This window comes from Borostomias antarcticus (genome assembly GCF_949987555.1).
Source record: "Borostomias antarcticus genome assembly, chromosome: 17".
Taxonomy (NCBI): Eukaryota; Metazoa; Chordata; class Actinopteri; order Stomiiformes; family Stomiidae; genus Borostomias; species Borostomias antarcticus.
The window spans coordinates 10,841,787-10,913,875 of NC_140250.1; the positions used below are offsets into that span (position 1 = coordinate 10,841,787).

Here is a 72,089-nt window from a genome sequence, read left to right on the forward strand (position 1 = left end):
TCGTCGCCAGAATGTAGCCAACTGTACCCGGTGCAAGCTCGATTTAAACGCCTTAGTGTTGAAGTATCCCCTGAGCCCTGTCTTACCCCGTCTGTCTTTTTGTTTTTTCCTCCTAGTCTCCCACGGACCCTCTCCCGCGTCTCCACGGCCCCCGCTCCTCGTGTCTCCCTGGATCCCTGCCTCTCCTGCGTCTCCACGGCCCCTTCCGTCCCCAGAGCCCCTGAGCGCCCCCCTTGCCCCTGGACCCCACGGACTGACTTCCCGGTGCGACCCTCGCCTCCCCTCTCGGACTCCCTTTTTTGGATCTCAGATTTGGACATTGTTTTTTCCGCACGCACATCTTACAACACCTGCCTGCCATCTCCTTTTGCACATAGTTAACTAAACACATAGCCTACACGCACCACACATAGTTAGACACACCCCATATTCAAGCCTACCAGTGCACCACACACTCTCCTGCATACCCCCTTTCCCCCGCCGCAAATAAACTACGCCCTCGGGCTGAACGGTTCTTACCTGTCCTCTGCCGCCTTCTTGGTTGTCCCCCAGTCGTACCGCATAACAGGAGGGTCACTAACAGGATCTGCACCGTCCTCCCCTGGATGCAGACCCAGGCGAATGGCACTGGAAGCAGAGTCTCTTGTCCCGGCAGTGAGTCAAAGCAGAGTGTGCAGCAGACCCTCAATCCTGGGAGGGGTAGACTTAGACTGCTTGTTCAACATGGCCCGACTTCTCCAGTAGGACTTTCTCTAGCATTGAGATGACACGTTCAAGAGCAAAGGACTCAGTCCCCTTGGCTGCACGAGTGTCCTGTTTATCAGGTGAAGACACACCAGTACATTTCGACTTTGTTCACATGTACATTCTCATTGAGTTTTTTACTCACGGCAGAGGCAGCACTGTTCAACCAACTTGAGTGTGGTATTCATCAAGCACATCTTGGACCTCTTCAGCAGACCACTTATCCATTGTCTTTTATCTGAAGGTCATGGCAAGGTCTCTGGATGGACAGTTCCTGATAAACATACGTGTCACTTCCAGGAGAGGGGAGTCTAGCGTTTTACAGTAGGACCCCACTTATCCGAACCCAACGGGACCGAAGGTCGTTCGTATCTCTGAAATGTCCGGATGACTGAAACTTATGTTAAAATGCACCAAATTCAATAAGTGGTACTTGTTTCATACAGACTCATAATAGACCGATAAATACCCTTAATTACTTGTGAAAATGCATCAAAATTGCAATCAAATAGCCAACTAAACTCATACAGCCTAGCCTATAATAGACCTACAGTAGCCTATAATAAAATAACCGAATCTCCACTTGAGTGCATGCTTTGATCAAATACAGTACTTTATTCTCAAATGAGGCCTACGCTGCATCGATAGGCTACTGTATTCGCAGAACAAAATGGTATAGCCTAAAAACAACCCAACATTAGAACAATTAGAGCAAATGATAATCAATAAATAAATAAATGAAATGACAGACAAGTTGTCGTGTCTTAAGCTATTGCAGCCTAAACAACCGATGTAGGCTAACGTGGCCTAGGCTGTAGGCTATTATTTAACAAATACAGTAGGCCTAGTAGGCTAATCTACATGCTTACAACACGTCTGTGTTCCTAAAGTCCATTAACTGGGAACAAATAATGACTCGATGCTCCTCTGCTTCAGGTTGCTGATGCGCTTTCTGGCTACCAAGGAATGCAGCTCTCGCGCAGCAGACTCGCTCGACATTAAAGTAACAAACAAATTAAACGTGACAGTAGACTACAGCCCACAGGCAACATGTAGGTCTACATACAGTTCTGTTTTTATTCACAGTAGGATACAGTACGTGTTTATTATGACAGATTTAAATGCAAGTAGGCCTACAGTACTGTAATGAAAATCCCACCAGTAACCAGATAGCAGGCTCAAAAAAAAAGTTTTTTAAGGCTGTCCGGTAGACCGGGAGGTTCGGATCTCTGAAGTTCGGATGAGTGGGGTCCTACTGTACCTTGTTCTTTGAGGCGATCAGTGGCGACATTTGTAGCCTGATTAAGTCACAGCCAGTAGTCATATGTGACCGCCGCTGGTAATTTGGTCCTCAACTAGGCATTTTCATTTTTCAGTTTATTACAGATTATGAAAGTGCACATTGTAAGCTTTCAAATGAGGTCTCATACATTGAAATCTGAACATAATTGAAGAAGATATGCTTTTGGAATGCTAGTACTGCCAAATCAACTTAGCTGAGAAATCCCCCTCCAAAGTTCTCCAACATTTTCACACCTCTGACTGCCAGGTAATGGGCGTGAACAATAGCCTGGTAACCCCTCCCCCAGCCACTCCCCCACTGGACGATCTGTCATTATCTGTCAGAGTGGCTGTCAACTTGGGGTATTAACTGAGAGTGGCAGCCGAGTGGGATGCTCTCTCACTGATGACCCCACACTCTTTGAGTCAGTATTAATCTTGTGTTGTGAATGCAGTTAAGAACAATATAAGATAATCTAATCGATCTGCCCGCCCCCAAACCCGACTCGAAATCAGCTAAAAACGAGCTTAGTTTGCAGACTAATTATACGTATTTCGTGAACCTAAAACTGTTGTCTGTTATAGTAAGTGGGTTCTTCACAACTTCAACTATCGTAATACAAAAAATAAAAAATAACGAAAAAAAACTTTTTTTGATTTATTTTGCCCTCTAGCGCATTTCGGGGTTTGCCGAGTTGCGGACCAAATCACCAGCCGCTGTCACATATGCATCCTCCCCACTCTTCGGCAGCGTAGTGTAAAAATCAGCTAGAGGGAGAGATGGACAGGAGACGGCACACTGTAGATGGCCTCCGGATTCTCACTGACATTAATGCCACTGCTCCTCGTCCCAACCTTCACAACATCTTTTGCCCTGCGTGAGTATTTCTTCTGCTTGCTGCTCTGCTCTAATATTTGCCTTATTTATGTAACTTCTCATTATGTCGTCCCACTCACACACATTCACTGTGTTTGTGCACATCTGTAGGTTGGAGGCTCCTTCACCCTCCTGTGAGGTACCAACTGGACTTGGGACATGTCCAGACTCTGGGTGAATGTATTAGTGGGTGTGGTCGGTATGGGTGCTGTGCTAAGCAGGGTTTGTATTGGACTGAGACATGCAAGTATGCTATCCGCCAACTGTTGACCAACATCTCTTTTTATGTCACTCATCTGACTCAGTACATCAGGCAACTGGGAATTAGGGATTGAGGAGGGTATATCAATGACCTGTGTGATGGGTGCATGTTCAATATGGTGGCTCTGAGAAGGAGCCCTGTCTCCACTAACTGAAGTGGCCTCAGCGGCATCCTGACTATCTCCCACGACATGAACAACACCTCCCTCAACAGGACTATCAAATTCCAACACTGGCATTCCCCTACCTCCACAAAATTGAATCCCCCTACCTCTACCAATGCTATCACCCAACAGCGTACTAAAATACCCTGCCTTGTAGCTCATATTGAAATATATCATTCAGTAAATCAGTATGCAATATAAGTTGCTAGCTAGCTAGTCACGAGGTGACTTGGCTCACAACATAAAACGAGAATCAGTTATAATCTGACAGAGCTATGAAAATTGCATACAACAAATTAAAGAAACATAATATTAACATTACCTGCAGTGGTTTAGTTCAAATGAACAGAGGGACAGAATCACTCTCAGAACAGGATCTTCTGAGACAGGCTAGGATACATGAAAGTGTTGACTGTTAACATGCTAGCCATGAAATGTTGACGTTAGCATTAACTAAAATATAGCCTACTTGGTATCAAAGGCAGTACACATCACAAACCACTCAGAATAGTTAACTTAGATGATTGAATAACAAAGTTTCGTATGGATATGATTCTGAACTCATAATGTATCCCCGATCCTGTACAGAACGTGACCTACCTCTTTAGAAGTCAGACACAGTTTGAGCAGGTTCACGTGCGTCCCACTAATAATTGGACCATACCAGACTGCCGCTAGAGGACGCAGTTGCATCTATTTTAGCTATAATTTAAAATACATTATACTCCCGTTACACTCGCTCACGTCTCCTCTCCCTCCTTGTTGCGGATGGCGAGGTCGATCAGGCCGTCGAGAGTGGAGGGCTCCTCCCGGGTGGCCAACTGGTCCTTGATGGTCCCGCTCAGACCCCTACGGAAAGTGCTCTGAAGGGCCCGGTCGTTCCATCCGCATTCAGCTGCGGCCAACCTGAACTCCACCGAGTAGTCTGTGACACTGCCACTGCCCTGATGGATGCTGCTCAGCCGAGAATCAGGGTCCTGGCCACAGACTGGATGGTGGAACACTTTACACTTTACACCTGCAACACTAGTTCTGCCACAAACTCCCTGTAAGAGGAACAGAAGCTGGCTCTAATGGACCAGGCGGCAGGTGGCCCCACTGTGCCGTCCGACAGGTGAGGAGGTTGGTCACATAGGCCATCCGGGCAGCATCAGTGGTGTACATGCTGGGCGGGTGGGTGAAAACCAGCTCACACTGCATAATGAATGTGGCACAGGTCTCGAAGTCACCATCAAACGGTCGCGGGCTGGAGAGACAGGGTTCCCGGGAAACTGGGTTGGAGACAGTAGTGGGGTTGGCTGGGGTATCATTAACATGGGCAGCAGGAGCAGGCTGGGACGGCTGCTGGATAGTGAGGCCCGCCGTGAGGGCCTGCAGTTGCTCCAGGATCGCTGTCTGTTGGGCCGCCAACGCCGTCTGCTGTTGGGATAGGGCATGCACGGTGGCCTGGATCTGCTGATAAGGCATGCACGGTGGCCTGGAGAGGCTGGATCTACTCTTGGGATAGGGCATGCACAGTGGCCTGGAGAGGCTGTATCTGAGCCACCTGGTCGCCGAGGTTCTGAACAGCAACGGAGGCCTCCTGTAGCTGACGGGACTGGGCGGACGTAAGCTGGGCCTGCCGGACTAGGGCTGCCTGAATCAGGTTTGGGTTGTCCTTCCCTGCCCCCGTGCTGGCTGGGGTGGACATGGCCAGTTCATACTGTTAAGGCTTGTGTTAGACCCCAAAAGCACGGCACTAGAGGCAGAGCAGAAAGCCAGAACCGGCGTGTTTATTTACAGGTCATGGTGCAGGGGAAAAAAACACAAAAAGTCCTGAGGCAAAAACAGCTAGTATGTTGGAAGAACACAGAGCGGCCTTGTCAGTCGAGTTCAGGTCTGCATTCTCAACCCTTGAGGCTAAACTGGACACAATCCATTCTACAGTAGAAGACCAAGAGCAACAAATCTATCCCTCCAATCAAACGGCAATACAGTCAGCGAATGCATTGCGACATTGGAAGCGACCTGCTCATCCCTAACCAACGAAAATGCCAGGCTAAAAGCTACGGCTATGGACCTGGAGGGGCGAAGTCGTAGAAACAACGTACGCATCATAGGCTTACCCGAGTCGATTGAGGGACCTTGACCCTCGGAATTCTTCTCTGGACTCCTGGCCGAAGTCCTGGGTGTGCAGGTGCTCCCGTCACCCTTGGAACTGGACCGCGCTCACTGCGCCCTCTCCTCCAAGCCGAAGCCCAGAGAGAAACCCAAATCAGTTGTCCTCTGCTTTCAGTTCCAAACACGAGACCAGGTCATCAGTGAATCCCGCAAGATGAGGGGGAAACTTCAATACCGAGGCACACCGATACATATATATGAAGATTACAGCCCTGACGTCCTGGAGCAGCGGTCCACATACAGAGACGTTATGACAGTCCACATACAGAGACGTTAGCCTCGGGTTGAAACCGGCTCTTCACTACCCAGCTAGATTGTTCGTCACGACCGAAGAAACGGCTTCTCTCTCCCCGAGAAGCCCGCAAGTTTATATCATCGCTCCGACGTCCCTCATCAGAACCTTCGAGGGATTAGCCAGCCATCATGGGAGGAGAAGCCCCTGATTTGACTTTTTCGTTACTGTGCTAACACTTTAGCCAATCCCTCGACTTGGACACAGACTCTCAGAATGGTCGAAGTCAGCGTTTCATCCAGCCTAACAGCCTGATTATAGGCAATTTTTTTTGGGGGGGTGGGGGGGGGGCTGCTCTGTCGTTGCTGCTCTGCATCGTGAGTTTAAAGGTGCTCTGCTCTGTGTTACTGCACTTTTTGTTCAAAACAAAATCCAATATATGCAATAAATATGTCCAGGGGTGTCATAACTATCTGTACAGAAAATATAGCCAACGGTGTAGTGCCTGTGGAGCAAATGCAGAATTTCTTTTTATTATGAGCGAAGCCGCCCGGCGCTGAGCCCCGCCCCCTGAACGGCACCGTATGGAGTGAAAACGGCCACTTGTTTATATCTGATACGCTGCACCACTGCCCCATCTAGTGACTGAAAAAAATCGAACTGTGCACCTTTAACTCTTGAAATAACTCATGTTTTATTACAGTTCTCAGGTTGCAGTAAGCTAAATGTTTATCAGAAAGTTTTGACACTTGTAATTGAGCTCAACGGTCAAGTTGACAAACTGGCGTTAGTAGGCTATAGCCTACCACACTCTATTTATTATTTTATTTTATTAACGCCATTCAGATTTGTAGGTACCTGCAACCTGGTTGCGAGGTTCTCCCCAGCCCTAGGTAATTTGACTCTTACTTTGTTTACCGTTATTGTTATTAGCCTCCTAGTAATTATTTATTACAGTAGGCTACTTTTCTTTTGCTTTGTTTGTTTGATTGTTGACTGGGCTGGTAGTCGCTACAACTAGGCTACATGTTGAAGTGGTGGTTGCACTTAGAAAATATCATCTTTATTCATAAGATGTCCGTTAGTTCAATTTTTTGGGGTATCCTAACAATTTAGTGGGAAGCAGTCCCAAGATATGCGTGCTCAGGTTAAGGTAAGAAGCAGCGGGTGCTACATTTGGGGTAGTCACCCTGCAGGGTTGGGGTGGGGTTTTCAGTTTTTAGTTTTTCTTTAGCACCAGCAGATATGATAAGTCTATATTTTTTCTACTCTGACAGCAAACATTTGCTTTATTCAACAAGGTTAGGTGATAACATATAGTGCATCTGCAAATCAAGTGCATGGGAGAAGATACAAGATCTTGAGCTGGAACGTGCAAGGTTTAGGTAGTATTTTCACATTTGAAATCCTTATCGGCGGATGTAATGTTTTTGTAAGAAACACACATTAAAGACAGCGCCAAAGGGAGACTAAAGGTCAGTTGGGTAGACCAAATATATCAAGCTAACTTTAGCACTAAAGCGAGGGGAGTAGCAATCCTGTTTAGGAAAAATATACCTTTCATCCACTCCTCTACAATCAGCGATCCCAATGGTAGGTTTCTTATAGTAGCTGCCTGGTACTCTAAATTCTGTACCAATAACATGTGTGAACCTATATGCCCCCAACTTTGATAACCCTTCCTTCTTTCTGAAAGTTTTAAACGCGATTCCAAATATCTCAGATACGAATATTGTAATTAGAGGTGATTAATTGCACACTGGATTCTCTTTTAGATAAACAATTTTCAAAATCCCTCCAACAATCTAACTCCAGTGCCCATTTGAATACATTGATTGACAATCTAAATGATAGATATATGGAGATTAACACACCCCTCTGCCAGAGACTTTTCTTTTTTTTCTCCAGTCCACTAGTCCTATTCCCGCATTCATTATCTTTTGTTAGATTCTAAATTGCTGTCAACTGTCAAAACTGTTTCATATCACCCCATAGTTATTTCCGATCACTCCATACTGTCAATAGAACTGAACATTGGGACGGGTAGATCAGGTGTTCGCCAATGGCGCTTTGATCCTACACTTTTATCTGATGAGCTGTTTACTAAACACTTGCAAGATCAAATCTCCCACTTTAGTACAGAGAATGACACAGGCGATGTCAATGACTCCATTTTATGGGAATCTCTAAAGGCTGTCATTAGGGGTCATATAATTGCTTTCGTCTCTAAGAAAAGGAAAATTGAGAACAGTAGACAAAGATATAGAACGGGATCTTTTGATGCAAGAAAATGTATACAAGAACAGTCCTAACAATGATACTCTTGAGTCAATCACCAAACGAAAATATGAACACAATAATATTCAATCTCATAGAGTTAGTTCATTACTCTCTAAAACGCAGCAAAAATATTTTGAGCTGGGAGACAAGCCCCACAGATTGCTTGCAAGACAGTTGCGACATACACAGGCCACTCGTGCCATACATAAAATAAGAGATAGAAAAGGTAAATCTAGCAGATCCAGTCGAAATAAATACGTTATGCAAAAAAAAAAAAAAAAAAAAAGGTCAAAAAAAGACAGGGACTCTCTGGAAATGTCATCTTACCGTCCAATACCGCTTCTTCAAAAATGATCTGTAGATGATTTATAACACATCATCAACAGTACTTGTAAATGGTTTGTTAAACATTAAATAACATTAGTTCATGTGTAGTAACTCATTTTTAATTGCTTTTAAGAATAACATTTTACACCAATTACTAGCCGTCTTTGTTTTTCATGTTTAACAAATTATTTGTGAAACATTCATAAAACATCTACAAATCATTTTTCAGATTTTTCAGATTAGCATCATGCGCTAATCTAAAGTGTAAACTATTAATGTCTATAAAACATCTATAAATCATTTGTAGAGGTTTTTGCATGCGTCAATCTAAAGTTGAAACTATTTATCATTTACAAATGTCTTATGGACTTTTTCTTCACCTGTTCTAAATTATGTGTACATGTTGTAGACAGCTTTGTTCCTTTGTGACATCAATTTTAGTGCAATAAATCTAAAAACATAGGTTTAAAACAATACAAAATGCTCTTGATTCTCTTTTGACCAAAAAAAATCACATTCCTCACACTGATATGGTTTATCTTCTGTGTGGATTATTCTATGGATTACTATATGACTAACAACAAAATGCTTTTTCACATTCCTGGCACTGATATGGTTTCTCTCCTGATTGGCTTCTTGACAACCGTAAACATAACCCTGAACAGTCCCACACAAACAGCAGGTAAGATAAGATGCTCCTCCTCAACACATTAACTTTAACTTAAACAAGATAAACGTGAAATAACAACCACATCAGCCTCTACAAATGATTTATAGATGTTTTAGACATTAATAATTTACACTTTAGATTAGCGCATGCAAAAACCTCTACAAATGATTTATAGATGTTTTATGAATGTTTAACAAATGATTTGTTAAACATGAAAAACAAAGACGTCTAGTAATTGGTGTAAAATGTTATTCTTAAAAGCAATTAAAATGAGTTACTACTCATGAACTAATGTTATTTAATGTTGAACAAATCATTTACAAGTACTGTTGATGATGTGTTATAAATCATCTACAAATCATTTTTGAATGTTAAACTAGTGTATTTATAAATTATATATGACTCATTTATAAACATGTATAAATGATTTGTTAATGGTTAGTTCATTTTAAACTAGTAGTTTATAATGGTATTTGGGGCTGCAATAATGTCTACAAATGATTTGTAGACTTTTAGTAAATGTTTAACAAATCATTTGATAAACATGAAGAATAAATAAATAAGGCATTCTTAAAATCATTTACAAATGTTTTACTATATATTAACTAACAATAATTAATGTTGAACACATCATTTACAAGTAATGTTGATAATGTGTTATAAATCATCTACAGGGCATTTGTGAATCTTTAACTAGTATATTTACTAATCATTTATGAATCATTTACACATGTTTATAAATGATCTGTTAATGATTAGTTCATTATTAAGAAATGTTTTTTAAATGCCTTATAACTGATCATTATTATAAAGTGTTACCGATTAATGTAAACAAGGGACAGGAACTCTCACTCACCAGTTCTGGTCCTGTTCTAAGTTACATTCATTTTGGACTCTCGTATTTGACTATATCTCCAAGGCCTTTAACAAAACAATAGCACCAGATCCACTCCTTGCTATCTTTGGTGCAGTAGTAGGAGATCCTTCCATCAATAAATATGAGGGGCAGGCCATCTCCCTCTGTGCACTGTTAGCTAAACGCATTATCTTCCAGCAGTGGAAGTCAGAAGCTAGCCCTCTATTCCAGCAGTGGAAGTCAGAAGCTGGCTCTCTATTCCAGCAGTGGAAGTCAGAAGCTGGCCCTCTATTCCAGCAGTGGCTTAGTGAGCTGGGGAATGTGCTTCATATGGAGAGACTTCGCTATAAATTTTAAGTTTGTTTACAGAGATTATATCTTTCTAAAAACATGGCAACCTTTACTAGAGTGGATGGCTACTTGTGATAAGGCTCCTGACTAAAATGTTATCCCTAGCACTTGAAATACAATATGTTTCTATATTCTAATGCAATGTATTTGAAAGACAATGTATAGTACAGAGACTGTTAATGTTCCACCTTCACATGCTGGTGACATTATGCTCCCTTTCATTTTTTCTTACTTTTAATTTAAGAGTTTTCCCTTTGTATTTTCTATTGTTACTGTTCTAGGGTGGGTAGGGTTGGAGGCAGGAAGGGTTATGTTTTGTTGTTGAAGACAATAGAACATTTTGAAGGAACTTGATCATCTTACATGTTCATTTTATAACTTGCCTTTGTCCTTCAATAAAAATATTAATGGGAAATTAGGAGAGGACTTACTCAGGGGAACGAGACACAGCAAAACATACTGCAGGTAACGGCACGAACTGGCAATGAGTGCAAGGCAGCCAGCAACTTTATGCCAGCCAGGATGAGTTGATTGACTGCAGGTGTGTGATGAATGGATGGACTTAAGGTGTGTAACGATGCGCGCCTGGCTTGTTCCTGTTGCTGAGCGCGCAGCTCCCTGGCAGCGCGCTCCGAGGTCTCACCAGCACACTCACGTTGGGGAGGTTGCACGAGAGTGACCCAACAGATTTGCTAGGCCAGTGGTTATTGGTACAAAACATATAAACTGTAAATCATCGAGAAAGTATTTACAAATAAATACACACACTGAGATTTCGGATTTCCACGTAACCCCCAAAACATATAGGCTCCTTGTCCAGTCCTAGTTTACAATGAATGATAAATTGAATGAATCTTCTTCCTCATCGTTTGGGTTAGTTGGTGCGGACCTCCCCCAGGCTCGGGGCCAAGGGGCTATCCTTTTACCACCCCGAGCCTGGGTAAGGGGGTCAACCGGGCTATATATCCGGACACACCTCCAGGAGCCACTTCACCATTTCGTCATCCACGACCATCAGGCCACGCATTCCGTTGGGTGTCCAATATCGGACAGTCCTGGATGACGTGGTCTGCGGTTTGTTCCTCGGCGCCACCCTTGCACGCCGCACAGGATGCCAAGCCCCATCTGTGCATTGATTGCAATATCCACTGGTCAAGTAGACCAGCGCTGCCGTACCCAATGTTTTCGCGCCGGCATCCCAGCCTGATCGAACCAGTCACCTCATCAATGCCACTCGAGCTGTTAACGTCTTGCGCAGTGACTCGAGGTGTCGGTGAGGATGAGGGTAAAGCTGCGGTTTCGGACAAGCTCCATGATCACAATCTGTGAACAACAACAACATTTTCTTATGTTAAGGGGCAATTTGATCACATGGCTTTTCTAACTAGCCTAGGCATAGTGGTGGAGTACAGACAGTCAGAAAAGTCACCAAATTGCACATTTACATAAGAAAATGTTGTTCTCAGATTGGATTTAGGCTATGGATAGTTACCCGGCAGTAGCCTACTATTGTATTCCCTTCTTTCACTTTCTTCACGTCATAGCTAGCACTACTAGATTTTGTTTGCCTCCTTTCTGCCACCACACTGCACACGCAACTGCAGTGATGCAAATGTGACGTCGACTCCAAATTGGTCGGCAGCATTTTTGCCGTTTGGGACACATATCTCAGTTTCGAGCAATGCATGCTGGTCAATTGAGTCTTTCAAAATAACAGCGTATGTAACCACCACATTCAGTTTATTGAACTTATTACTAAAAATAATGCAATTCTCTGGTTTGGTTTAGTTAATTGTAAACAAGGCACATAGGCTATTAGGCTGCATGTGTTTAGAGGCTACAAAATCTCAGACCCCGTTAAACGGTTTAGAATTGGTTTTAGAATGCGTTTTGGACGATCAGATTCAAAGTGGACAGCGCTAAATACAAGTGTAAACGGACACCAACGTGTAAACGTTTTGTGAAACGTTTCATCAGATATCACATCACCTGATGTGGTCTGGGACGCATTTGACTATCTTAATGCTGCATTCTATTGTACTCGGGACTCGGAAAGATCCGACCTCCGACACGGAAAAGTGCAATAGAACGGTCACGCATTAAAGGAGTAGTAAAGGGAAAATGCATGTTTAGCCCTGTTACTTAGGTTACTTATGATCATATACAATGGTTCAGATCAAAACATTGACAAAACTAGCACTTTCGAGAAAGTCTGATAATTGCTCTACCACCGTTTTGGTCATACAATGGATGTGGGTGGGCACCGTGAAAAATCATTCAAAAACATGTTAAACTCTCGATTTCAAAGACAAGAAACTCACCAAGGTGTTAGTTTGTGTTCTGACATATAATTCGTCATGAAGTAAGATTCTAGTTCATCTGGAAAGGCTTTTTTAAATATTTAGCATAGAACTATTTAGTCGCAGCACATACGTGTGTAAACTTCCACCACGTTCACGTTGCCTCAACCACAATGCATAGAAGATCGCCACACGTTCGACCAGATTAGCATCCATCACGGCACTAAACGAAAAGCCGGGTGGGTTTTCAAATTAGTGCGCGCTAGCAGGTTCGAGCGCAGTTTCGGACAATGTGATTCGTTGTTGTTGCGTGCGGCAGACACGCCTTCCGCCATAAATTGACGGACACGCATCAAACGCAAGCGTGTGAGCCCGGTGTAAACGTTTGCTGTCACTGGCGAGTGGTCAGTCTGAATGTAATTCGGCTGATTTAGCCATGTGTTTGTGTAACGTTAGCCATGTATTTAGCTGATAAATCAGGAACAATGGGTAATTGATCGATGTCGGACCTGTTTTTCAACTGTAGTTGCAATGCTGGGCCCATTGCAGTCATGATAGAAAGCCTGTTTCAAGCTGTTTTCCTTTTTACAGCTACAGAGAGGGCTCTTACTATTTCAACTGACTAGCGAATATGTGGCTGGGGGGGTGGGGGTGTGAGGGTGCATATCCATATATGGAGTGAAAACGGCCACTTGTTTATATCTGATACGCTGCACCACTGCCCCATCTAGTGGCCGAAAAAAATCGAACTGAGCACCTTTAAAATGCAATTTCTGTTCAGGAATAAATTAAGCTGGCAGTTAACCAATGACCCAAGAGTCTTGGCTAAACAAGATATGAATGATTGACATTCTTTCACTAGGCTACTTGATTATCTTTTCCCAATCAAACTTGAGTGTATTTACAGTTTGTGCTGTCCACTGTGCATTTATATCAGGCTCCTGTCTGAGATCAGAATATGAGAGGGGATGGTGGAGACTTCTCAAGCACTCAAGTAGGTCAAGCATTTCTTTCTGTCTGACTTTGAAACAGTGTTATTATGAATGGATTCCCCTGCATGTTAAAGATGATTTATGGAGTACATAGGATGGTGTCTACTTACACTGCCTGTGTGATTAGCCATCAACAGCTACTGAAATGTGGAGTACAACAAAAGAGGAAGAGAGACCCGGCCCGGAGGAAGTCCGGGGCCCTCGTCTGGAGCCAGGCCCAGATTGAGGGCCCGCCTGCGAGCGCCTGGTGGCCTGGCTTACCACGGAGCCCAGCCGGGCCCATCCCGAAAAAGTGACGTGGAGACACCATCTCATCCTCCATCCCGTGGACCCACCACCCGCGGGAGGAACTGTCGGGGTCGGGTGCGCTGCCAACTAGGTGGCAGTGAAAGCAGTTAGCACCGACGGACCGGACCCAGGTGGCAAACGCTGGCTCTGGGGACATGGAAGTGACCTCTCTGGGGGGGAAGGAGCCAGAGCTTGTGAGGGAGGTGGAGCGATACCAATTACACCTGGTGGGGCTAACCTCCATGCACAGCACCTGCGTCGGAACCAAACTCCTGGATAGGGGTTGGACCCTGTTCTTCTCCGGAGTTGCTCATGGTATGAGGCATTAGGCAGGTGTGGCTATACTAGCTAGCCCCCATCTGAGCGCCTCTGTGCTGGAGTTCAACCCAGTGGACGAGAGGGTCATCTCCCTGTGCCTTAGGACTGTGGGGGGGGGGGACTCTGACTGTGGTTTGTGCTTATGCACCAAACAGCAGTTCGGAGTACTCAGCCTTCCTGCAGACCCTGAGTGGAGTCCTATTTGGGGCTCCTGCAGGGGACTCCACTGTCCTATTGGGGGACTTGAATGCACACGTGGGCAATGATGGAGAAACTTGGAGGGGCGTGATTGGGAGGCATGGCCACCACGATCTGAGTGGTGTTTTGTTGTTGGACTTCTGTGCTAGTCACGGTTTGTCCATAACAAACACCATGTTCGAAAACAAGGATGCCCACAAGTACACCTGGCATCAGAACACCTTAGGCCGAAGGTCGATGATCGATTTTGTTATCGTATCATCTGATCTGAGGCCATGTGTTTTGGACACTCGGGTAAAGAGAGGGGCAGAGCTGTCCACTGATCACCATCTGGTGGTGAGCTGGTTTCGACGGCAGGGGAAACCTCTGGACAGACTTGGAAAACCCAAGTGTGTAGTGAGGGTGAACTGGAAACGTCTGGAGGAAGAGCCTGTCCAGAGAGATTTCAATTGCCACCTCAAGCGGAGCTTCTCAGGCATCCCTGTGGAGGTTGGGGACATCGAGCATGAGTGGTCGGTGTTCAAAGCCTCCTTTGCTGAAGCTGCGGCTGGGAGCTGCGGCCTGAGGGCCATAGGTACCTCAAGGGGCGGTAACCCTCGGACACCGTGGTGGACAGCGGTGGTCAGGGAAGCCGTCCGACTGAAGAGGGGGATATGTTAGCCCAGGGGACTCCAGAAGCAGTTGCAGGGTATCGACTGGCCCGGAGGGCTGCGGCTTCGGCCGTGACCAAGGCAAAGCAGCGGGTGTGGGAGGAGTTCGGAGAAACTATGGAGAAGGACTTTCGGTCGGCACCAAAGTGTTTCTGGAAGACCATCAGACACCTCAGGAAGGGAAAGCGGGGGACCATCCAAGCTGTATACAGCAAGGAGGGACACTGCTGACCTCAACTGAGGAGGTTGTTGAGCATTGGAAGTAGGGCTGGGTATCGATTAGAATTTCAAGAATCGATTCCGATTCACAAGGTTCAGAATCGATTATCACGATTCAATTCGATTCAATTCAATATCGATTCGGTTAGTGTTACGAAAAACTTTTTTTTTTTTGCTGTAACCTTAATTACATGATTGCCAAGTTATGCAACAAATCAATACTAGGGCTGGGTATCGATACAGATTTCCAAAAATGAATGAATCATTGAATGAATTAATGAACTATTCATTCCTTCATTTATTAATACATTCGTTAAATAAAAGATCAATTTTTGGATTCATTAATTGATTCTGAATCATTTGATTCAGAATCAATTCAGAATCGATTAATCAATTTTTTTTAACACAGCCCTAGTTGGAAGGAGCACTTTGAGGAACTCCTGAACCCGACTAATCCACCCTCTACGATCGAGGCAGAGCCGGAAGATGATGGGGGGTCATCGTCAATTTCCCTGGAGGAGGTCACTGAGGTAGTCAAACAACTCCACACTGGCAAAGCCCCAGGGACTGATGAGATCTGTCCAGAAATGCTGAAGGCGCTGGGTGTTGAGGAGCTGTCTTGGTTGACACGCCTCTTTAACATTGCGTGGAAGTCCGGGTCAGTGCCAAAGGAGTGGCAGACTCCCAATATAAAAAAAGGGGACCAGAGGTTGTGTGCCAATTATAGAGGCATCACATTACTCACCCTCCCAGGGAAAGTGTACTCCAAGGTGCTGGAAAGGAGGGTCAGGCCGATAGTCGAACCTCAGATCGAAGAGGAACAATGCGGATTTTGTCCTGGTCGTGGAACCACCGACCAGCTCTTCACTCTCGCAAGGATCTTGGAGGGGGCTTTTGGGAGTTTGTCAAACCTGTCTACATGTGTTTTGTGGAGTTGGAGAAGGCTTATGACCCGGTCCCTCAAGAGGTCTTGTGGAGGGTTATGCGGGAGTATGGGGTAAGGGGATCCCTACTTAGGGCCATCCAATCCCTGTACACCCATAGCAAGAGCTGTGTCCGTGTTCTCGGCAGTAAGTCGTCTTCCTTTCCGGTGGGGGTTGGCCTCCGCCAGGGCTGCACTTTGTCACCAATCCTGTTTGAGATTTTCATGGACAGGATATCAAGGCGTAATTGTGGGGAGGTGGGTTTGCAGATCGGTGAGCGTCGCTGCTATTTGCAGATGATGTGGTCCTGATGGCATTATCTGCCTGCGACCTCCAGCACTCTCTGGATAGGTTCGCAACTGAGTGTGAAGCGGCTGGGATGAGAATCAGCACTTCTAAATCTGAGGCCATGGTTCTCAGCAGGAAACCGGTGATCTGTCTGCTCCGAGTAGGAAATGAGTCCTTACCCCAAGTGAAGGAGTTCAAGTATCTGGGGGTCTTGTTCACGAGTGAGGGAACCATGGAGAGGGAGTTTGGCTGGAGAATCGGAGCAGCTGGTGCGGTTCTGCAGTCGCTTGTGACGACAAGAGAGCTGAGCCAAAAGTTAAAGCTCTCGACCTACCGGTCTATCTTCGTCCCCACCCTCACCTATGGTCATGAAGGATGTGTCATGACCGAGAGAACGAAATCACAGATACAAGCGGCTGAAATTAGTTTTCTCCGGAGGGTGGCTGGGGTCTCCCTGAGAGATCGGGTGAGAAGTTCAGTCATCCGGGAGAGACTCAGAGTAGAGCCGCTGCTCCGTTGCGTCGAAAGGAGCCAGTTGAGGTGGTTCGGGCATCTAGTGAGGATGCCTCCTGGGTGCATCCCTAGGGAGGTGTTCCAGGCGTGTCCGGCTGGGAGGAGGCCGCGGGGTAGACCCAGGACTAGGTGGCGGGACTACATCTCCGCACTGGCCTGTGAGCGGCTAAAGACTCCCCAGGCAGAGCTGGTTGATGCTGCTAGGGAAAGGGATGTCTGGGGCCCCCTGCTGGAACTGCTGCCTCCGCGACCCAACCCCGGATAAGCAGATGAAGATGGATGGATAGCTACTGAAATGTATCTCTTTTCTGTGCTTACCATTTTTCTTGACCTTCCCAGTCTCGCAGCAGCTCAGTCTGTCAAGATGTGAATAAGAAACTAAAGAGACCTAAACAACAGCCTAGCTACATGAAGAGAAGGGCCCAGAAGGACCAAGGATGAAGTGAAACACTGCTTCACACCAACCTGAACTCTGCAGCAATGCCAAAAATGATACCCTCTATCACGTCTGCCTTACTGCCTCCCTTGCAAATGTTGTATTTCCCAAATGTTGAGCGCATTAACTTACCGCTCCATCTTGCAGACCCATTTCATGCACACTCTTGCTGGATTTGAAAAGACCACATTAGACTCGTAATAGGTCACATTAGACCAATATTGAACAAAATCTGAGCTTGTATAACCTGGCCTCACTGCACTGTGGCTTTACCGTACTTCCCTATGTGTCTCTTTGGAGAATTAAAGATTAATTGCCCCCCCCCCCCCCACGTATCAACATTGATTAATTACAGTAAGCTACATTTGTGAATACAGAAGATTAATGCTATGAGATCTGCACCTTTAGATTGTTATTGATTTGCTCAAAAAATCTCTGTATTCTCTTCCCATGAGGCACAGTGCTATATTTAGGGACTTAGTGGCTCTGTCTAATACCGACAGGGTGCCAGCCAGTGCATTTACCGCTTTGTGAAACAGATCGGTAAAAGACTGGAAAGGTTCAGTTATTTGGGCTGCAAATGGTTGAGGTGGTTACCCATAGCAACAAAAGCGGAAAAACTGTATCACCCAAATGGTCCTCATGATAGTCATAATCCTTATCAGCGATTGTGTTTATGTATTTTAGCTGCACATAGCAATTCAAGTTAACAGTAAAGATACAATACAGATGAAGACAAAATAAATGTGCAGGAGGGCAAAGCAACCCTAGAAGGCCTTGTATAAGGAGACTGTAGGATGATAGCTTAACAGAAGACTGTGAAAAGGAAAGACTGTGAGAAGGAAAATAAAATAGAGAAGGACAAATCTACAATGACAGTTAGCCTCCCCCGTGGCCTTTGAAGAAGTAATTCCACTTCTATTGATATAGTTTGCAATTTCCCGGATGCTGTATTTGGCATAATCTTTTCACTGTGAGAGGCACATCTTTTCAGTTTGTATCCCGTCTTGGTAAGTTTACCTCAGACGCTGAAGCTAAATATTACACAGGCCTAAATGTAAAAAAACAAGGTGCAGTCTATCATCCGTGTCAAACAACCCTGGAATGACTGACATGCATTCTTCTGTCGAAGGCAGCGAGTTCTTCTGGGAGGTAGGCCGCTCCAAACCCAGGATTAGACCTATTGTGATCTTCCTAACCGCTCTGTGTTCGCCATACTCTTAGGGACTCTCATGAAAGCGACTTTGAAATGCCAGCCTGCTCTGATGTAGTCGTGCCAGGGGAGAAGAGAAGCGCAGTGTATCTGGGAGCACTCGTGATTTCACATTCAATTACGGACCCATTTTAAATAAGGTATCTTGTCAAAAGATTGCATGCTTTGAAATGAAAAGTGATCATTCGGCGAGAGCATACAGTACATGTGATCTGCAAAGAGAGCGCCCCCAGTCTCTGGAGTTCTATCATACGGATTTACAGTACCCTGCTCTCACTGTACAATAGTGTTTCCTCTACAGCGAGTGCAAGCGTTTAACTTTACGGCAAGTGCAGGTGTGTTTAACTTTGCATGAGAATAGAAGATAGACATATAGTGTGTCACACATTAAAAACCAATACATACAGAATTAGAAATGTAGCAGCTTCCATGTACTGGACAGTACTTATTCTATGTCAAACCACTCAAATGCCTTTATTTGTCAGCTGAATTCCCATCTCCACTGTATTCATCTGCTTCTATGCTCCCCAAATCAATTCTTGGGCCCTTCAAAACTGTATGAATCCGCAGGTCTCCACAAGTGCATCAGGTTTTGGGTTTAGAGGTTTTGGTATCAGCCAATGTCAACACAAAACCCGGCACATGCCGAAAGCCCACCACTTCCATATTTGACTCATCTACTGATGTCAAGAGCCTGACTTGTATGGCACACCATCCCAGCACCTGTTGAAATCAATCAACAAGCCTCAGAGAGCTAAGACGCACCGTTGGCTGTGGGTCACGGAGGCTGTGTGTGTAGAATGTTTGTCCCCCCTGATTGCCAATGCCTCTGGGCCCGTGCTTATTGAGCTCCCTGTGATCACACACGAGCCGACATCATGAGTTTGTGTGATCCTCAAGAGCAGGGGGGTCTGAGGCGGGGGGGGCTACTCCCTCAGCGTGTTCCATTCATCCATTTTAAGCTTTAGGAAATGGACATTGATTTTTGCTTTTGCTTTTCACATTGAGATTGACACCTGTTCTCTCTCTCTCCTCTCTCTCTCTCCCTCCCTCCCTCCCTGGTTGATGGTTCCAATTGGAAGTGGTAAGGTGAAAAAAGTTGCCAGACATCAATACTGAATCTGTCATACTTCTGATGTTAAGCTAGGCGTGTAGTTCTTGATATGCAGTTATGTCCAACTTCTACCTTAAGTAATGCATGACAGCTTAAAATGACCTGAATTTCAACTTAAGGTGCACTTACACAACACAGTATTTGGGAAGAGAACAGGTCCTTGCGGTTCTCCTCAATGCTTGTATTTCTGGCCATGTTGAAAGAACATGCTTAATGAGTGAAACACATTACCCCATTAATCTTCATTGTGAAGCAGGGTTGTCTCATTTGTACAAATATGTTTACAGGAAGGCCAGGGTGTTGTATGGGTGTCATTGCTGTACCAACTCATACCTTAAAGGACAATGCTCGTTTTTGACAACCTGGACCTTATTTACGACATATTATAAGACGTTTGACTCACCGAGATCACTTTGGTGTAGTTCGGAGGCCTGTAGAAGAAATGTAAAATCCAGCGTGAGCCAGTTCACCATATAATGGCGGTGATCGGGGCAACAAGAATGGAGCTTCTAAAAATCTATTTTCTGCCGCGAAACGGTTGTTTTCATCAATCTGTATGGATGAATCGCTAGTTGTGCTTACATAGAGAGCATAGGCCTGTTGTGGTATTTCCCATGCCTCTGTAATATGATCTTTAGAAACGTCGTTAGACACAAAATAGCTTCCTCACTTGCTCCAGCACGCATGCGCACAGCGTGCTGGAACAACGATTGCGCGCTGTGCGCATTAGTGCTGGAGAAAGTGAGGAAGCTATTTCGTTTCGAAAAAGGCGTTTCTAAAGATCATGGCATGTGAAAACCGCAACAGTTATGCTCTATGTAAGCACAACTAGCGATTCATCCAGACAGATTGATGAAAACAACCGTTTCGCAGCACACACCAAAGTGATCTCGGTGAGTCAAACGTCTTATAATATGTCGTAAATAAGGTACAGGTTGTCAAAAACGAGCATTGTCCTTTAAAACAGTAAAGCCAAATGGGAATCATGTTGTTTCTCTTTAGTAAAATTAATTATGGCTAAGAATCCATTATCTCAGCAAATGGCCAGGGCTGAATAATGAATCATCCTATCAATCATTTGTTTGAGCCAAATGTAACATTTATCCTTTCCTTCTTTGTCTTCTAATGAAATCTTCCCTTTAATTTGGAAAAAGATTGCCGCTCTGTTGGTTTTCAGTGTTCTCTGAGAAGCGGCAGCGTCCTAAGTGAATTTCAATATGGCTAATGCATAATAAATTGCATTTATATGGCACTTTTGAATGCAAGGTCAGGGACACCTTGGAACATGCACCTGTCAATAAGCGTTGGCCATTTTGTGTCCAAGGAATTCACCCAACACCATTTTGTTTTTTAAATGAGATGCCCATATTGATAGAATACAGTACATACCATATTATCATGCCCATTGCAGTGGGCATGGAGGGTTTGGTAGGTCCTCATGCAGTGAAACGGTGCGTTATCCACCTGCCGTTTTTAGGGGTTAAACTTCACATCACCTGCCAACTATGTCACCATTAGCGATGGAACACAAGTGTGAAAATGTAATATCTTGTGACACATGACAAGAGGACAGATTGGTCTATAAAATCCATGTCATCCAACATTCTTTTTATCACTGCACTGAATTTACTGCTTGCACATGCTAAGGGTCCCGGAACCAGGATTGAATAAATGACAGATCCTACTAGGAGGATCCTATTGGCATGACAACAATCAAATGTGTAAATGTAGACCTACTGTATAACTTGACAAAAGCTTTATTTAATAGTGGAGCCTGTCCCTACTGATCAGTGCCTCATCTAAAGACATTAGAGGAACTACCATTGACATTTCTATAGACAATCTTGAGTTCCTGTCCCCAGAGAACTGGATGAAGAGGAGATGCTCAGATCAAATCGCGCTTAAAATGAGTCATAATGGCAGGCCGGCGGCAGACGCTGTTTTAATGATGCCCTTTGTTTGTTGCCGGGAAATTCTCTTTCTAATCTCCGGACTGCGGGCACTGTGAAGGCTTGCCAAGGAGTGGTGCGTAGCTATAAAGCCCCCTGATTTCTTATTTTTATCTCTAGACCAAATCGATGGTCGGCACCATCCCCTGCACCTGCTCCCCTCCGTTCACCCCAAAGAGATGGCCCGTCCGCTGTCCATTCCGCTCTGCAATCAGACTATTTAGGCCAGGCTATTCCAGAGGAGAATGAAGCTTGAGGTGGAGAAGCGCGCCTCAGTATCTTAGGGGAGAGAAGTGAGGAGTGGAGAAAAAAAAATTGGATCTTGACACATTTAATTGAGATTTCATGCCCTATTTTCTCCCAGATCCAAAACCTCTCTTGCTTCTACAAGCGAGTGGTATCCCTTAGGATCAAGATGAAATAAATTGTTTTTAGGGTTTATTTGGTTTGTGTTGCTTTAAGTACTTATTTTGTATCAAACCAGAACAGCTTTCAATAAAAAAGTACCTCTTGTATTCAGCAGATAAAGTGATTTTGTTTGTCTGAAAGGTAATGGAAAATGAATACCAATCAACTAAAGGCTAACAGGAAGAGGTGCCAATTTGCTGTTCATCCTATTGCATAACTCAATAACAGCTTATTTGGAATGCATGGATTTGTCAAGATGATCACAAACACCTTTTTCACATTTTTGCAACCTGTGTGAAGCGATATTGTACTTGTAACCTCCAAACAAGGATGATAATGTCTGCTTAACACTAGAGAACAAAACTTGGGAATGTGTTTTCTCATGCATGAAGAATAGGCCTACACAATAAAGTAATGGTGATGAATCACAGAGAACTGTGTTCATTTTAGATGTTCTAGTATCTTGTATCATACAGTAATGCACGTGTATACTCCCCTAGAATAAACCCTTTTATGCTTCATTTTCAACACAAACCCATTAAGCGTTTTGTCCCCCATCAACATGTCTGGTTGACTGGTCCCTGTGCTCTTGGTGTGACATCACTCAGGCTTCCATTACAGTACATGAGCATAATGGCCACAGGGGGAGTTCTCCTTCCAACCAGACCCCATATTCCATGTATTACAAACAATGACATCATCCACCATCACCCAGTGTGCCACAGGAGTGCTGTAAAGATGGGAATTACCTCATGTCTCTGAGTCCAGGTTTAAATCTGGTGAGATGCCTAACACCATGACATCAGAGCACACGAGACCAGGCTTCCACAAGGGAACAGATCTACATAGTAACCTCTCTTATACTGACAATACTCTTACTGTGAGAACTGTGGATATCACAATTTTACTTTGAAACGTTACACATTTCTTCAAAAATCTATAATGTTTCATTTCAATTCCCCCTTGGCCCCCGGTCATAACACTTACCAATCAACACCAGCAGTCAAGAAAACTTGGCCTTAAAGTAGTATTTTACTGCAATTATGCTCATTCTCTCCTTTTAGTCGTTAGGAAGAGCATGTCAACGTGATATTTCACTTGGGGCCCTACATGTAGCATTTTAATCACCAGAATGCAACACCAGGGCCATTGACACTGAGGGGTCTCCCATACACAGGATATTATTGTGTCCAAAGAACAGGTATTGACAACTCAACCTCGTCCACCAGTCTATCAGAGAGGTAGATGCTCTCCGAGAGAGAGAAGAGAGAGAGAGAGAAAGCGGCCTTGCAGTTTGCTGGTGAGTGCTCATGGGAGGCCAGGGAGGTCAAGAGCGTTCACCCTTGACATTTAGCGGCGGTGGATGTGATCCGCTGGAAGAGTGATACTGATAACCGAGAAGGACGAGCAGAAAGAGGAGAGCAGCGTCTGGGCCTGGCTCTCCACATCACAGAGATGGATGAGGTTAATGACCTGGCGTTGGCTTGACCTTTCTCCAGGGGGGAATACATACTCCTACGTGCTTGTGTCCCTGAGATATGGATACAGTAGGACCCCCCTGAGCCCATTTGGGGTTTGTATACCAGCCCCCCCCCCCCCCCCCATTAGTATGATATTGTTTTACAGTAACGAGTCCCTGGGTAACTCTTTTTAGCAGATGAACTGTGAGTACAGAATGACATAATCGGTTTCTCTGGCTTGAAGTTGGGGTGTTGGAGCTGCATCCCTCACTTCACCTTTAATCTCGGGCATTGGGAGCAGTTGCTAACAGGAGTGCAAGATGTACAAGATGTTTAAATATCGAGGAAAAAAAGCCTATGTTCATAAATCCTGCCATTTCGTTGAGCTTCAAATGAGGTCTACTTAGTTTAGAATTAAATATGGGTTACAAATACACTTAGATATGGAAATAACATTGTGATTAAAATAAATAAATAATAATAATAATAATAATACAAACTGCTTACTGTAGCTGTAGATATTCTATAATATGGGATTTTAAGGCGGAACCGTTTGTTTTGCTTTTGGATAATTAAAAAAGCAGGTCCACCAGGTTCACTCTCCATTTAGGGACAAAAGTGGGTGTCTTCAGGAAATGTTTGCTCTGGGAAATGGGTGTGGTCAGGAAATTGTTTGCCTCACTAACATGTGCTGTCATGGTGAAATGGCCTCCTAAGCGTTGGTTTGGTTTGCTTGTGGTGTTTGATTGTAGACTTGCTTAACCTGCTTAAAACCCTTCTACAGTATATTTGGTGCATTTGAACTTAAAACATTTTTGAGATGCTGTGGAGTAGCTAGTTATGAGATGTAAGGAATTCAACACTTTCTTTTGTTTGACTTATTGGAACCAGCAAAGACTATTACACCAATGTCCTTACTTTCCCCAACTTCTCCCACACATTGTTCTGCTGTGTAGTCCCTGCTGTGGTACCAATATGGCTGCCTGCCCACTGTCTACTGGGTGGCATGGCTCCACAGAAGCATGCTGTGGAAGCCTGACATTCAGAGGGAACCCAGCAGGACTGAGGATACAGGAGACTGGTAAGACTTTCCCCTGATGTCTCCTGCAGGACTGGAGGCCATGTGGCCATGTAGCTTAAGTACCGTTTGTTTGTAGGAGCTGTGGTGTCTGTAGGAGCTGTGGTGTTTGTCTGTAGGAGCTGTGGTGTTTGTAGGAGCTGTGGTGTTTGTCTGTAGGAGCTGTGGTGTCTGTAGGAGCTGTGGTGTTTGTCTGTAGGAGCTGTGGTGTTTGTAGGAGCTGTGGTGTTTGTCTGTAGGAGCTGTGGTGGTTGTCTGTAGGAGCTGTGGTGGTTGTCTGTAGGAGCTGTGGTGTTTGTCTGTAGGAGCTGTGGTGTTTGTAGGAGCTGTGGTGTTTGTCTGTATGAGCTGTGGTGTTTGTATGAGCTGTGGTGTTTGTCTGTAGGAGCTGTGGTGTTTGTAGGAGCTGTGGTGTTTGTCTGTAGGAGCTGTAGTGTGTGTAGGAGCTGTGGTGTCTGTAGGAGCTGTGGTGTTTGTCTGTAGGAGCTGTGGTGTTTGTAAGAGCTATGGTGTTTGTCTGTAGGAGCTGTGGTGTTTTAGGAGCTGTGGTGTTTGTTTGTAGGAGCTGTGGTGTTTGTAGGAGCTGTGGTGTTTGTAGGAGCTGTGGTGTCTGTAGGAGCTGTGGTGTTTGTAGGAGCTGTGGTGTTTGTAGGAGCTGTGGTGTTTGTAAGAGCTGTGGTGTTTGTAGGAGTGGTGGTACACTATATGGACAAAAGTATGGGGACACCTACACATTACACTTACAGGAGCTTTTATGACAGGAGCTTTTATGAGGTGCAATGTGTAGGTGTCCCAATATTTTTGTCCACATAGTGTATAGTTGTGTTCTTTGTAGGAGCTGTGGTGTTTGTTCAACTTAGTGACAAGATGGTGCTTCCCTCTGGAATATGTAGAGAGTGGGTCGTATGCCCACCTCCCTAGTTCTCTGTAAAGCGCATTGTGTTGCCTCTGGGTATGAAATGCGCTATACAAATAAAGCTTTGATTGATTGATTGGTGCTGTTGTAGGCACTTCCTGCAAGTGTCCATCTGACGCATCTGTGCTAGAGCCAAATGTGTTACATGTATGAATGCATCTAGTCTGGAACCTCTCAATTTAACAGAATTCAATTTAAATGGCTCCTTGTTTGTGTTCTCAGTGAAGTGAGAGCCTTGGATTCATCCACATCTCTTCAGCTCGCAGCACACAAATAATATATCACAGAAAGAGGGTGATGAGAGAGAATTCCACAACAGCACAGGTTTTCTAAGTGTGTCCCATTAGTATTTGTGTGAACCTGCTGTATTAGTCTTACCCAACTGTGGATGTTTCCAATGAGGTTGTTCAAGCTAAACTCAGAAATCCATCTGGTACGCAGTGTAAGGGGTTGATCTAAATCAAGACTGTCAGCCTGTACAACAAAGCAACTTGTCAGGTCTTGGGTGAATTACTTTCATCTCTCATTATCTGCCTAACATGCAGAATGCTCAAACTGATGTGATTTAAATTTAACTGAGGCATTTCATAAAGTCAGCAGTAATGTTTGTATAACATTCTGCATATGAGAACGCGTTTGGTCCAAGGAGGCCTCTGACGTTGCAACTAAGCTAAATGACCTGAGGTTTGGGCCTAAAAGCCACAGCCTGCATTATTATCAAATCATGTTTCCCCTCACTTAGACTGATGCACTCTTTAGCTAGTAAATGGGAAACAAGGGGCTTGTGTTAATATGATGGAATTGTAGTGTCATTGCTAATGTCATGGAAATGCATATGCGCCATTTTTGGGGTTGAGACACCCATTTCCCATAATTATGCACTGTATGTGTGGTCTATCGAGAACGTCATGATAACGGAAAACCAAGCACAGTGTGTCATTTAATTCCTTGCTATGTTGTCTTAATTTGTTGGACAAAATATGGCTTGTTTGGATTGCTGCCCGTTTTTGTTTGTTTGTCTCACAATTCCGCTACTGAGAATTAGGCATATGAAAATATGCTTAATCTGGACTGGCCTGATGAATATCTGATATAATGATTACGACCTTGAGCAGACCTGCAGTATAACACACGGGTTGTTAAAAACAATGTCATGACTTGAAAATGTATAATCGGGTGGCCTACTTTCCAATAGGCTATGCTGACTCGAATGTGTGTTTCAGTGTTAGTGCAGATACGTGCATTAACGTGTGCATACACTCCTCGCCCATCCTGACGGGCGGTGTGTAGCCGGTTATCTGGGAGTGCTAACATTGTAGTCTCATTCAATTCACATATTCAACTGTTCCGCGTGTGGACCTAAATGTAGATTACTGGCTGATTTTTTTTCTTCTAAATTAGCCTCCTTTGTTATTGTCCCAATAGTCTGAAACCTACTGTAGTTCACTTGCCATTAAGTAGTCGGTTTATAATTTGTATAGCATATATAGATAGATGGATAGATGGATAGATATATCATGAAGCATGCTGCATATTGTGAGAGGAGAGCGAAATCGTGTGCGCTCTTGACGGAACTCCTGTTCGCTGTCCATGGTGCTGAAAGAAAGCCGGTGCTGAACATCAGATGTGCTTTGCACGTAGAAATATAGAGAGAATATGGGAGGAACACTCCTTGACTGCGCCGTTATGTGTGCTGCGTAGCCGATTCTGTTGGCTGTCATAATCCGTGATGTTCTGACTATCGATGTTTGCTAAAAGGGTTGACTTTACACACAGCAGACGACGTGTCGTGATGCCAAGCCAAACATGTTCCTATAAAGTCCAAGGTGGGGTCCTTTACTCGACATGAATCTTAACTATGTTAATCGACCAAAAGCTCGGCCAGTTGTAGAAAACGATTTTATCGAATTACAATGAAAAATACTCATTGTAAAATATGCCCTTACACACTTGCATGCATCTTGGTCTGTGAGAGAAAGTAGACTAATCCAAGTCGCCTAGATAAATATGCATTGTAGCCTAGGCGATATTTCTTCCAACACAGTATGCCGGATAACACAGGATAAAATGATTTGTTATTCCCGCGTTGAAATGCTTTTATATGGCACTGGAAAGCCACTTGGTGTTCGACTTCAAATTCCATCTTTAGGAAAACGTTTCAACATTTTGAGTGACATGAGACGGGGCGAATAGCATATCTTGTTTGCTAGGACGCTGAGCCCGACGAGGACCATGTATGGCCAATTATATCGAGTCACCACTCTGCATCACTGTGGATGGAGCTACTCCGGGTATACTTCCGCGTGCATGCGTGCTCGTGTGTAGGTTGAATGGATGAAACGGCGACAGCGGAGAGGTATAGCATCGCTGTGATACGGCCCTATATATTTCCTGACAGGACTATCTTCCTTTTAAAGACAACCTCCTTCTGCCCTTGGTTTTCACTTAGTGATGTCGCGTATTTGTGTGGCGAACCTGTAAAGAGCAAGGCAGGCAGAAGCGACTTTTTTAATTATTTGATTCCTTTTATTTCTTCAGTTATTTTCCTTTCATTTGAGACATTCGCTCAAAGGGACCCATTTCTGTATTTTGGTTTAATAAATATTTCATTTCATCATTTTATCTTGTTTGTGTTGATTTGTGTTCCTAAATTTGAACTAAGAAAAGACGGAATTCATCTTTTTAGGCTATTGCCAGGTGTTTTCTTGATTCTCTATTTTCAAAGAGATTGTTTGCCTAAGGACGCCGTAACTTTCATTTATTTAAACGGTAAGATGTTTTACACATTTGCTCATTCACCTGTAACAATTTAAAACCATAATTTGCTGAATTTTTGTATTTTATCCAGTATTAATATAGCCTTTTCTTGTAGCTGACTAGACCATGCGTCGCCTGTGTTGGACGCTGAAGTCGATGTGATCTCTGTGGTACAGCGCTAGTTATACAGTATCTTCAAGATTCAGCTGTGTAGAATTGCAACGCGTAGGACATTATTTAATCCTTGGTTATCTCTTTTTGCGCCTATTCTAAAAGCATGTCCATATAGGTTGCATTCAATACCTTCTCTGGGCGCAAGTATTTGGCTTGCATTCAGTGTGTAAGGATACAACACGTTGCGTTGGGGGATTGTGAGAGCCTACTGCTTGGCTTTTCGGTGACTCGAAAAATAGGCTAATAAACAGGCTATTTGTGCATTTGTCATGTTTAGACTATTGGCTAGTGTAATAGGCCTAGGCACACCATTCATGTTGAGTCGCGTTATTTTGTCCATGAAGAGCCTATACGCTAACCAGCCTTCTGATTCAACTGGATGAGCTGTAAGTTGATGCTTTAAGTTAAATTATAAGATAGGCTACCATTGGTTATTGTTGGACTGTCATCTAACGTGACCTGTATTCTCCGAAGGCATGCATTGGTATTGCAAATATACTCTCAGCCGATGAATTGCTCACCCATTATAAAAAGGCCCAGATATTTAAATTGACTTGCGCAAATGGGCTACAGTAGCCTATGCAGTCTAGCTATTCAAACCGCTTCTGCGGCTGATTCAAACATGCACCAGGATGCACCATCATTCGGAGTTGGTATAAATACATTTAATAAAAGGCAAATGTAGCGCAGGCCTTGCCGTTCAGGCTAACTGCAAATCTGTGCGTCAAGATTGAGTTTAAGATGGATGGCCGAATGCGAATAGTCTTTTGCAGCTAAATAAAATACATTATATCGGAGCTTTCAAAATGACAGGCTACTTGTTTTGCTGGTTGCTTTCTGGTTAGGCCATCTTTCTGATTAGGCTATGGTAAAAATACCTAATTGCCTTTGCACTTTTGAGTGTCTGACGGTGCCACACCACTCTTCAATAGCGTCTCCATCTCTTGTGCGTTCTAGTGTGCCTTGGACAAAAGAGAAACTGTGGTCACGCTTTGGAATGTCTACATATAGGCCTAGGGTTTGAGGTTTACGTTCAGTTAGATACACTGTTGAACAATATATAATAGGTAGCCTATATAACCGAGTTTTACTGAAACTTTCTGTACTGAACTCCACACCTGAGGCAAATTAAATGTTTGCAGCCTCCCTGCGGCAGAGTTGGACCTTCCCAGGTGTCTGATTGGCTGCGGGCCCCTCAGTTTACTTTAGTGGTCGGTTCCCGCCACTCCCCCCCCCTACTCCCTGCGTCTGAACTCTGGCGAGGAGATCATTCATGTTGTATCGCCTTTCATCAATTAAAAAAATTGCTGTGAGCTGTATTGATCAACCAAGGTAAGAGAACTGCGAGGGCGTTCACTGTATCTGATCAATAAGCCAACGTGTAGATAGAATAATATGAAACGCCATGCGCATTGCAGCTGGCTAGTTGGTAAGGTTATTCCACGTGAGCTCAGCTAGCTAAGTTACCACCAGGAGGATCTGCAAACACTGTTCTAGTGTCCGGTCATGTGCACGTAATCTAACTATAAGGAGTCTATGCTTGTATTGAGTTAGCTAGCTCGCTGTTTTATGGAGCTATTACTGGAACACTACGATACGTAGCTAGTTAAAGTTAGAAACGGCTTTCTCAGTTTTGCTTTTTCAGTTTTAACATTAAGCCAACACAAGATGCTAGCTAGCTAGGTAGGCTACCATTGTCAGCGTAGCCAATTTTAGATATGGCGAACGCTTGTTGCACACATGCTTTTCAATTCGTAACTTAATGCTAACGTTGGCTAAACATTTTCCTTGCACTCCTGTCCTCGACCTGGTAATTTGTCTGTAGAGCGACGCTAGCTAACTTTTGTTACTTTTAAGGGTAGCAAACCCCATACCACATGGACAAACTGTATATTTTGGGTTTGGGGGTGAAACGGGCGTGGAGATGGCGAAGTCAACAAACAGGTGTGGCGCATGGCGAGTAATTAGCCAGCGTTTATTGAGGGACTGGTCTGCTGCAAAGATCACTCACTATGCTGATCTCATCTGCTCCATAAGTCATTGATCTTGGGTTGAATTGTATAGTGGCTAGGATGATTCAGACCAAATATCTAGTAGCCTAGAAGGCCCGCAGTACCCTACCTCTGCATCATAATTTGTATCAAGTTAGACAGCATTATGAAGCAACGGAATCGGTTGGTCCCCTCGCACTGTCAGCGGCGTTAGGATTTATCAAACCAAGCAATTAACTACCCAGCCCAGGTGGCGCAGATTAACCTGCATGGCAGCTGCGCCTGGCGCGCACGCCGACCGCGCACTCGTATGTCAAGGTGCCTTCTAGTGCAGCTTTTTGAATATCAAAGCCATATGAGCTTTTTATTCAGTGCAGCTTTTTGCATACCTTAACTATAAGGTTTTTATTTATAACCTTATTTGTCTGCCAATCAGTGCATACTTTGCCATAACTATAGCCTGCTATTGGAAGTCCTTCTGCCTCCTTTGATGAAATTATGTCCCAAAATTATTATTTTTCTGTCCACCATTCCAGAGGGCAGGGTGTGGCTCTTTACTGTTGCCGTCATTCATCATATCACCTCTGGTCCCTAAGTTGGGCCTAGTGTTGCTTGGGGTTTTCACTGATATACACTTTAATATAATAATACAGCTCATAGTCTGAAGTAACCTGGGAGACTAGTAAAGGCAAATTGTCTAGCTGTACTAGCATATGTTTTGATTTTCTTCCATCATGAGCATTGAGCTGTGTTCTATTTAGTGTAGAGTCAGTCCAGTCAGTTAGCATCCCCTAGTGCTTACAGCTGCACTATCTGACCTTGACTTCTGAACAGGCAGTGTGTGTTGATGCCTCAGCAGTGTCTCAGGCATTTGGATTGCAGTGAGTAGGCATTCTGGCGTAATAATCATCAGTCAAAGGTCATGAATAGATTAGGAATTGTCAGGCCAGCAGCTGAAAGTGTGGCCAGATCATTTACCATGAGGCTTCGGACTTGGAGTGCTAGCGGAAGGGGTTCAGGGTGTGGTTCAGCCCGTTAGCGTTCATGTGACTCGCTCCAGAATCGACGCTTGTCCTTTCTCAACTAGCTGTATCTTAACACTTGGGATAACAGAATACCCTCAGGACAGGAACTGAACGCATTGCATTGAATACTACAAAATGGTAGTATTAATAGTCATGTATTAACAGTATTAACAGTAGTATTAATAGTAGTGCAATGCAAAGTCTTTATTATTTTTTCCATAATTCATCAAGGCTGAGAATGAATGCAGGGCATTAAGAAGGCTTGTGTACAATTTATTTTATTGTATTAACATTGTAATGACAGTTACAAATGGAAAAGTTTCAGTGAAGTGGAGACCCTCCTTTGTTTCCACTTGAAATGGTATAGGATCTAGGCCTAGTTAGAAGCATGGTATAGGATCTAGGCCTGGTTAGAAGCATGGTATAGGATCTAGGCCTAGTTAGAAGCATGGTATAGGATCTAGGCCCAGTTAGAAGCATGGTATAGGATCTAGACCTAGTTAGAAGCATGGTATAGGATCTAGGCCCAGTTAGAAGCATGGTATAGGATCTAGGCCCAGTTAGAAGCATGGTATAGGATCTAGGCCTGGTTAGAAGCAGCGTTAAGGCCATTCTCTTCCCATGTTGCTGTCCCCTTTGCATTTGCAACAGATCCCAGCGGTTCAGCTCCTGGGAGTGGTTGTCTGAAGCATTGTTGTGGGCTCAGATATTTTCCTTTCTAAATAAAGAGATCACTGACAGAATGCCTTAAGAGGCAGGAGAAGAATGAGTGAACTTCCAAAGGCCACGTCTCTTTCCAGGTCCCTGTGTTTGGCTGTCACAGATCTGGGATAGTTTACAGCGAGTGGCTCTAGCGTAAAAAAAAGAAATACTACTTCTCTGCCTGCCCCCCCCCCCCCCCCCGCCCGGGACCCTCTCTGCGGTCGGGGGTTTATGTGAGCCCTGTGGTAGATGGCTGGGGGTCGGGGGTTTATGTGAGCCCTGTGGTAGATGGCTGGCATGCTGCGCTCACACCTCCCTGTGTTGGCCACGGCCCCCCCCCTCCCCCGGCAGGTCATTATCCGAGGCCAGCACCGCAGTGTCCTTGGACCCTGTCACTGCGTCACAGACACTCAAACGGACCTCCCAGTGCTCCTGGGCATTACTGCATAGGGCGGGTCCGCGGATTCGCCTTTTAAAATGTAGCTTTTTGTTGACATGACATTTTTCTATACGACCCTCCTTGCTTCAGTATTGAGGCTGGTTCGCAGTTAAGCAGAGCACCATTTGCAGAGCATCCTCCTGTCTTACCTCCCAGAAGTAGGCAAACACTGAATATGTGTCTGGCTACAGGTTAGGCCCTCGTCTAAAGGATGGCGACACCCTCCTAATTGTGGATTGCCTACGGCTGATTTGACTGATCCTGCTGTTATGTTGTTGTAGATATTGAGTTTTCTGCACTTCAAATCCTTTGATCATATTCCCTGCCCATAAAAACATTCAAACTTTCAATTATGATATTGAAATAATATATTCCATTTGTCAGAATTTTGTGATAAGACATTAAATCATATGAAACACACTCTTCATGCCATATCCTCATTGAAGTTATTAGTGGTCAGACATGGAGTAAAGCAGTAAATGTAATATAACCCGTCCTTCAGCAGTTAGACACCTAGTTAGCTTTCATATGGCAGTAGGCTACTATTTAGTATTGTGTATCGTCTCCAGAGTTGTCCAGTTATGGACTAGCTGCTACTGTGACTAATAGAATAGATTTTCCAGGTGCACCGTTGAAGTTTACATTGAACTGTATGCAGCCATTAATGTTAAGGAAATGACGTGTGTGTGTGTGTGTGTGTTCTCCAGAGCACCACCACCGCACCGCTCTTCAAGCTGCATCCCACACATGCTCGGCCAGTTTGATGCAGCTGCAGTCCTCGAAGATCATCTGGGTGATTTGTCTGAGCAGCGCTCTGGGGGAGTGCTAGATGAGTGGCCGTGCCCTCTCTCTGGGGGAGAGCTAGATGAGTGGCCGTGCCCTCTCTCTGGGGGAGAGCTAGATGAGTGGCCGTGCCCTCTCTCTGGAGTGCGTGGTTAAGGGTCTTGCCAGCAGATGTCCGAATTGGTCTGTCATAGCAGGTCTCTCATGGTACAGGTCTCATCAGCAGTGGTCCTGGCCTAAGCCATGGTTTTGTGGAGCCCTACACCTTGAGCTTCAGTTTGCTACCATTCACCTACCTCAGGAGCCTATTTGCTAATAATTCAGTTTTCATAATGTTTTTTTGATTGTTTTTTTTCCTTGATTATGAAATCTGTTTTTTTATTTGCATGTGATGACCACCACCTCCTGCTCAGTGAACGTATTCAGCCTATAGGATCCAGGTCTGCCTGCTCCATTTTAGTGAAATTACTGTATGCAGAATCTGGGAACTGGAAGTAAGCTAGTTTTTCATGAGCTTAATTCATTCATTTAAAGGCCCTTTTTGAGGCTGTCATTCAAATGAGACTCTCTTACATTTCTCAGATTCAATGGCAGCAGTTAAGTGTGTTGGAATCGTTCAATACACTGAGTGTTAGAAAACCTTCCTCAGATTCTTTGTAGGCCTAGCCTATATACGTTTTTAAAAACATCTTGGGCTCGATCATTCTGACATTATCCCTGAGCAGCAGTCACCACCGATGAATAGTATTAAGCAGTAAAGATTTCACTCGTGGCTCTTTACTGTCACCACCAGCTCCAGTATAATGAAAGCCTGCACCAGTGAGACAAGACCAGCTCCAGTTTAATGAAAGCCTGTACCAGTGAGACAAGACCAGCTCCAGTTTAATGAAAGCCTGTACCAGTGAGACAAGACCAGCTCCAGTATAATGAAAGCCTGCACCAGAGAGAGTTGAGGGGGATTACAGTGTCTCCCACCTTGTCTCAATCGATTAACCAGCATTATTCATTCAGCAGAATGTGATCAGCTGCTGAGTCCCACCTCCCATAGCAACCCCCAGGCTGAGTGCCTTTACAACCCAATTAACTAACACCGTCACTTAATCAATGAGCCTCCGAGACTAACCCCACCAGCCCAGGAGCAGGTCAGATGGCCATGACACAACTGAAACAGGGAATCTGATGAGTACTACCCCCCCCCCCCCCCCCCTCCCACACACAGACACACACACACACACACTTGTCAGTAATGCACCAGCAGCATCAGCTGGATATGAAAATGACAGACCTACATTGTGTTGTCACAGTGCTCGTTTGTAGGGTGTTGCGCGCTGGTTGTGCAGTATTGAATAGGCAGCCGGGGTGTCAGAAATCACAAGCCCTCACCTTATTCAAACCCATACGTTTAACTGCAGGGTGTTCCGTGCCAAGGTTCTTAACAGTACCACTAACTAGGCATTCTGAACTTCAGAAAAGGAGCCTGTGCAGGGGGTGCAAAACTTCAGAGGTGGGTGGGTCTCACCCAGCCCTCTGATGGAAAATGTAAAAAGAACCTCATGATGTTTTAACTGGGGCTTTATTTTCCTGACAAACCCTGCTCACTGCTCAGTGAGGCCTCCAGGGGAACAAGCTGCTCCCGTCGCACTCAAATGCCAGCACTAGGGGGAGGCTGCTAGCTGGCTGGCTGCACAGACCAAAACGCCTTTACACAGAGTTTTTGGGAGAAGCTTCTTGCCAAGCTTCCCTTCTCCAAGTGTTTATCTAATGAAATATTTGCGCCTGGCTGCAGCATCTCCGGCGGGATAATGGCCAATGTTTATGCTCGTTACTTATTATTAAAGGTGAAACTTAGAATCAGAGGTGATGAAGTAAGCTGTTCTTTCCAACGCTGTTGGGCGAGCTATGGTATCATAAGCCTCGTTTGGCACTGTAGCCCGTCTTTGCATGAGTCACAGAGACTAAGGATCTGGAGCTTTTTGGAGATTTCGAAATTGATTGCACACTTAAGCAAGGAAGTAAAATACTGGCTGAATGAATCTGTTTGTCAAGTGAGTTAGTTGAAAAGGAGTGCCATGATTACAGGGAGAGAATGATGACCTGAGGCCTGCAACCAGGGTAGGCATTTCGTCATTTTAGGGGCAAGGCCATTTGACCTTCGGTGTCACTCAATTTTTTAGGGCACAAAGGCCACATGCCAAGGCACAAAGGCCATTGAGTGAAATAAGAGGAATTGGAGCAAATACATTTTTAATTTAAAGCAGTGTGTGATCCCTTGAATGGTGTACTGAATTTTTACCACCCAAATAAGATACAATAACTGTTTTCTATGCCCAAAAAGCAACATGAATTAAAGCTGCTTCGCAGCGATGAGGCGGGGCCAGGCAATTTCCGACAAGTTTAGGAGCAATAAGCGAGAGAATAGGACAACAAGAAAGTTGACATTCCAATGTTCATTTTGTACATTCGTATCGTAAAACCTTTGTAAAACATTTTGATGCGTTGTAAGCTCGATTTTGATAATTCAACAATGGTCAATGAGTTTGTGAATTACAGTCTGAAGATCCAGTGTAGCAAGTTTGGTGTTAATTGATTGAAAAATGTTGGATGAGATATGTTTATTAATTTTTACAGGTTTTGTTTGCTTTTCTTCATAATTGAACATTAACTTCAGCAGCTGTGTACTCAGTCAGTTGCCAATCAATCGATTTAGTCATTGTAATCCTCGGCGGGGGTTGGGTAGGGTTGCCAACAGCGATGTCTCCGATTCGTGGAGCTTGTGTTGGATTATGGGTAACGTAGTTTTCTCTGTATGAAGTGTTGGTTTCAGAGGACAGAATTAAACATATTTTAAAAAATTCTATTTTTGAGATAAAATTCTAAAAAAAAATCATACTACATCTTGGATATGTGGCTAATGTTGTCACTTTTTATGAGGACGATCAGCCATTGATTTGGCGAGAATAAATAGGAACTATATACAGAACTGTTAACAGTAAAACTTTTTGATGTGCTGTGGGCTCAATTTTTCATATTTCAAAAATCTGTGAGGATCGTTTGGTAAGGACAGTCTGAAGATACAGTAGATCAATTTTGGTGTCAATTGATCTAAAAATGTGGGAGGAGATAGGTTTGATAGGTTTTACAGTTTATGAAGAAATCAGAGTGATGGACTTCAAAATTCCTGCAAGGTCAAAGCGTATGAAAGTTTTGTCTCACTTGGGCCTACATTCACGTGGTGGTTTTACAGTGATAGCACCTATGGCTGATTTGTTATGATTTTTTTAAGTTTTAAACTTTAGACTGTTGCTGTAGCGCCACCTTCAGGTTTATTGACCTACAATGCAGGTTGAGGACTTTGGGTATACTACTGGAGCTATGTGCAAATCTTGGTGATTTTTTGTCCACGGGAAGTTAGACTCCAGTGGAAGATGGAGAATAATAATAATAATCAAAATTCCTGCAAGGTCAGAGTGTATGAAAGTTTTGTCTCACTTGGGCCTACATTCACGTGGTGGTTTTACAGTGATGGCACCTATGGCTGATTTGTTATGATTTTTTAAAGTTTTAAACTTTAGACTTTTGCTGTAGCGCCACCTTCAGCTTTATTGACCTACAATGCAGGTTGAGGACTTTGGGTTTAGTACTGGAGCTATGTGCACATTTTTGTGATTTTTTGTCCACAGGAAGTTAGACTTCAGTGGAAGATGGAGAATAATAATAATAAGTAAAACATTTTAATGCATTGTAAGCTCAATTTTGATAATTCAATAATCTGGTCAATGAGTTTGTGAATGACAGTTTGAAGATCCAGTGTAGCAACTTTAGTATTAATTGATTGAAAAATGTGGGTTACAGGTTTTGTTAGCTTTTTTTTTTCATAATTGAACATTAACTTCAGCAGCTGTGTACTCAGTCAGTTGCCAATCAATCAATTTAGTCATTGTAATCCTCGGCGGGGGTTGGGTAGGGTTGCCAACAGCGATGTCTCAGATTCGTGGAGCTTGCGTTGGATTGTGGGTAATGTAGTTTTCTCTGTATGAAGTGTTGGTTTCAGAGGACAGAATTAAACATATTTTTAAAAATTCAATTTTTGAGATAAAATTCTGAAAAAAATCATACTACATCTTGGATATGTGGCCAATGTTGTCACTCTTTATGAGGATGATCAGACATTGATTTGGCGAGAATTAATAGGAACTATACAGAACTGTTAACAGTAAAACTTTTTGAAGTGCTGTGGGCTCTATTTTTCATATTTCAAAAATCTGTGAGGATCGTTTGGTAAGGACAGTCTGAAGATACAGTAGATCGATTTTGGTGTCAATTGAACAAAAAATGTGGGAGGAGATAGGTTTGATAGGTTTTACAGTTTATGAAGAAATCAGAGTGATGGACTTCAAAATTCCTGCAAGGTCAAAGCATATGAAAGTTTTGTCTCACTTGGGACTACATTCACGTGGTGGTTTTACAGTGATAGCACCTATGGCTGATTTGTTATGATTTCTTTAAGTTTTAAACTTTAGACTGTTGCTGTAGCGCCACCTTCAGGTTTTTTGACCTACAATGCAGGTTGAGGACTTTGGATATAGTACTGGAGCTATGTGCAAATTTTGGTGATTTTTTGTTCATGGGAAGTTAGACTTCAGTGGAAGGAGAATAATAATAATAATAATATAGGCAAATACAATAGGGTTCCGGCAGCTACGCTGCCTGGCCCCTAATGACATGAGAAACATACTGTAAATAGCCTACTATATTCACTTTTTTGTATCAAATGATGCCTCCATAATGTTGTCATATCAAATGATGCCTCCATAATGTTGTCATAAGTCATGCAATCTTGGGTGAATCATATGGAGCCGAGCAAGCATTATGCCCCTTCACTGGAAATGCTATGTAGCACTATAGTATAGCCAAGCCAACTGACAATCATCCGTGCACTTAGCAGGACAATCAGTTTCAGTTGATGTCTCTTTAGTCACGGCTAGGGCTGTAACGATTATTACATAATCGTCAAACCGCAATTATTTTTTCTGACCGCAATTGTTTTTTTTTGTAGATTTTTTTTTTTTTCATAAAATAAAAATCTGTTGCAGAGTTAGTATGGTAGCAACCCTAGTTCAATGGAATTCTTCAACTTGTTGGCACTTGTCCTATACGTTCATAGCAACTAATGACAAGAGACACTGTATTAAAGAAGTAAAGAAGCACTGATGCATTGTCCACTTCACAAAAAACCCTTGTTTTGGAGGACTGTTTGATCCCTCGATCAAACCCCTGATATGCTCCCTAGCCCTAGAAGCTAAAAGGAATTGGACACGCTGCCCTACGCGTGAACGCGCAAAATGTAGGGGTAGGGCCAAGGGCTAGGGCTAAGAGGGGTATTGGGATTGGGCCATAGTCTTCATTAGGACCAATGAACATGATGCAGTGTGTGGGAATAGTATAGTCTTCATTAGGACCAATGCACCTGATGAAGTGTGTGGGAATAGTATAGTCTTCATTAGGACCAATGCACCTGATGAAGTGTGTGGGGATAGTAGGCTATAGTCTTCATTAGGACCAATGCATATGATGAAGTGTGTAGGAATAGTAGGCTATAGTCTTCAATAGGACCAATGCACATGAAGTGTATGGGAATAGTATAGTCTTCATTAGGACCAATGCACCTGATGAAGTGTGTGGGAATAGTATAGTAGGAGTGGATGAGAGCTCCTATGGTGAGCAGGTTATTGTTGTTTATTGTTGTTGGAAGTAGGCCTAATGTGTGTGTTGCTAATAAAAATCTGTTATTTCAAATTTTCCGTTGCGCTCCTAAATTTCTATGTGCTCCTAGTGAAAAATCTTAGCTTAGAGCCCTGTATTGTAATAATAACAATTATATTTCTGACAATTAATCGTTAAGCAAAATTCATAATCGTTACAGCCCTAGTCATGGCATTATTCTAGAAAGGCAATATAGTGCAACGTACTGTAATTGGGGTAGCTAGCTAGCTATCAATAGCCTGTGTAATCAGATTCTGGATTCTATCTCACTATGCTAACTAGCAAGCTAGTAGGGCAACTTAGACAGGTATTAAAAATGGAAGGTTTGACTCAATAAGTCGGCTATCTACCTAGCACTAACGATGCTGGCTGTCAGTAATGTAATGATAGCTAACTGAAGCTGTGCCTGTGGAGTTGGCTAGCTAGCCATTAGGGCGGGGTTAAAAAAAAAAAAATTAATCGATTCTGAATCAAATGATTCAGAATCGATTCATGAATCCCAAAATTGATCTTTTATTTAAAGAATGAATGAATAAATTAAGGAATGAATAGTTAATTAATTAATTCAATGCATTCATTCATTTTTGGAAAGCAGTATTGATACCCAGCCCTAGTATTGATGTGTTGCATAACTTGGCAGTCATGTAATTAAGGTTACAGCAAAAAAAAAAAAATTTTAGTAACGCTAACCGAATCGATATCGAATTGAATCGTGGTAATCGATTCTGAACCTTGTGAACCTTCTTGAAATTCGAATCGATACCCAGCCCTACTAGCCATCACCCGGCACGAAGAGAGACTTTCTCTGCTCTGGAAATTTATTTTGTAGAAAAAGAATAGTTGGGCAATGGCTAGATTAGCTAAGGCATTTTTAACCGTGTCATATTAGTTATCGATATAGCTAGTCAATGGACTATATGCACAACTCCAGTACTTCCTGAAATTAGACATGCTTCTCTATTTCCTGTCCTACACTATTGGATGATATGATTAATCAGATGTGCCTGACTGCAGCACAATGATCAGGCACATCTGCATAATCATTTCATCCAATAGTGTAAGACAGGAAATAGAGAAGCATGTCTAATTTCAGGAAGTACTGGAGTTGTGCATATAGCCCATTCAGACCTTGTTTGGTTGCTTGCTCTCTCAATGAACCACAACGCAGCAGCAGTCCTTGCAGCTGGTTACGTGTTCCAGTTACACATCGCATCAAAGCCACTAGCAGGCTACAATTGTATACTACCAGTGTAACGTTTTACTTATATCTATGTAGCCTCAATTGAAGTCGTTCTGGAATATCAAGAAAACGACAGGAGACCAGACCACTGATGCTTTTAAAGCAACCTCAAGATTTAGATGGTAGCAAGGGCATTAAAGCCATGGTGGCCGCAGAGGGTACAATTATTTTGGGGGCATCACGGCCAGAGGGAGGGGCATCGATGGCCATGGCCGTCGTGTAATTCCCATCTTGCCTGCAACTTTGCGGGCCTTCACCTGTTCAGATGAGTGCAGATGGAGCTCACTTTAGTCTGGTTCATCCGCTCATCCCCTCATGCTGGGGGGGATGATGTGGAGTGCCAGGATGCCTCAGGGCAGTCGATGTTTTAGGGAGGCGATGATTGATCCATTTCTCAGACTCTTTGCTGTTTGCATACCAAACATAGTCTACAGCATATTTAAAACTATCCATAAGCTATACTTTAGTTTTAAGCTGACTGGAGATGTAGAGAAATTTAAACATGGTCTTGACTAGGCTGTATTGGGCTCCAAGATGACAAACCGAAGGGCTTGAATCAATGATAAGGTGCCTATGCCTATACCTGAGTTATAGCATTGTCCTGGGTTGAGAGACGTGTCGGTGTATTACACATAAATTAGTTCCTTTGAACCATAGCGTTATTACACACACACACACCATTGAGTACTGAGCATAATCTTGGGAGTCGCCAGCAACACACATTACATGTGACAAATCTTGAACCACCAATCTTCCTACTTTTTTTACCAGTTTTGTTTCACTTGATTTCAGTTGGATATTGTGGGGTGTGCATTGCTGGTTGTTTATGGGTCAGGGCTTTGTGACTTACCACCCCCCCACTCCCTCTTTATTTTGGTATGATCTATCTGTATATATCCATCAAGATCCATCAATATTATTAAGAAACAACCTGTTCCCGAGGGGATTTTAGAGGGGCAAGTTTTTCATGAAGCCATTTTGGTTTGTCACAGTCACAGCAAATTGTAGACCAATCCAATCACAGCCAAGAATGTCCTCCCTTTTTTATTGACCCACTGGTAAATTCAGCATGGTGAGTTTGAATTGGAGTGTAGGAGGTAGTTTATTGTGAGCCTGTCATAGTGCTTCACAAGAATAGCAGGTTAAAGTGCTCTAGTTAATCTTATTCTGACAGGGTTAACTAAACAGACACTGTGGAAATACATTGGAAGTGGAGACTGTAAACAATTGATTAAGGCATGTAATTTGCCTCCAACAATACAAAGCAAGTTGTCTTTCCATACACAGTTCAGTGTCAGACTGTTGCCAGTGGCAACATTTCTCTCTGTCTTGTGCTTTTGTACTTGCAGCAAGCCTACATGAGTGGGTTGCAGACATTCATATGTGTATTCACCTGTGATGCCCTCAATATTGAATCGTTTGAATCTCTGACAAGATCAAGAGCTCAGAAGCAGTTTGTACAAACATTAAAGTAAATAGGCATGCCTATTGATGAAGATGCAATCGGGCAGAAAATGGCTGCTAATTACAATCCTGAAAATAATAGGCCTTAACAGTCTAATTGTGTCTACAATATCTCTAGACATCTGCTACGTGTAAACTTGGTGCCCCTGCCAGCCTGGAGACATACAGTACTACTAGCCTAACTTATGATTTTACTAGCAGATGTACTTATTGTAAAGAGTTTACCTACTCTACTACCATTAGTGCTTATATTATGCTGGCCCACTTGATTACCTTGTGCATGTCGAGCATCGTGTCCTCTTCATCTGGAGAAGGCAAGGCTATGGAGGGCCAAGCGGGTCTTCATCAAATGTTCAGTGTTGTCTACCCATTTGCTGACACTTTGTTGTTTTTAACAATTTATTTTTGTTGGTGAAATGGTTAGATCGGTTAGTAGTGATATGCTGGTCTCTGATGACGTAAGGTAATTTGGACATGGATGCTGATGCTGGCAAACATTTTTGAACTGGCTAATCCTATGCAATGCTCATTAATGGCAAGGAGATTGAGGGATGTTGGTGCTAGGGATGGGACGGTTTGAAATTTTCGTATCACGGTTATAGTGACCAAAATTATCATGGTTCACGGTTTTATCATGGTATTGATAAAATATGTTGAAAAAGATCAAAATCGAAAATGATCAAAAAGGCACTAATACATGTACTGAAATAGTTTTTAACTTTTATTTAAAAAAGAATAAACAAAATTAGCAGCATTATGCATTTTTTGTTTAAGAACAGTAAGAACAATATGTAAACAAATCAGATGTGGCATTTGGAATAGGAGCAGTGCATGTTAGAAAGTCGCACCCGTCGAGGTCCATGACGGCACATCGCGTGACGCAAGATGAGAATCATCTGAAGACACAACGGGGCTACCGTTTCCCTAGCCAGTCACAAATAATTACTGTGAAACGTGCCTTCTCTTCTCTTCACATCTCAAGTGATTTTGTCTCCCGGCTGACATTTGAAGCATGTTACTAATCTGGCAAAACTGATCATAACCTGCATTGTTAGGCGGGTGTTTCGTCCGTGTCAGTGCTACAGCTAACTTGGCTAACATTGCTAGTGAAGATAAACTCACCGTTGTGCCAGCAGGGAAAGGCTAGCTAATGTATCATAAGTGAGCCAGGTTAGAGCCTAGCCTACTGGTTTCAACTAACGTTACAATGGCTAACTTAACTAGTCACATGAGAACATTTTGGTCGCAGTCGGAGTCTCGACCTTATAATGTGTTACACTGAAAGTTTCCGTTTCTAGTCTATTATTGAGACAAAAAAGTTAGACAAACAAACCTTACCTTGCATTCACTGTACAGCTGCGGATGATGGTCACGGAGGTGGCACATTAAGTTTGAGGTGTTCCCACCTTTTGCAGACACTTTCTTCTTGCATTTGCAGCACATCAGCATCCTAGTAATATCCAAAATAGGCCCAAACCTCTGATTTTGTCCTTTTTGAAGGAGGAAAAATCTCCGCTGCTGTACTTTCGGCCATGCCGCTAGTGTTGTTGTTTTCGCCTGAAGTCAAAACTCCGCCTACTCGCTGCTACCTGCTACCTGTGTGGCTTTTCCTCGGAAATTGAACAGGGATGACGGTCAGAAAGCATTTAGCATGTTTTTCAAAGTCAGACAGCATTTAGTATGATTTTTTCAGTGACGTAGTTCTGCACGGTTATCTTTTTTTTTTTTTAATGCGCAGTTATCTTGATAAATGAAAATGTAACCGGTTGTACTGTTTTCATGCGGTTCACCGTGATACCAGTAACCGTCCCATCCCTAGTTGGTGCTTTGCGTGCTGCTTGAACAATGCTAGTGAACGTGTCAGCGTAATGCCAATTGGTGGCTCTATGGCTAGCAGCAAATGGAAGAAGTGGCGGCAACCCAATGGATTTGTGCTCTCTGGTTTCAGTACATCCCTCTGTGAAGCACCCCCATTCATTCAGCTAATTGCCATTTCTCATGCTTCTTATGGCTGCCCAGACGTCTCCTGTATATCCCCCAGTCCTGTTCTTTGCTCCAGATGAATTGTGACAGTAAAACGTTGTCTTTTTGTGCCTCTGCTGGAGTGAAGTCAATGTGCATGGGCAGCCAGTGCCAACCCTCACTGCTATCCCCAACAATGACATGTGCTCACCACTGACTGTTGCTGCTGTTGATCTAACATCCAGTACTTTTCTGTGTCCACATTTGCAGACGGCAACTCCACACTAACATGGCAGTCAGACTGTGCGATGTGGCTTCTCTGCTTAGAAGTGGTTCGTGGGCAGCTGAGCCTTGGACTGGGGTCTGTGGCACTTCTTCTTGGATTCACTTGGCCAGTAGCACTCAGAGCTCAGGCCATACCAATGACTTAAGCTCCCAGTCAAGTTTGGATGCCCAAATCAAATTTACCAGAACCACATGTGTTCAAATTCGACAGCGCTTTTTCAGTTTGGTTCAAAAAGCTCTTTCCAAAATGGTGCCTTTGTCATTTTTCTGTATTGGTATGGTCTAAACCTGCATTCTACTACTTTGATGTTGACTGTGACTTTGAATGTATGCATTTTGAATACAGTCAGTGTCGTATTTTAACTTAGCCTGCACTGTATGTCCTCTGAGCACATTTAATTTAGCCTGTATAAAATTGAAGAAAAGTTTGTTTTTGAAAATGTTGGTTAGTGCTATGATAAAAATTATATATATAAAAACATATTGCTTCTGATTGGACATGTTAACAAAGGATGCCTCTTCATTACTTGCCGGGAGATGCTTCAGACTGCAGGGCATGAGCTAAGGATAGCCTACAGTAGCACTTAAAAAGCCTGTCGTGCGGTCTGTGTATTCACACGGTTGCCCAATCAGTGACAGAGTTTAATTTCTATTTTTTTGTGTTCATTACACACAGGCTATTCAACTGAATGACACCGCTGACGGTTAATTTAAATTCAATAGCTTTGCCTTTGAAAGGTATCTGCTTATGTAGCCCAACACAAATCACGTTCTGCTTTATCCAAATGTTGAAGAGCGTCGCCTTCCTTCATCCTGTAGAGGAAAGGACATCAGTCTGCCTAGCTTAGGATACAGCTGTAGTGACCGTCATGGTGGGCCTTTGGATATTACTTTAAAGGTGCAATTTAACTTTTTTTGTAACAACTCAAGTTCCCACCAATATATCAGCACTTTGCCAATAAAACACAGTTGCATCCACCAAGAGACCCTGCACAGGACTTTTGTCCAAAAAGTAGGATACAAACTAAAGTTACAGATTGCACCTTTGAGAGACAATACTCATTTTCTGGGGTTAGTCGTCTCTCCCCAGATGGTCATATTGAAGATGCCATCAAATGGAGGTCTTGATCCTGTGTTCCAGGACTGATTTAATGGTTAGTGTATCATGAGTTTGCCAGGGATAACAGCTTTCTATGTATCATAGTGGAAATCTGCCAGTAGCATAAGAACGATGTAGGCAAATAGGAGTCTTTAAATGGCAGTCACTGTAGATCTAACGAGACGACTATGCTTCCCAGTGTAACAATGTACTCAAACCTTTTAGCTTTGTTTATACTCTGAAAGACATGATTGTTTTTAAGCTGATTGAAAGAAGCATTTCTGAATTTTATCTACCACGAGAAAGAATGCAAATTTAAATCACCAAGCATTCCAGACTGTGCCGTGTGTGAAGAGCGTCCTTCTTTGACTGTCCAATTCCTGCTGCTTAATGTTTTTTTTCAGCATACAGTCCTGACTTGACTCTCTCTGTCTCTTTAGCAGGTGATCGCTGCCATGGAAACACAGCTGTCGAATGGGCCCACTTGCAACAACACAAGCAACGGTCCCTCCACAATCTCTAACAACTGCTCCTCTCCTGTGGAGTCAGGCAGCATAGAGGACAGTAAAACTAACTTGATAGTCAACTATCTGCCTCAGAACATGACCCAAGAAGAGCTGAAGAGTTTGTTTGGGAGCATTGGGGAGATCGAGTCCTGTAAACTAGTGAGAGACAAAATAACAGGTAACGTACACTGGAGCTGTTGGCTCTGTTTGTTTGAGGTGGACATTGGAGGAGCTTCCAACTCTACCGTAGGCAGTGGTGTCTCCTACTGCATTGGCGCTCAGTGCATGTTTCTCCATAGCTTAATGCCTTTGATCTCCAGTGACTGAAATATGGAACTTTTTGTGCATTTTATCCCCAGTTAAAGCTGGGGTCTTGCATTCTAATATTATACTTAAGGAGGCAAAAGAGGACTCTCAGTGGGCAAAATATTGTAATTAGATGGGATATCAAAGTGAAAAGTATTAAATTAGAAGACTTATCCAGCAGCAAACCCGATTGCCTTGTGATAATTAAGTGCTGATGTAATTGTTTAAATATGGCTGGTTTAGTTTGCACCATAGTAGGCTGGGGTGAGTCCTCTTCCACGCCATGAGTAACGAAGCCCTGCTGAGGAATGCTGACCCCGGAGGAACCAGGACTGTTGCATTGAGCCTATGTTCTTCTGTAGGGAAAATTAGGCTTCCTGATTGGCTGTGATCGTTTACAAGGTTGGAAGAGCCAATCGAGACAGCCTATATCCTTGTGTTTGACATCCTCAACTCCGTAGATTTCTGGATGTTACTGTTATATATATGAGTTTCTGTTGGCGGATCTTATCCAGGGTGGATTGATGCAGCTGGTAGAAGTGCGTTTTGACGTGGCCTTTCGCACGTGAATACGTAGGTATTGTCTGATGCTGCTGGGTTAGAGTTCACCGTTAGTCAAGGTTACCCAGACCTTCCTCCCATCTGTTCCTCATAGTCACTCCGTCAGACTCCCAGATACTTGGAAAGCAGTCACCAGAGAGAGGGGGAGCAGCGTTTCACCAGAGAGAGAGAGAGAGGGGGAGAAGCGTTTCACCAGAGAGAGAGAGGGGGAGAAGCGTTTCACCAGAGAGAGAGGGGGAGAGAAGCGTTTCACCAGAGAGAGAGAGAAGCGTTTCACCAGAGAGAAGCGTTTCACCAGAGAGAGAGATAAGCGTGTCACCAGAGAGAGAGAGGGAGAAGCGTTTCACCAGAGAGAGAGAGAAGCGTTTCACCAGAGAGAGAGAGGGGGAGGAGCGTTTCACCAGAGAGAGAGAGTGGGAGAAGCGTTTCACCAGAGAGAGAGAGAGAAGCGTTTCACCAGAGAGAGAGAGAAGCGTTTCACCAGAGAGAGAGAGGGAGAGAAGCGTTTCACCAGAGAGAGAGAGAGAGAGAAGCGTTTCACCAGAGAGAGAGAGGGGGAGAAGTGTTTCACCAGAGAGAGAGAGAGAGAGAAAGCGTTTCACCAGAGAGAGAGAGAGATGGGCGTTTCACCAGAGAGAGAGAGAAGCGTTTCACCAGAGAGAGAGAGGGAGAGAAGCGTTTCACCAGAGAGAGAGAGGGAGAGAAGCGTTTCACCAGAGAGAGAGAGGGAGAGAGAGAGAAGCGTTTCACCAGAGACAGAGAGAGAGAAGCGTTTCACCAGAGAGAGAGAGAAGCGTTTCACCAGAGAGAGAGAAGCGTTTCACCAGAGAGAGAAGCGTTTCACCAGAGAGAGAGGGGGAGGAGCGTTTCACCAGAGAGAGAGAAGCGTTTCACCAGAGAGAGAGAGAAGCGTTTCACCAGAGAGAGAGAGAAGCGTTTCACCAGAGAGAGAGAGAAGCGTTTCACCAGAGAGAGAGAGAGAAGGAGAAGCGGAGAAGCGTTTCACCAGAGAGAGAGAGAGAAGCGTTTCACCAGAGAGAGAGAAGTGTTTCACCAGAGAGAGAGAGAAGCGTTTCACCAGAGAGAGAGAGAGAGGGGGAGAAGCGTTTCACCAGAGAGAGAGAGAGAGAGAGGGAGAGGCGTTTCACCAGAGAGAGAGAGAGAGAGAGAGAAGCGTTTCACCAGAGAGAGAGAGGGAGAGAAGCGTTTCACCAGAGAGAGGGAGAAGCGTTTCACCAGAGAGAGAGAAGCGTTTCACCAGAGAGAGAAGCGTTTCACCAGAGAGAGAGAGAGAGAGAAGCGTTTCACCAGAGAAGCGTTTCACCAGAGAGAGAGAGAGAGAAGCGTTTCACCAGAGAGAGAGGGGGAGGAGCGTTTCACCAGAGAGAGAGAGAGAGGGAGAGAAGCGTTTCACCAGAGAGAGGGAGAGAAGCGTTTCACCAGAGAGAGAGGGAGAGAAGCGTTTCACCAGAGAGAGAGGGAGAAGCGTTTCACAAAAGAGAAAGAAGCGTTTCACCAGAGAGAGAGAGGGAGAGAAGCGTTTCACCAGAGAGAGAGAGGAGCGTTTCACCAGAGAGAGAGAGAAGGATTTCACCAGAGAGAGGGAGAGAGAGAGAGAGAGAAGCGTTTCACCAGAGAGAGAGAGAGAGAGAAGCGTTTCACCAGAGAGAGAGAGAGAGAGAAGCGTTTCACCAGAGAGAGAGAGAGAGAGAGAGAGAGAGAGAGAGAGAGAGAGAAGCGTTTCACCAGAGAGAGAGAAGCGTTTCACCCTGAAACGTTCACAGCATCAGGGCCTGTTGCAGAGACCCGTCCCTGTGAGACACCGGAGGACATGAGAACCAGCCCCCTGATGGCTTGTGTGCAGCCCCCTAAATTAACTTAATGTAGGCCTAGTTATTTTCTTGGTAATCACAGATCATTTATAATGATATATCTAGACCCCAGGGTACCACTCAGTCTTCATTAAATAACCACAAAAAGAGAAGAAAAAATGCACGCAACCACCTCTGGCTTTAAAATATTCATAATGTTTAATATTTAATATACAAAGCTTACGTACAGCTGACCAGCATTCAAACGAGATGCTGTCTATTTGCGTGCTTCTCTGCGCTCTTCACCTAGTAATGGTTTGTCCCAAGTCTATAAATGTAGTGTGCTCTCACAGAGTATTTTTAGCCAAGTGCATTCTTGTCCCAACTTGCCTAGTGCTGCATTGCACTGTATTGCTTTAGGGACTCCTCTCCTCTAAAACACCATGAGCCATAATTCTCTAGCAGTGAACGGCAGGGCCAGCACGACCCAGTAATGGCTGTGTTGGCTGCTTTCTGCTTGTGCCTCATTTTTGAAGGAGATGCATGAACACGGGCCTAACTGTCACACAAGGCATATGGCAGATGAATATTCCCCGCAGAGTTAGGTACATATTGGACATTTGAATGGCTTTGCATGGAAAACGGTTGTGATTTGGTCACAGCTCTTTTAATTGTCCTGTTATTCCTCATACACATTGGTTAGTTTCCATGGCTGAGAAGTGACCACGCTTGCATCTACCTTGTGAAGCTGGAACAGAGTTGACAAGTGATCTGGGCTTAGATTGTACTTGAGCATGTTTGGTGTGAACAGGAGAAGCAATGTTCAGCGCTGTCTGTTTTTGGCGAGGGAGTAGATTCAAGCTCACCAGGCTACATATTTAACAGCAGGCGAGAAAGGTCTGAATGATTAACATGCGTTTCAAACTTTTATTTGAAACCACCCTAGTGTGAAAAAGACCCTCCAATCCACTACAATCCCCCGGTTCCACATTTCTCTGCTCATCAGAACAATAGTTCACCAGGTGTAGCTTGAGATGGTGAAGGATGTTTTCATTTAGAGATTTAACAATATGAAAAATTCACATGAAGATTTTAGTGACCAAAATTATCACGGTTATCAGTATTATCATGATATTGATTGATGAAAATGTTCAAAAACGACTGATAGACGCTGAATTATTTCCAAGTTTTATATTGATAGCAGCACTATGCACTTTTTGTTTGCATAAACATGAAAATAATGCATCATCAAAATGCATTATTCGTCGTTCAAACGTCATTCACTGCTTGCATCTCAAGCTGCACCTGGTGCCTGGGACTGTTGCTAACTTTGGTTGATGCTGGACAGTATTTAAAGACAAAAAAAGTTAAACACTGCTTTAATGACATTTTCTTTGCATTAAATGTAATCAAATCTTATTATAGTTTATCATTTATACCAGTTATCGTTACATCCCTATTTCCAGGTACCGTTAATAGAATGCTGGATATAACAGGAACAGACATGTTGGATTAGTCATTTTGGGAGATATAACAATGGGCACGTGGGTTTTTACTGAGGTAAACGATGGTCATGTTCGTGGGTTATTACTGAGGTAAACGAAGGTCATGTTCGTGGGTTTTTACTGAGGTAAACGATGGTCATGTTCATGGGTTTTTACTGAGGTAAACGATGGTTGATGTTCGTGCTCTGCACTCTGCTGTGTTTCTCTCTCTGTATTAGAGTCCACACACGCTTGTGTGCTGGATGTACTGTAGAATTGCAAAAGTTAATGTTTTTGTCAGAAATGAATCGTTTATTCGCTTTTCCAGCTCCAATTACACTATCCCTGAAATTATCATACAATCAGCTACCAATAGCTGGAGATGCTAGCATTATTCGAGCAATGCTCATAGGGCTACAGTGAACACATAGGGCTGCAGTTGCCAATATCCCTGATTCTTGATGTATTCTGTGCACTTTAAAAACTGCATATCTTCATAAAAATAAAAAAACTGCAAACCACCATCACTTTACCCTCTTTTTTGATTTGACTGGTGTTGTGACTGAGTCTCCCCGCCCCCAGCCCCTGTGGTGGTGTGTTTAGCGGAAGCGAGCCCCGCCCCGGTGTGCTGGTGCCACCCTCGTGTGTTAAACAATCACCAGAGAGCTGCATCTCTCTCTCTGCTGTGACTTCTCTGCTGCAGCATCTTAGCCTTGATGTCGCTCTTCCTAGCTCGCAGACATAGACTTTTCCCCAGGCTGGGTACCATCTCCTGTTTAAACCAGCCCCATCCACCCTCGCCGCCTGGCACGTCATGGGAGCCAATTATGGCGTAGGCAGATGTTTGAGGAGGCCGGCCCCCAACTTTAACAAAGGGGATGTGGGGGGGGGGGGGGGCGACGGTCGGGCTTCCATAGGAAGACCTAATTGCTGCCTCAGATCCGGTGTTCTCTCTCAACATAGCAGAAACCACCAGGGGAGGAGGGCTCTGTTTGCCCTCCAGGCTCCAGAAGAGGAGTGTCATCTCACAAGCTCATTTCAAAGGCTCTCCACATTTCTCCTGGCTATAGCACTCCCCGAGATGCAAGGTGAATTTAAGTTTATGAACTGCTCTTCATAGCGTGTGTGGAGCCCATGTGAGCGGTGACTCATGGTGTTAACCCAGATAAGGAGACGGAACGGGAGGTGAAGCTCCACCATTAATAGCATTTGGCATGGGCAGAATCTTGTTCTTGAGAGGGAGCACTTTAGATCCACCCTTGACTCTGAATCCCTATTGAACCATGAAATCTGCACATTTGATGCTGTCAATATTAGCCCTATTATGTAGGTGTCTGTGAACTAAGTTTCAGGGGTAATTTGTGTGTGCTGCCAAAGGAATAAGAAAATGGACTTGGCCAGCCAATTTCAAGCTAATCATACGAGGTTTCTATTTCATTTTGTGTTTATTAATGAATTTTTCTGAAGTTGTTGCTTGTTGTGAACTTGACCGACAGTGAAATTGCAGAGACCAAACGGAGTGGGCGAAGGAAATTGAATTGCCAGTGTGCACATAAGGAGTGGGTGTCAATCTATTGTAGATTTCAGAGCTAAATGATGGATGGGTGGGGAAGGTACTGCAAACTTCTGCTGTGTCTGAGATGACTCACTGTGAACCGAAGTAACAGGCTACCATTGGTAATTGAAGACGTGCTGAAGGGGATGGGCCCCAGCTTGAGGGCCAAATCGGCAGCTGTTTCAAATGGGAGACTGGTTAGCCTTGCGCCTGACTTCCTGTGTTCAGCTGCAACATCCTGGGTCTTAGTGGCTGAAAACTCAGAAGACTTGATTGTGACTTGGTTGCATACTGTAGTTGGATAAGGAAGGTTGTCATTATGGCTCTAGGCATGGAGCTACATTAATCAGTCCTGTACTACTTTTTGATTTGAATAGTTTTTATTGCCAAGAAGTATTTTCTGTCCTCTTCAACATGTTAAATGTGGATTTGATCTTAACTAAATGTATGTAGCTCATGGCTGTTAACTTAATAATACTAACATTTCAGAATGCCACTCCGCTCTGGATGAAGTTTACAGTGTGAAGTCCTGACCACAGCGCAATGCCGTTCTAAGATGTGTATTTGTGGTCTTCTTGCAGGGCAGAGTCTAGGTTATGGATTTGTGAATTACGTGGACCCGAAAGATGCAGAAAAAGCCATCAACACCTTAAATGGACTGAGACTCCAGACCAAAACCATTAAGGTAAGCAGTGGTGGGCGCATTCTGTGCTTTCTGCCCATTCTACACCGATCTGTCACGTTTGCTTACGGTGGAACGGATAGCCTATTTCCCAAGGCCGTCTAAAAAATATTAGTCTCTTCTAACGTGAGCAAGGGATGAAATCGTCCCTGTGAAATCCTTCTCCATATTTAAGAACCCCAAAGTACAGAGATAATATCCTCATATTTTAACTCCATTCCTGCTAAGTCAAGTCAAACAGCTGCCAGCTGAACGGAGAGAGAAAATTGAGTCTTTTGTTAATATCTGCTGCAGCGCTGGGGCCTGGCGTTGAGCTACAGAACAGTTCCTGAGGTGGCGTGTGCAGCGGCGTGGCGCTGGGTACAGGGGCGGCGGCTCCCATTAGCATTCATCAGGCGGCGCCGGACGAGATGCGCCGGAGAAAAACTCATTTGCTTCATACAGTGCATCAGGACATTGTGAGCGGCGGGCTCTGATTTATTGGATGTGATTTTCCACGGGGGCCGTCATGCCGAGAAGCAGAGAGAGCAAGCGAGAGGGAGAAAATGGCTGCATGGAAAGCCGCATTCAAACAATAATGAATGGATTTTCAATGGCACCAAATTGTGTACTGCAACCTTGATTACCGTAAATATATATTGAGGATGGGGGAGAGATGTGGCATGTGGTTGCTACCATTGTATTTGGGTGATTGGAACACTGAGGTATATTTCACCCCTCTTGCCCCCGCCCCCTCAGCCTGTAGTCAGAACCTGGAAGTTGAACACCAGTGGGGTTTTTTCCTCTTTTTTTTTTTTTTTTTTCTTTTTCATCACACATCATCTAAATCCTCCAGCTGCTCTGTCAGAAGTGCAAATAAACCCCGGTGAGCTGTTGGAATATACTTTGCAAGTATTAGCATCAAATGAAGTGTGAAGGTGAGACTGGGGGAGGAGGCGGAGGGGGGAGCTGGGGAAGGGAGTTAGCTTTCACCTTCACCTTGCCTGCGTCCGCCCCCCCCCCCTCCTCCGGGGTGGGGCGAGAGCCAGCGGGGGTCGCATCGATCGGTGTGGGGGGGGGGGGATCCTATTTGGAGGTTTAATTAAAGGGAGTGAATTTTATTGATACGATCCATCGGGCGAGATTGCGGCGCGGCCTTGGCGGAGGACCATTTAGCGGGCCTGACACTGTAATTAAATCGGACCGGGCTGTTCCCTCCAGATAATAGACGGTCCTGTCAGACACACAGACCTGCAGCCACACAGACGCAGGTTCAGCCTCCACACTGTCCACACACACACACACACACACACTAGGCCCATCTAGATAACACAAAAGCTACACACACACACACACACACACACACACACACACACACACTAGGCCCATCTAGATAACACAAACACTACACACACACACTAGGCCCATCTAGATAACACAAACACTACACACACACACACTAGGCCCATCTAGATAACACAAACACTACACACACACTAGGCCCATCTAGATCTCACAAACACTACACACACACACTAGGCCCATCTAGATCTCACAAACACTACACACACACACTAGGCCCATCTGTAGGCTACACAAACACTACACACACTAGGCCCATCTATAGGCCACACAAACACACTACACACACTAGCCCCATATATAGTCTACATAAACACTACACAAACATAAAGCCCATCTATAGGCTACACAAACACTAGGCCTCATATAGGCTACACACACTAGGCCCATCAGTAGACTATACAGTCTCTACACCTTAGGTCCATCTAGTCTACACATTCTACACACAGTAAGCCCATCTACAGGCTACACACTACATATAGTACAGCCATCTACAGGCTACACACACTACATATAGTACAGCCATCTACAGGCTGTGTGTGTGTGCCCGTGTGTGTGCACGTGTCCTTGCGTGCGTGTGGGAGAGAGTGAGAAAATGCACACAGAAGAATGATTGTGTGCTGAGGAAAATGAATTGATATGACTGCTCATGGGTGTAATGATGTATTGATCAGCAGCACCTGCTAGATGACTATCTGGTCCCCCTCTGATTTCTATTACTTTGCTGTGTTTATGGACAAATGTTGATTTATGACTAGGCTGGAGACATTAGTTAGGCCTATTGCCGGAGAGGCAGAACCCACCCTTCTAAATCTGATGGCTCAAAGAAAACCAATGGACACATTAGTCAACACGTAGGCTTGGTCATCTCAGCCCATTCAGTCCTGTACAGTATTTATGGTTCCCACTCCGTTGCTTTTAATAGGACATCGAGATCCCTTCACCACTGCGGAGCACTTCACCACTGTTCTGTTCAATCTGAAGATAAACTGATCCTCCACCCCCCAAAATCCATTCAAACGCCTGTCATGCCAAAAAAAGAATTTTCACCACTAAAAGTTTAATTTAAAACCCGTCCTTTCTGAGCGACTGCCCTAGAAAAGAGAAGCTAAAGCCCGAGATGTGAGACGTGTAGGCCCGGCTATGTTTGTTGTTTTCCTTGATGCAGAAACACTTAACGTGTGTCCCACTCTGGCTGTGCTCTCTCCCAGCTGTTCAGACATGGCCTTGCGTTTGCAGAATGAATATGCATTTCTTCAGCTCTCCCCATTATTGTGGCAAACGTATTTTACTGCATCTATTAATGCGCCTGCGGGACTACAGTGTATATCAGCAGTCTGCTGCTAGGGCAAGCCAGCACCAGGGGTTTTGTCTTTTAAAATGTATAGGTATTAATTTGCTTGAGAGAGACTGGCTTCACAGGTATTTTCTGTGGTGGCACATGTGATCATATTGTGTGTTTGTGTGTGTGAAGAGGAAGGCTTACGTTCCTTTTCATTGACTCCCTGTTAGGTGTCCTACGCTCGTCCAAGCTCAGCCTCCATCAGAGATGCAAATTTGTACGTCAGTGGCTTGCCAAAAACCATGACTCAGAAGGAGCTGGAGCAGCTCTTCTCTCAGTACGGACGCATCATTACCTCGCGCATTCTGGTGGACCAGGTGACCGGTGAGTAGGAGGTGATGGAGACCCCTCCCCCACTTTGGTTGTTCTCTGTCTGTCTGCAGTGCACCCCCCAGACTGTCATTCTGACAGAACGCCCCAGCCAGCCCAGAGGAATACATCAGAGCAGAGGTGCAGTATGTGGTCCCCCAAAATGCAATTTTCCACCGGAGCCGTTCATAAATATGCATAGATGAATAGAATATGAAATGACTGTGGAACAGCGAGACTCTGCGCCTGGCGGTAATCCCCCCCCTGCCCCCCATCCTCCTTCCCTCTCTGCTTCCCTCTCTCCTGGCCTCAGGCCCCAAGGTGTACCTGTAACGTTGTATTCCTGGCAAGAAATCAAATACATTTACAACAGTTATAATCTCCTATTTCCCAACTGCCACGTGAAAATGGAATCCTTATGAAATACTAATAAACAGAATCTCTTCTCCTCACGAGCCCATTCCCCCTGCTCTGCTGTAGAATTGTACAATATTCTCCCACGGCAAGGATCAGAGGCAAGGCCTCCCTCCGTCTGTCATGTTGCCAGGGCCATTTTGGGTTGGTGTTCTTTAATTTAAGAAAGTGATTGCAGAGCATGTGTGTTCTACCACTTACTGTAACTCATATACCCTCTGGGTTTGTCAAGAGCCAGTCATTTATGTTTCCCTCATCTGCAAATATCTTCAATCCTGTATCTTATTGCCTACATGGATATCATAGCCTCATGGGGCGCTGGCTGCTCTGATCTGGTAGGGACTACTTGCAATTAACTAACAAACAGTCTCCATCTTTGAGAAATGACCCAGTTTGACCAAAATGTTATTTATATTTGTAATTTTGTCATGGATGAGCTCTCAAATACCAGATGAAGTATATTGAAATGTTGAGTCACAGTGGACGGATGAATGAGCAGACCTGCTTTGCACTCATCTAAACACAGGCTATGACGTTTCCCCAGGAGTCACATCTAAACACAGGCTATGACGTTTCCCCAGGAGTCACATCTAAACACAGGCTATGACGTTTCCCCAGGAGTCTCCAGAGGGGTGGGCTTCATTCGCTTCGACCGGCGAATCGAAGCTGAGGAGGCCATCAAGGGCCTGAACGGGCAGAAGCCGCCAGGCGCCACCGAGCCCATCACGGTGAAGTTCGCCAACAACCCCAGCCAGAAGACCAGCCAGGCCCTGCTGTCCCAGCTGTACCAGTCTCCCAATCGAAGGTACCCAGGACCCCTCGCACAGCAGGCACAGCGCTTCAGGTAACAGGGACTTACATTCTGATTAGAGCCCAGTAAAAACGCTACATGGAATCTATTGATCCTCCCTGGATATTGGTATTAGCATTTAAATTGTCTCTGGAGATTATCAATATCCTGGCCAGAATTGTTCCAAGTAATTTCCATATTAAAATGTAGACCTCGCTGTGTCCCCCCTGTTCATAACTGCCCTCTTAAGAAGCTGTGAATGTGGAATGTTTGAGTATTTTGGTTGAACATTTTGCTGTGAAATTGGTAAATTTGATGAATTTAAAACCCTATAAAAAAGCATATTTGATTATTTTCACCCACCCCATTTCATATGAACCCAAGGGATCACTCATTTAATTACAGGATAGTAAATTACAATTAATCCTAGACCATAGTCAGTGGATTAGGGTTCAGAATGTGTTTGACAACACGAGGGCATAGAGCTCATTGGGGGGTTGTTTAGAAACTATTTTCTGTGTTGTCTGTTAGTGATACGTGTCTTCCTCCTCTCGAGCGTATGCTCTGACAAAAGTCAATGTCCTCAGGAAAGAATTTCCTGCGGACAAGCTGTGTTGAAATTCCACTAAATGTAGTTGGTCTGTGCATTCCCATCGTTTAGGTCTTTAGCATATTCTATGCAAATGTATCCATCAACCGCATCCATGTAACTCAAGCACTGTACGTCAACTAACACATCTTGTTTGATTTCTAGGTTGGACAATCTGCTAAACATGGCCTACGGAGTCAAAAGGTAATTGATATTTTATTTGACCAGTGAGATTTAATTCTGGATTCCTTGGTCTGTCTGAAATGACCCAACTCATAGTCTCCTGAGATGTTCCAGGCTGAGCAGTAGGGAATTCATGGAACACACATTGCGTCTTCTTCCCATCTTAGATATTGTTTAATTTTTATTATATTTTTCCCCATGACTCCGTCTGGTTGGCCATGTGTGTGGACTCCAGGGCTGGTTTGTGTGTGTGTGTGTGTGCGTGTGTGCGAGGTTCCGAGGTGAGTGCTGTTCTTGGCTCTGAGGCTGATTCAGCCAGTCCGGAGAAAGGCCGGTGATGGGTCACATGTCACAGATTGAGCGCCTACCTGCTCCTATCATCTTGGGCATGCTCTCGGCATCCGTCTCTGACTCCTCCCCCTGCGCTGGACTCCTCTCTGGCTGCTGACATCTTCAGCCACTCTGCGTCCCCCCACGACTTTCGTTCCACCCCCACTCCCACCACCTTCGTTCCATCCAACTTGTGGAGTTAATGCAATTTAGTGAGGAAATACGTGTGATGAAAAGACCCGACTCATTCATGTGCCTATCCTTTTGAGTCCAAAGCTTTTAGTCAGTAATTCATTGCACTTCATTGCATTCCTGCTATTCACCTTGATCTATTATTAAGTGTCCTGTCCTCTTTCAAACAATGAGTTTGAAGTCATCAGCTACCTCAGGAATCTCCAGAATGGCAGTTTTGTTTGAGCTCAATTTCATAGAATTCCTCCCTGAAGCCCGATTGAAGTTCAGTCCTTAAGAGCTCAAAGGCCCATCACTTGGCGATGGTAGTGTGGTTCCTCCCCCCTCCCCGTCTGCATGCTCGGTGGCTGGTGTCTTGGTTGCCAAATCTCTCTCCGGCTCCTTGATGCTGGGAGCACACCTGTCATGGTGCATGTTCCCCGAGAGGACAACTGGAGCAGTTAATCTCATCTGACACCTGCTGAAATAATTCATGCCCTCCCATGCACTTTGGGTTTTTGTTTCTTCGAACTGCAAAGACACATTTACGTATGTGGGAGTGGGATTTTGGGCAACTTTATTCTAGTCTTTTGACTAAATATAAAATGTAATCTTGTGTGATATCCCTTTTTGTTAGTGTTTTCTAGGAAACCCTTCACAGCCTACTTTTAGAAGTGGGCCATTCATGCCATTTTCCCTAAGGAGCTGAGAATGAGACATTTTGTATTTGGCACACATTTGTCTCAACAGTTAACTGTCATTGCCAATGGTCATAGGGCCTTACTATATAGTAAAATAACTGAACTAAAATAAACTAAAGTTACCCCATGATATGAGAAGTCAAGTTTTAAATTGGGTATTTTTAATGAACAACGCCAACTAATAGCCCTTTGTTCTGGGTTAATACTGGATGTTTAAATCAGTCTTGCTGTGTAACACAAATGAAGAACTAAATCTATGAGCCCCTTCTGACTGTGCTGAGGTGGTCATTGTAAACACAACTAGACATAAGATGTACTGAAACGAGAGGCTTACAAATGTAGCTTTGGAGCAATGTAAACATTTCCTGAACATGAAGTAGGTTATTTTTCACATGGATGCCTGTAGTACCCCTTGTCAGATTCCATTTGGGCCTTATGAGTGATAACTTTTATCTTCAGTAATAGTTTGCTGTATGTTGACCTGTGCTTGTCTGTGTGTTGTGCAGCAGGTTCTCCCCCATGGCCATCGACGGGGTGACCAGCCTGGCTGGTATCAACATCCCAGGTCACGCTGGGACCGGCTGGTGCATCTTTGTGTACAACCTGGCTCCAGACGCAGATGAGAGTATCCTCTGGCAGATGTTTGGGCCGTTTGGTGCTGTCACAAACGTCAAGGTCATCCGCGACTTCAACACAAACAAGTGCAAAGGGTTCGGATTTGTCACCATGACTAACTACGACGAAGCAGCCATGGCCATCGCCAGCTTGAATGGATACCGCCTTGGGGACCGAGTTCTGCAAGTCTCGTTCAAAACCAACAAAACGCACAAAGCCTAATACCCACTCAGATTGTTTCTAGAAAACTCTACAGAAAATGGAAAAACATGAAAAGGAAATCTATCGACCGTAAACTTTCTACATTAGTAAAAACATCTTTGTAAATCACTGTTACGAAGGGAAACTATATTTAGCGTCCAACAATGTGATTTTCTTTGTTCCTTTTTTTTTTTTCCTTCATTGCTAGGCATTGAAACTTCTTACTCTACTTTGTTCAACCAGAAAAAATACTGCAGGTTTTGGCGCCTGTAATGTTGCATTCTCTTGCTGTCTTTACAGATGGACCTTTTCAAATGTTACTGAGATATTTTTGTCGTTTTGTTGCACATCTGCTTTGGGACAGTCTTGTAAGGCTTTGTGTAGTGATTTACTTTGTATTTTTCTGTGTCCTGATTTGCCTTAGGTGCGTTTGCGTCTTAAGTGGTTTTAACAAAGTATTTATTTTGAATTATTTGCAGTTTCATTCGATTTTGTAAGTGTTTTGTTTATCGTAGTAATATCCGTTGGTTATTGGTTGGCTGCATAATGTTGCTTATTGTAAAATTAATGGAGAAAAAGACAAAAAAATTCTTAAAGCAGTACCTTGCCAAAGAGCTAAGAACCTCTTTGATGTGGGTTTAAAAAGCATCTATTTTTATAAAAAGAAAAATTTGGAGAAACTTTTTACTGGACCTGGAACAAATATTTTGACTTGGATACTTTGAGAAATATCTTCATATGACACCTTGTGAGCTTTTGAACTTTACCAGAAAGTTTGCAGTGGTTGAAATTTCTGGAGAGATTTATGATGTAAAAGATACCTTTTGAGATCTTTGTATTATCTTTAGATTCTAGAATCAATGGCAGTGCTGGTTTCATTTGTAAAATCATCTGTGGGTTGTCTTACCATCCCGGTTGTTATATGACTAGCAACTCGCATTCAGATTTGATTTGGAAACACAGACAGAAAAATACAAAGGTTTATTCGCAAAAGTGCATGCAAAATTATAACGTGGAAATATCTTAAAAGGTAAAAGGGGGGATAAAAATCAGTTCTTCCTAAAGGATTCCCTTCAGACCGAGCTCATGGTGTTTTGTGGTGTACTTGTACTATATCATTAAAGACTAGTTTTGTCTTTATCAAACCAATAAGGGTTTTACCTGCTTTGTATGAGAGGAAGGAGGAGACGCTGACGAAGGCAGCAGCCATGAAACGTAGTTTGAATGAAGAAAGTGAAGGATTACTTCTGAGCTTAGAGCTATGTAAATAAGTCCTTTTTTATGTTGAGTATTTGGCTTAAAACTTATTTTGGTTCTTTTTGGACTTTATTGCAAAGTGTTTTTCTTTTTTTTTTAAGAGTGCGTACAGTATAATTTTCATTTTTGATATTGCCTTTTGTTTCAGTTCTGCTCTGAAAGTTGACATGTGTTGTCCTATGGACTAGCATTACAGTGCATCAGATTTGTTGGTTGTTTGGTCTGTAGATAGTCTAGCTTCCGCTGTTAACAAAATATAGACTTTTTTGTTGTTTTTGTTTTATATATAAACATTATAGATATATATATTTATGTGGTAAAGAATGGATATAAACCACAGTTTTGAACTATTTGATTACCTTTTTTTCATATTCATATATACGTAATGCATATAACCTGTCTTAAAAATCGTAAAAGGTGTATATTGCTTAATTCACTTTGGGGAAGAACAATGAAGCAGTTCCATGACCATAGCAAAAAGGGGTTGCAAGAGATTGCTGAACAATGTCTTGCTGATCTCGGAACAAATGGAGGCTGGTCAAGCCTTAGATGCACTGAACACTGCACCTGCATCCTGCTTTGTATTTTAAACTAATTACTAGTCATGCTTCCCCTTAAAATGAGCAGTGTGCTATGCATTATATATTTATCTTCGCGACTGCTTTTTTTTTTTTTTCTTTATCTTTTTTCCTTTTTGGGTTACTTGTAGAAGTTAAAACTTTTGAGTCTAGATGAGCTGTGCCACCCTTGCTGCTGTGGGGTAGGGGAGCGTTGTCTCATGCCTGACCCCTCACTGGTGTTGATTCAGAGTCACTTTTAAAAGATCTCCATCGCCATTGATGGGGCCTGACAAAGCATTGATGGCCCGGCATGAAATAATGCTACCCTCTCGCCCTCACTATATCTCAATTCTAAATGTGAGAATGATTTATTTATTTGAAGTTGTACAGTATGTCTTGGTTCACAGCGTTTTTTGGGATAGAATATATCTTTTTGTTGAGTATTTAAAAGGATGTACATGTTATTTTCTTTGTGTTTGGAATACGTTGTATTTTTTCATGTTAAGTACATCAATAAATAAGTTGAAGGGAAATGCAGCTCTGTGGATGGGTCCCATGTGTACAGCACAGCTCTCCAGCTGAACTTCTCTCATGTCACCTTTTGAGACGGCACATTGGAAACAGAGTGCTACGATGAGGGGATGAGGGGATGAGTCACAACACGTTTGAAGTTCTGATCTTTATGGATTAATATCCTGCATGCCCTCTGTGGGTCAGATCCATACTCTAGGTGCTCTACATCTACACTTCTACTCTCGTACAGACATTCTGGACATTTCTTCTCGCTATACTAATCCTCTACAGTCTACACTTCTGTTATTGAACATGGGTATTATATACTGTACATTGCTGGATATGTTTAATGGCACATAGTTTGACACTTCAGACCGCAAAATTGTTTTTGATTCATACTCTGTATTCACTGACAGGAACAATATATTTCCATCACTCAACCCTGCAGTCATGCATGAGAGCCATGTCACTAGCTGAGAGTATATGTACCCATACCTGATCCCTAAGGATGCAGCCTGGGAACCAGAACCTACGAAAGGGCCCTGTGTTCGCTGTGGCCTAATAGTGCATGCACAGTGCATTAAAGACCTTGTAGAGGCCATCTGATCCTCATCTGGTCTTGGATTAAAGTGTCAAATATGGTTGTCATGATGAGTGCATCTTTTCAGATGTATCTAGATAATGAGTTGACGACCAGGGCCAAACTTGCACTAAGCAGTGTTGCTTACAATTGGATATTGGATGTGGATTGGATTTCATTGTTTTATCTCAATACCACTGCTGATTGATGTCTTAATTAGTCTGGGTAGGATTGCACCCAAGTACTTTGATCTTTTCTTTTTTCTTTTTTTAAACTCATCTCCTTTATTGTGAAGTCTTATGGTTGACACAGCTGAAGTTGAAAGGATGTGAATCAATGTTCTGCTTTGCTTAGGAGAGCCTAACTCTGACTTCAATAAGTTGGGACGTCTGAAAATAACCGACTGTTTATGAGCTGCCCCTGAACAGTTAATTGGAGCATAGTTCAGGCGCTGGTTCCAGAATTTTCCGTCACAAAGACAGCACAAGGCTTGAAGGAAGAAGCCTGATATAGAGTATTGATTTTCCTTATCTCATGCTCCACTTGAGGCAGACGGCCTCAGCGAAGATGAAATGGCCTGCTTTGAAGTGTGCTTCCCTGCTGTGGAGCCACCTCACGCCGCCTGGCTCTGTCATTTGAAGGACGTGGACATAACAGGCGCCGGGCCTGAACAGAAGTTCTTGAAACATGGTTTGTTGGAGGGAGGAAGAGAGGGAAGAAAAAAAAGTCCAACCCCACTTAGTTTAATGAAGACAATATTTATGCTCTGCTCAATCATGTAGTAATTCCACCATTTCTGCATGGCTGGTGATGGATAAAGGGTCTAATCTAAAGCGCTCAAAAAAGCTTTCAGTGCCTTAAAGAGTCCTCCAGACATTTACTGGCCCATTAGACTGCATGTGCAACAGAAATAATCTGATGCTTGTCTTTCTTCAAGTATTAAAGGAACAGTTTCCAGTTATTGTGGGGTAGGCTTTACAGAGTATTTCCATCTGTCGATGGACTCTCAACCCCTCACTCTCTTTGTTCTTCAGATTGTTCTTGCTGTGCTAGTAACTGATATTAACCTGTCAAGAGGCTCTGCATGACTGACGCCATGTCAGTTCTTACCCTGTACCCAATAGCGGGCCTGTATAATGATGACGGACCAGTGGAAGCTGTGATTGACGCTGTATGGTGAGATTACATGCAGCAGCGGTACAAATAGTATTTGGCTGCTTACAGACAAGCTCGGAGGGTCCGCTGTAAGTTGATGGTGCTCACAATGATTTGACATTCAGGAATAGATTCTGGGTCTTGAGGCATGTGTCGTGATGTGTCCATGTGATTTCTTCGCCATTGAGTCATCGAGTTCTTCTGACCGATGTGTGGAGGAAGAGACTAGGGCGTTCTTATTTGCTCTCAACAAGAAGCCATTCAGATCTAGGGATGATAGTATAAGAACTAAATGATGAGCCAGTGTAAGGGCTAAAATGAGTTTTTAGATTGTGAGTGCACACCAGTTCATGTTGCGTGACCCCTCTTTAGTTGGCACACTGGAGGGGCCAACATATGAAATTGCATTTGGATTGGAAGCCATGGGTCAAAACTTCATCCAGACCGCTGAAAGAAACTGCATGGCATATCTTTTGAGGTGGCTTCCAGCTGCACCGCTCTGAAAATACCAGATTTCAGCTTTTTATTAAGACGCGCCACAATTTGATTGTATCGGTCACAATCACATTTGTACATTACAATTCAAGGAGCACTAGATGTTCTATGAAGTTTCTGAACATAATGACTCTCTGTCCTTGGGCGGAACTTTTCTTCCTTCTCTTCCGTTCCAGCATGATGCTTGGCTATAAACCATTGGCATGTGTCTGTGAAAGGTGACCCCAGTCACGCGTCATTGTCCTGTCCTACGCTCTTTCTCCTCCATCTCTCTCAGATTCAGCGCTTAACAGAGAGTGGGGGTAGTGGTGCTGCTGGAGAGACAGGTGTTCTCTGCATTGTCAAACCTCCCATCCTTCTACCCCCACTCTCCCTCACTCCCCTGCTCAAACCTCCCATCCTTCTACCCTCACTCCCCTGCTCAAACCTCCCATCCTTCTACCCCCACTCTCCCTCACTCTCCTGCTCAAACCTCCCATCCTTCTACCCCCACTCTCCCTCACTCCCCTGCTCAAACCTCCCATCCTTCTACCCTCACTCCCCTGCTCAAACCTCCCATCCTTCTACCCTCACTCCCCTGCTCAAACCTCCCATCCTTCTACCCCCACTCTCCCTCACTCCCCTGCTCAAACCTCCCATCCTTCTACCCTCACTCTCCTGCTCAAACCTCCCATCCTTCTACCCTCACTCTCCCTCACTCCCCTGCTCAAACCTCCCATCCTTCTACCCTCACTCTCCTGCTCAAACCTCCCATCCTTCTACCCTCACTCTCCCTCACTCCCCTGCTCAAATCACTGCATAGGTGATGGGGGAGCTGATAAATAAAACATGTCAGTAAATTTGGGCCGGTGCTGCTGATGTCAGCAGATGCCCGTAAACACATTTGCATGCGGGTTGTCTGTCGATTTGATTTATGGCACGCCAGATTTTCTATTACACTCATTTATAGCAGGCACCTATCTTCCTGTCAATAAGACGCTCAGCTAGGGGAAGGACCAATCCGCCAGGGCCTTTCTGAGTCCTTATCAGGCATGCTTCCCACATATGATGGATTCTAACCGTTCGTATTCAAAACAGAAGCAAATTGGATTTATACCAGTTAGCAGACAACATTCCACGCTAAACAGTAGCTGTCATAAACAACAATGACGTGCCGGAGACGGATATATTCACATTCATTTTCACACCGCCAAACCGACAAAGATGCACGTCTGCACGCTCATGCGTCCGGTCAACCTCACGCTCTCTCGCTCTCTCTCTCTCTCTCTCTCTCTCTCTCTCTCTCTCTCTCTCTATCTCTCTCTCGCTCTCTCACACACACACACACACACACACACACACCCAAACAAGAACACAACTGCCGGGTTATTGGAGGTATCCAAAGCCACATGCTTTATTTGTCCATCTATTATTTATCTCTCCTATCCTTCTATAGCTAAGTGGGTGGTGAGGAGCAAGGGAGCAGGCAATGCTACAATGTGACCCTGTCCTCCACATCTCTCCCATGGTCCCCCCTCTCCTCCACATCTCTCCCATGGTCCCCCTGTCCTCCTCATCTCTCCGATGGTCTCCCTCTCCTCCTCATCTCTCCCATGGTCCCCCTGTCCTCCTCATCTCTCCCATGGCCCCCCTCTCCTCCTCATCTCTCCCATGGTCCTCCTCTCCTCCTCATCTCTCCCATGGTCCCCCTGTCCTCCTCATCTCTCCCATGGTCCTCCTCTCCTCCTCATCTCTCCCATGGTCCCCCTGTCCTCCTCATCTCTCCCATGGTCCTCCTCTCCTCCTCATCTCTCCCATGGTCCCCCTGTCCTCCTCATCTCTCCCATGGTCTCCCTCTTTTGTCAGATTCTTCCTGAAGCTATCAGTCAGTTCCTCCTCTGAGTACTCGGGATATTTAACCTTAAGAAGAGTCAATGCATCAGCAAGAACGTGATCGCCCCCTGCCATGAGGAGCTGGCTTTTTTTCACTTGCGCTTGTGGGGGGAGTGATGGGGGTTTTGTTGAGGGGGGGGGGGGGGGGGGGGCAATGTGTATCCCAAAAGCAAAAAGGCACATTCACACTAAATGGGTCTCATAAGGTACATGGATAATTTTGTGTTGAATGGAGAGGGTCTGTAAATACAGAGCCACATCCCGCTACTTACAGAAAATCCCACTTACAGTAAAAAGGGGCATTATCAATTTTCAAGTCACTCTTTTCCCAGATTAATAAGATAACCGAACGATACCAGCACCTGGTAGTAAGACAAATCAAACAAGCTGCCCCAAACCTTATTTAGGTGATTTTTCAAAATGCCAAATGGGATTTTTCTGCAAGGAACTGAAAGCCATCTGTGAAAGCCTACTGTAGCATCTGTGGTGCCTACAATTTAAGAGGACAACTTGGGCTCTCAGTTGTAGGATGTTTTGCAACAAAAGGACCACGTTCTTAGATAAATAAATAAATATAAATGTTCTTAGCCGTTAGACAAATATATTCCAGGAGCTTGCTCCAGGTTGCCTGTTTTAATATTTGTGTTGCTTTTATGGCTCTGTGTGCTACTAACCCTGTTCTGCCTTCCCTCTCCCTAGTGCCTCTTTCTCTCCCTCCTATCTTCTAACCAGGTCCAGTGGATGCCCCACTGTCACCAGCAGACCTCCCGGAGTCCGATAGATACCCCTGTGTCTACTGTGGATGTCGTAGCAATTAGTTAACACACACACACGTACACAGACATACACCAGCCCACTTCCGGCTTTAGGCCTGGGCAATAGCAAACACACACCAGTATTTGCCATGTCTCTCCTATGTTGTTTTTTAGCTTCTCTTACTCTGAAAATGTAATTTAATGTAATTTATTGCTTTATAAATGTTCTTATCTCAAACATAGTCCTGGAGCTTGCTCGATCGCCTTGTTGAGAGGGGTCAGGGAAGAATTTTTACAGCTCACTTATCTGGCCCCCAGGTGATTACTGTTTTTTTTGCTTCCCTCTGGAATATGTAGAGGTGGGTCGTATGCCCACCTCCCTTGTTCTCTGTAAAGCGCATTGTGTTGCCTCTGTGTATGAAATGCGCTATACAAATAAAGCTTTGATTGATTGATTGATTGATTGATTGATTGATAGATCAGGCATGACAGAGACTGTTTTTGAATGAAGCCCCTGTCCTCCATTAGCAGGTGTGTCTGGGCCTCTTGGCTGTGAGAAGAGCTGAGTAGAGAGCAGCTTTAACAAAGTATCCCCCACTTCACCTTGATTCTCCACAGTGGCTGCTCACCGAACAACCATTCACTGAATATTTGGCCTCTGTCATACAATGTCTTTATCCACTGATGAACCACTCTTGACCATGTTCAATGAAAAGGGTGGAGAAGTGGATGGCGTTGAGTGGCGGAAGAGTGGTCCGTTTTTTCCCATTGGCAAAAATGTTGCAGATGCTTCAGGGATAAATGGACGAGTGCCCTCTTGTGCACCGTGCAGTGGATCAAACACCTTCTGAATTTTTTTTTTTTTTTAAAGTAATTACTGAATCCCATGTTTGGACATTCCACAGGGCTGATGGGCTGATGGGCTGCATTAGGACCGTACACACAGAGACGTAAACAAGAGAATGTGCGGGTCGCAAACATCTGAAACGGACCCCTCTGGGGATTACATAGTGATTACCTCAGACTGTATCATAGGAGAAAAGGGGGTTATTGTTCTACTGACAGATTTTTAGGGCACAATTGAATCATGACATTGTTAAATAGAAAGCTAAGAAGACCATAATAATCTGATATCACAGAGATGGGATTAGGTCTACAGTACAACTTGTATGTCCGTTATTACCCACTAGCTTCATGGAGGGGTGCGTTAACCACAGTCTGGGGCCGCGTTCCCAGCCCCTCCCCACAGCCATAGGAACTGTTTATTCACACTGATAGGATTTGAACAGTCACAGCGAAATTCCAGAAAACCTGGCATCCTGCTCATCAGATGATCCAGGGCTCTCAGTCGGGCGAGGGCCTCAGAAGAGAGGGGAGCGTGTGTTTGATCCAGCCGGGCTCCTGCTCCTCTCCTACGAGGGCCTTGGCACCGCCGTGCCGTGATGAGGCTGTGAAGAAAAGGGGAGAAGATTGGAATAACAGCCTTAACTAATCCATATCAGGACGAGGCAGGCTCCACAGCCCCCCTGCCTCCCGACACACACACACACACACACACACACAAACCAAACAAGCCCTGAGAAAAACGTCTGTGGCAGACCACCGGCGCGCGTGGACAGCAATCAACAAAATAACTCCCTCCTTCTCTCTCTCTCTCACACACACACAAACACATGCATGCAGTCTTCCTCTCTCTGTCTCATTTACACAAATACGCACATTCTTCTCTCTCTGTCTCTCTTCTCCCGCCAACCTTGTCTGTTAGGAGCATCAGAGGGAGGAGAAATCCATGCTCCAGACTGCCACCTTTGGAAATCAAACAACTGAGCTTCAGGCGAGTGGTTCTGTCTGCCCCCCCCTCCCAGGGATAGTGGGGTTCCCTTCCCATGACTCCTCTGAGAGAGAAGCACAGAGGATGCAGGCGGGGCGACGGACCGTCGGTCAGGGTTCATCCAGCTCACGCTTTGGACGTAATCAGTTTTGTACCGTCTGTTTAAACTTTCTCACTCTCTTCTCAGAGTCGGCAACTAGGTTTTTGAATCCCGCTAAGCTACCAGTGACATTCTCCACACAGCTATAACAGCAGCCATGTGAAGAGAGTATAAAAGGGCAAAGTCGCTCGTTGTCGTCTTTCACTTGATGAGGAAAGCAGCCTTAGCGATTTCCGGCCGCTCCAATTGTTTGGCGGCAAGTCAGGGAGCAGGCCGGCCGTGCGGAGGCCCGTCCAAACTGATGACGTGGCCCAACAAAGGAGGGGTCGGCGCCACGGCGACCTCCACACTATGCCAGTGTCGGCTGTATTGTAGACTCCCCATTCAGCGTTGTCAGCGAGGCCGCCAGGGTTTTGTGTGCGTTTGTTTTTTTGTTCCTGGGCGGCGGGCTGCGGGTGGAGCGATCCTCACAGCCTCATAATAGAATGTCAGTTTTCCAGCCGGGGCGGGGGGGCTATTGTAAGGACGGCGCCCCTGCCTGGCGCTGATAAAGAACCCGACTCTGGTTTCCGCTCCCTCCGCGCCCCCCCCACCGCCCGCCACCCTCCCCCCCCCCTCCGCTCCCCGTGACTACCCGCCCCCCCTCCCTCCGCTCCCCGTGACTACCCGCCCCCCCTCCCTCCACTCCCCACCCCTCCCCTCCGAACGGCCGCTCCCCTTCTCCTCCACTCAGGCACACGCTGCCACCCCCCTAGAACGTAATTGAGGGCCCTAGGCGAGGAGACGAGAGAGGGAGAGAGATTGTGTGTGTGTGTGTGTGTGTTTTCACTCCTTCATTGCAGACACTGCACAGACCAGACCCTCTTTCTAGATTGCAGAAGCACACCCCCCCCCCCCCCCCCACTGTGTGTGTTGTCTAGATATGCTGGAGTGTGGAGACCCTGGTAGAGGAGAAGCTCAGTGTGTGTGTGTGTGTGTGTGTGTCTTACACCGGTTTACACTGTGTGATGGGTAGTAGGGATAGAGATAGTTGGTCTCTTTTCATGTGCTTTCATCTCTAATAAGGCAGGCTAAGGCATGACTAAGCCTCACCAGGGACAGCCTCTCCTCTCCTCAGCTCTACAGACGGCTATGATGAGATCTCTTCAAAATATTTGGTCAGGAAATAATTATGTTTGATTTGATTTCTACTGTAGTTAGGCCTCTGAAAGGACTGTCCTCTCACTGCCTGTCATTACCAGAGACACCAGCAGATCAGCTGAGTTGTGATATTTAGGAAACAATATTGTGATGAATAAGCTATGTGATATAGAGGGGAAATATTCATGATGAATAGGTACTGTGATGGAACCTTATTGTGAAGAATATGTTAGGCGATATACGGTAGGAAACAGTATTTGTGATGAATAAGTACTGTGATGAAAATGTATTGTGATGGATAATAACATTAATACATCAGACATACACCACAGGCCTGCATAATAATGTGTGCATCCAGATTCTCCAGTACCCATTCACACCCTATGTGGACTCCAAACATCATCATTATTTTATATTTATTTCAAACTTCTCAACTAACTTGAGGCATTAAGTGATGCCCTCAGAATGACAGCATCCAGAGTCTCCCAGTTCCAACTGCTCGTACTTTGCTTCTTTCTCGGATGTCTCAGCACTAGCAGAAATGAAAATTGGGACCTAGTTAGCATCCGCTGTCAAAGCTTCATTGAACAATCAGAAATTATTACTTCCAGTGGGGTAAACTGCTCTCACGGGGCTAGCGCCAAACAGGGGGAAAACAGTCATTTGTTCCCTGGTATTAATTAGTTTGCTTTTGCTGACAATACACTTTAATAAAATTTCCAATCTACGGTAATTCATTGCAGCTAATCAAAGTTAAAATGGAGCTAGTATAGTTCTCTGGGGAACCACAGTATTTACCCACATCCAGTTGTCTCGGCAGCACGGCTCAAATCCTTTTGACATCCTTGTGAGGAGAAACAGTGTTCTATTTACCTCATTACAGACTACTTCTCTCTCTCTCTCTCTCTCTCTTTCTGTCTGTGTTCTCTTTCATTGTATCTCTCTCTTTGCTCTCTGCTCTTTGTATCTCTCTCTCTCTCTTTCTCTCTGAGAAGTGTGGCCCACGAGTCAACTTCCTGTAAATATTGACTAATTCTAATTCTGAACATTTTTAATCGCCAGCGCAATAAGAGAAGGCATTATTTACGAGCGCCATGCTGCCTTGGAGTGGTAGGCGCGCTCCTTCCTGCGGAGTGCATAAAGAATATTGCACTTTTGTTCGTCAACGCAATTGCAAATCACACGCGTGAGAGTAGGAAGAGAATATAAAAGCCTGCCACGGCGTTCTGCGTATAGCAGAAATCCATTTACAAATGAAACACGGCACACTGCAGAACCAGCCCCTCATAAGACGGAGCGACAAGCCCAAGCCTGCCTCCCATCAGAGCAGCCTATACGGCAGGGCAGGCGCCACCACTGCTGTGACTGCGGTGTGGTAAACTCTGAGTTGTTTACATATGCTGCCATCTTGGTACGCTCCAGGAGAGGAAACTTGGAGCAGGGCCATTTACCGGCAGCTTGATGAGAGTGCAGCGAGGCGAGTTAATTAATACAACATCGCCTGGCCCTGGAGGCAAGGCTGCGAACCCAATGTGTGTGTGTGTGTGTGTGTGTGTGTGTGTGTGTGTGTGTGTGTGTGTGTGTGTGTGTGTGAGAGAGAGAGAGAGAGAGAGAGAGAGAGACCAGTGGGATGAGAAACTTGTCAGTGCCAGGAGACATACTGCTGCTGGAGCTTGATGATGTAGTAGAGTCCTGCTCATCCAGGTGATCTAATGGTTCCAACTTAATCTGGACCAGGCTGTGAGCAGAGTAACCTGACCCCCCCCATTACATTTATAAAATAAGGACATAGCAGGACTACTACTGGATCTAAAGGCAGTCACACATCTCAAAATCTCAAATACAGAGGAAATTGCAGGATTTCTACTGAACCTAAAGACCTTCACACATCTATCAAATACAGAGGAAATAGGATTTCTACTGAACTTAAAGACCTTTACATATATCTCAAATACAGAGGAAATAGCAGGACTTTGGTCTCCCTCCCTTGGAACTGGTGTTCACCCATAGTGCTGAGTGGTTTCCCCTTAACTGAGAAAACTGCCTGTTGAGCTCCATCAAACAAGAGAAACTTGCCTGGAGACAGGAGTGTCCACCCCCCCCCCTGCTCTCTCTCTCTCTCTCTCTCTCTCTCTCTCACTCCCTCCCTCACCCCCACCCCCACCCCCCCATACGTACAGTATCCATTTATTTTAGCAGGTGAAGGATGGCTTTGGAGACTGGGATGTCAAGAAACACCCCCCTGCACAATCGCCTCGGAAAAACAGAAAAAAACACAAGATAAGCAAATAACATTCTGCACACACTGCTTTCCAAGAGAATACTTTATTGTAATACCAACATACAAAACTCAGTAAATGTTATCTTCTTAAACACAACAAAAGGACTACAGTGTACCTCCCTTGCAGTGGCCAACAAGTTCCTATTCCTCAATAATGATTCTATAGCTTCTCATTCAACACTCACATTCAGACATTCAGAGCAAACGTATCTTTATACACATCAACACAAATGACCAGAATGAAATAAATGGCTGGCCTGCCAACACCCACAAAAGAGACAGAGCTCTCTCTTTCTCACTCTAAATTGGAATGCACACTATATAAATCTTCCCTTAGAAAAAAATGAGTGTGTGCTAATACAGAAAAAAAAACTGCTCACTGAATCCATTTAAACGCTGGAGCCAGCCTCCCTTTCTAGCGCTCAGAATTCACTCAATAATTACAGTATTAAAATGCATGTAGGAGTCTGTGCAGCTGTGGGGGAGACTGATAAGAGTCAGGTGGGGGG

General features: G+C 44.3%; 1 protein-coding gene across 6 annotated transcripts; it reads left to right on the plus strand.

Moving 5' to 3' along the window:
• Positions 1-44,040: 44,040 nt before the first annotated feature.
• On the plus strand, positions 44,041-59,062 carry elavl2 (ELAV like neuron-specific RNA binding protein 2; the record flags this gene model as incomplete). 6 transcript variants are annotated; one of them, XM_084451770.1, is made up of 7 exons in its annotated part: positions 44,041-44,127; positions 45,591-45,839; positions 51,960-52,058; positions 54,909-55,062; positions 56,080-56,305; positions 57,006-57,044; positions 58,732-59,062. In XM_084451770.1, 7 exons carry the CDS (start codon positions 44,056-44,058, stop codon positions 59,060-59,062), a joined length of 1,170 nt encoding a protein of 389 aa, XP_084307896.1. The 6 variants fall into 6 exon arrangements, with proteins under 6 accessions (XP_084307896.1, XP_084307891.1, XP_084307892.1 ...); XM_084451765.1 differs by having other exon boundaries at positions 44,056-44,127; positions 58,735-59,062; XM_084451766.1 differs by having other exon boundaries at positions 44,056-44,127; positions 45,594-45,839.
• Between the last annotated feature and the right edge of the window lie 13,027 nt (positions 59,063-72,089).